Here is a 72,089-nt window from a genome sequence, read left to right on the forward strand (position 1 = left end):
CTTGAATCACTAAATCACAAGTGATAGTATGGGTAGAGAATTTAGGCTCTTGCTTCTTGTACCTAAGGTATAGGGTTTGAGTCTGAGTAACCTTAATCATCAATTATACCTAAATGGGGCATTGTACACACAGACACACACACACACACACACACACACACACACACACACACACACACACACACACACACACACACACACACCACATAATAGCAAACTTAAACTCCAGCGAGAAATGCTGTGTAAAGCACTGGTCCCTTCCAAGAAAGTAAATCAAATCAATCCAGTCCCACACATACTTCAAATCTTTAATGCAGCAAGCCCAGCAATATGCACACACTCTACAAGAACATCCACTTGTCTGTAACACATTCATCCTAAAACTTCAAAAAAAAAAAAAAAAAAAAAAAACGGAAATTCAGAAATTACAGGGCCATTTAGGAATTTCTGACACCACAATATTTTTCCCTCGCAACCAGCATTTACTGAGGAATTTGGTACGGTTAAGAGGTATGCCTCCACCTGTTCCAGGTGTCTCTTCCCATGCCACTCACCATATGTTTAGGGCCATCATGGAGGCACAGGCATGTTCTCATTGATGCTGCAGAGAAATACTTCAGTTTGTAGATGTGACACAGGCTGACATGTGTGACTGCCTCCACAATGTTGATGATTCAATGGATTGTATGAATGACATGTTGGAACAAGGGGTGTCTGTGATGAAACAAGCGATGTCAGTGAGGGAACATCTGCTGGGAGGGGGACTTCATCCTCGTGGGTATAGGTCAGCCACATCATCTGCTGTTATCCAACATGGCCATGCCTGATCACGCTCCCATAGTGGCAGTACTTCCACTGCTCCATCAGTGGGTGAGCTGTCCACACCCAGACATGACAGGCCATGGAGTCATGGTCCTGGGTGCCCTCATGAGGGAAGTTCATCCAACAGACATCAGTCATGTTCAGGTAGCAGCAGTACATCTGGCTGTGGGCATGGATGTGCCAGTGCAACTACTATCAGAGCCAGTTCTCATGGTCGGGGACAGCAACAATAAAATGCCACCTCTACCATGCATAGCTCACACCTGTCTGACATACCAAGATGTAGAGCTACGACAGAGCTTGGCTGTGCTCATGCAGAGCCTCACACCAGTTTCACCTGGAGGACCCCTACAGACACACACCCACATAACAGTTACATGGTTCAGCTGTACATCTTAAAACTCATTTTGTCTTGCTGTCCATCTGTTGCTTTATCCAAATGTCTGCCTGATTTTCTTTCTTACTCACAAACACTTACCAACCTTTTCTGTCAGCCTAGGCTTCCTGCCCCCCCCCCCCCATACAACACCCTGTGCAAGTGATGATAACCATGACATACCCGTTTTGTATTATTTGGATTCAGGGATACATACGCTTTCTGTCTGATGCTCACGTTGCATAGCTGACTTACTGCTTAGTATATCTGATGTTGGGCTGGTAATTGTACCTTTGACTTATAATGGTCTTAAAATGTTAGACAGTTGACAGCATCAACATTTTCCAACTTTATTGTGAATGGTCTTATGAAGGTTGTGAAGCCTGAAACTGAAATGTATATCATTACATTCTAACTTCTCTCTCTAATAATTTTTCATTACAAATGTATGGAGCTAAACTGAGGGCATGCAGTAACCATCACTATTTTGAGACGTTTGACTGTGAATCTTTGATGCCTGAGGCCTACTACTTAATAATGGACACATATAAGTCAAATAAGTCTATGCTGTCACATGTTAAGGTAATTTCTGTACAAATTTCCCACCTTTTACTAGCTTACACCAGCAAGTAATAACATGTAAGGATATGCCAGTCATTCATATTATTACACAATACAATCAAGGTTCAATACTTACCTTGCAAATCCAGAATTTGCAACAGTTTTAGTTCAGTGCTGACTCTATCTGATGCAAGCAGTACACAGGCAATACATGGGGAGGTAAAGGTTGTGAGCCTTGCCTGGCATCAATGTTAGTATATGTATGTGCATAGGAGGAATGCTTTAGGCCCTTAGGTAGTGAGTGAGTGTGCTGTGCTTTTTCTCTTAGCCAATGCAAGGGCATATTGAGCATGCCTATGTCTGCCTATCCCAACTGAAGCTACTGGTTCCCCATCTGACTCTTCATCTGTGTGTGGCTGGGGTGACCTTGGCATTGGTGGTGGGATGTGTGCTTCTTCCCCTTGTTGATCCTGCTGAAGCTGTTTTCTCAGGATGATATTGTATACCATGGCACATACCATGAATATTTCAGTACATGTCCATGGATTGTACTGCACAGCTCCCCCAGATGTATCTAAGCACCAGAGCCACAACTTCAGCAGCCCAAACACATGCTCATTGATATTTCTGGTTTCTGCATGTGCCACATTATAGTATTATTCAGGAGGTCTGTGCATTTCTGATGGGTATCATTAGCCACGGTTCCGGTGCATAATCTCCATCCCCCAGTAAATGATCCTGTGGGATATCCCCACTGGCAAACATCTGATACAGTTGGGAGGTGTGCCAGATATATGAGTCATGGTAACTGCCAGTTTTTTGCCAGCACACATGGTCAAGATGATTCCCTTGGCATTACACACAACTTGGCAGTTAATAGACTGGAAGCCCTTTTTATTTATGTAGAGCCTTCCCTGTTCCCCTGGTTGTGATTTAATTTCTATATGTGGGTGCAATCTATGTCATCCAGTACTTCAGGGTAGTGTGCTACAGGGTAGAGCTCCTACATATTTCTGGCCCTATCCTCAGGAGTACAGGGAAAATGTATGTGGTCACGGGCATGTTGGAGCATAGCATTCACTCGAAGCTCTCCTCAGTATGGAGAACATCGATATCTGTGCAGTGACAGAAACCTGGTTCAAGGCTCCAGAGAGCACCCCAGCACTACCAGGCTATACCTCATATCATGCTTTTTGGCCCCAAAACCCGGACCGAACCACAAAAGAAGGGGGAGTTTCCATATTTATCAAGGATATCCACACCTCCAGGTTAGTGGCATTGCACAAAGTATCGGAGACCATCCATGTGCAACTAACAGTGGGCAAGACTGCTTTTCAGTTTATAGCATCCTACAGACCACCCTCTCAAAGTCAGGAATCCCATTCGGCTTTCCTGAAAACATTGGAGAACATGAAGATCTCTCCGAACACCATTATATTGGGCGACTTCAACTACCCAAACATTGACTGGAAGCACTACTCAAGCCCCAGCACCTTAGCCCAAAGAATCCTGGAAATTATAAACTCAAATGCTATGGAACAACTAGTCACCACTCCCACAAGAGGGGACAACATACTAGACCTGATCATTACCAACATGGGGACTCTATGCTCCACACCAGAAGTATATCCCTCATTGGTAAGATCAGACCATAAATTAATTTCACTGGATGTCCACATCCCGACCCCACCCCAGCCCAGAAAACCACAGTGAAAAACTTCTCAAAGTGAACTTCTCACTTCTCAAAACCGAAGTGGAATCCTTCAAGGCCCCAGGGCCAGTGGAAACTACAGCCCAAACTGCAGAATCCTATATAAATGCATTCTACGGACATCTCCAGGAATGCATGGATCATGCTATCCCAAACAAAACCAAGACCCAATCATCCAAAGGCAGGCATCCAGTCTGGTGGACCCCTGCCATAAATAAACTGTACAACAGAAGGAGGAAGCTACTACATGATAGAGCAAAATCCCTAATAGGGAAGGCATCTCTGATCAGTACTAGCAAAAAATTACGATCCCTCATAAAATCCTCCAAGGCCAGCTTCGGGAGAAAAATTGCACAGGACACCAAAGACAATCATAAGGCTTTTTTCAGTTATGTTAGAAACCTGGGATGCAACTCCCAGACTTGTTCTGAGTTGATTCTAAACGACAAAAAATACACTGAACCCACAGACATCACCAATATCCTGGCAGACAGGTTCAGTGCAAACTTCTCCACCCCTCCACCCCAAAAGAGCAAGTATCTATCCCGGCAGAGGGCTGCATCCCAAACATCTCAGATGCTCAGGTGAAGGCTGCCCTCTCCAAAGCAAAAAACACTGCTTCCATGGGACCAGATGGGGTCCCAGGTTGCGTCCTACATGAACTACAAGAGGAACTAATCCCTCAAATAAAACAGCTATACAATCTCAGCCTCACTACAGGATATGTGCCCACAGAATGGCGTACAGCAACAGTGGTCCCACTCCACAAAGGTGGACCCTCTACGGACCCTGGAAACTATCGCCCCATAAGCCTGACTAGCTTAGTCTGCAAGGCTATGGAGAGGATCATCATGGAGCTCATAAACAAAGACATTGGGGACCTACAGACACTAGATCCTACCCAGTTCGGCTTTGTCAAAGGCAGATCCTGCCTTTTGAACCTGGTTGACTTCTTTGAAACAGTCACCAAAGCCATAGATGAAGGGAAGGTAGTCCACGCAGCCTATCTGGACCTTGCAAAGGCATTTGACACAATACTCCACTTGGGCATCATAGATAAGCTATCCAGCTTAAATATAAACCCCTATGTCACAAGATGGGTCGCAAACTGGCTCAAAGACAGAACCCACAGAGTGAGAGTTGCTGGAGCCACGTCAGACTCGAAACCGGTCACAAGTGGCATCCCACAGGGTTCTGTCCTGGGACCCCTCTTGTTCGGTATATACTTTTCCGAGGTACAGGCAAACGTGGGAGGACTACGGCTCACCAAGTTTGCAGACAACTGCAAACTGGGTGCCATAATCAACTCTCCAGCTGACACAAACATCCTTCAAAAAGGTTTCACAGAGACAGATAACTGGTGCCAGCCCCATGGTTTAAAGCTAAATGCCAAAAAATGTATAGTCATACCCTTTGGCAAAAACAATGTGCCCACAAATTACCACATAGGCGGAAACCCATTAAGTACAGAGAAAGTTGCCAAAGTGGTTAGAAAGACCTTCTACATAGCCCACCTCATCACGAAGGGTTTCACATCTAGATCAAGAGAGGTAATCGTGCCCCTTTATTCATCCCTCATCAGGCTCATCATAGAATACAATACCCCTTTTGGGATGTACCTTACCCGACACCTGCAGCAATTAGAAAGACCCCAAAAGTATCTCACCAAGAGGATCAAGGGTCTCAAACAGATGCCATATGCTGCTCGGTTAAAAATACTCCAGCTCTACCAAGTTGCATACCGCTTACTTTGAGGCAATCTATGCCTGACATACAAAGCTATGTCAAATCTAGAATTAATGGACATGCTCCACCTCAGTAAATCTAAATCCCTTAGAGCCACACGCTCAAGGGACTTGAACCTCAGCACAGAAATAAATAGAACTTGCTGAAGGGACAGGTTCATAGCCCAGAGGCTCCCTTTGCTCTGGAATAGAATTTCAGTTCATTTGAGGCAGAGCACCTCACTGAATCTCTTGAAGAAGAATCTCGATAAGTGGATGGGGGATCATAAGTTTGTCCCAGGGATTACTCCCGTGTCACTATTAGACAGAGGCACAGTAAACTAAACCTTAAAAAGGGCACAGTATACTCAAATCAAGGGGTGGCATAAGCCATACAGAATCGGGCTAGGCTTATAATTGCCCCAGGGCAGATAGCCTAGTATGAACCTATGAACCTAAGAATTGATGAAGAATCCTGGATTCTGATGCCTGTGACAGTCCCAGCATGCCCCCTGTTGGTCTCTAAAGGTACCTGTAGCTAAGATTCTAAGTGATACACATACCTTTGTCTCCACTAGAATGCATTCACTTCAGTTCGCCCTGGATCTGAGTTGAGGACGACAGAGGTTGTAGAGTTCCTGGAGTGTGTCTCTATCCAACCTATAGCACTCTACAATTTCCACATCATGTAGGTTGTGAAAAGTTACCCTGGATCTGAAAACTCTTGTGCTTGACTTTGGTATATTAGCAGCAGCATAGACTAGAGCCTGTTGCACATCACATGAATTAAAGCAACAGCAGCCCCTAATATTGTTTCTATGTAGACTTCTTTCTATGGTTGTATTCCAATAGGTTTTGGAATTCGCAAGGAAAATCAGAACTGAGTTTACATGGTTGCTTTATTGCTTGTTGAATAGCTCCTCCATCTACGATTGGTTGATTAGCATAAAATTCAGCTGCTTATGTTGTAATTTGCATGCCATTGTGTTTACTTTGTTTGTGCGGCGGTGTACACGGCTTACTGAATCCAAAACGGTGCGCTACCATGTGCACGTCGTGCTGTGTACATGGTATAAATGGACAGTGTAGACATTGTTGAATCTGGCTGTATGTTTAATTTGAACAATATTTACATTGTAGATTAGGAAAGCAAGGAAGACTAATGCTAATATCATCCCTTTTTTATTGTTTTTTTGTTTTGTTTTGTTTTTTTAGCAAACGTCTAAGTCAGTTTTATGGACGAAATGCTGACAGTATTTTAGAGTTTGCAGTTCATCCTCAACAGTTACAGTTAACCATCTTTTTTGGTGTTGGTTTACATTTTTCTAATTTTACTCTGCTGTTTTTTATTGTAGTCTTCATCAGTATCCTCTTGTCTGATCCTTTTCCTTCTCTGTCAGCATTGTACCATTCTCTTCAGCTGATGCTTCACACCAGAGTTTCTGCGACTCAGCTGCAGTACATTGTATTTGCCTGTGGTGAATCTTTAATGCTGTCTTTCTGCATTCTAAGTCAGACTCTCCTCACCCAAGACTGGACTAGACAGTCATGAGGAGAAGGTAAACACTTGTACCACACCACACTCATCACATTGTCCCTCACAACCTACACCACCAAAACACACACATAGAAACACAAAGCACACGCCTACATTCATGGAGGCTCTCAATAAAAATCTACCCAACCAACAGGGACCTCCAAAGCAGAAAAGAAAGCAATCTCCACCCCCCCAACACAACCCAAATGACACATAGCACACAAACTCAGTGTGCCACCCAACCACAGTCCATAAGGCATAACAACATACCCAACACTCTAGTCATAGGTGACTCTATAGTCAGGCAAACTGATGTTCCACTCACCAGGCTAAACAAGGAAAAATTTACTGTCAGTTGCCTGTCAGGTGCCACAATCTGCCACATAAGGCATGCACTCAGGTCACTCCACAACAAGTACAAATATGACTCTGTCATTGTCCATGTTGGTGTGAATGACCTGAGACATACCTCCCTGGACTACATGAAAAGAGACATAGAGGAGCTGTCCGATCTTGTAGCCCAGGCAGATATGACCCTAGCCCTGAGTAGCATCCTGCCATCACCAAGATTGATACCACAGTAAAAGGACAAAATTATTGACTTCAACAACTGGCTAAGCTTTTGGTGTCATTTTAAGGGGATCCAGTATCTGCCTGGAATGAGATGATCGACAAACCACGATGCTTTTCCAGAGATGGCCTGCACCTGTCACCTTTGGTATTCTGGATACTGGCTAAGGCTCTTGCCACTCCTATAGTGCCTTTTTTAGGCAAGGTTCAAATGACAAATTCACCACCATAACAGGTACAAGCAAGCAAAATCTGAGGGTAATGCTACTCAATGCTAGAAGTCTAAACCTCAAAATGCATCACTCGAGGCACTCCTTAAAATGGAGAACATCGACATCTGTGCAGTGACAGAGACCTGGTTCAAGGCTCCAGAGAGCACCCCTGCATTACCAGGCTATAATTCATACCACACCTTTAGCCCACCTAACTTGGACCAAAACACTAAAGGTGGAGACGTATCCATATTCATTAAGGATATCCACACCTCCAGACTAGTTGCTCAGCATAATGCATCCGAGATTATCCAAGTGCAACTAACTCTGGGCAAGACTGCAATCCAAATTGTAGCTTGCTACAGATTCCCCACCATGCCATAGGACTCCCACTCCTCATTTCTTGATACACTGGAAAATATTAGGGTACAACCTAACACCCTAATAATGGGCGATTTCAACTACCCCACCATTAACCGGGAAAACTACTCATGTACCAATTCTTGTGCTCAACGTTTTCTGGAATTCATAAATACCAATGCCTTGGATCAACTTATCCACACCCCCAACAGGGGCAGCAATATCCTAGACCTGGTCATTACCAACATGGCAACTGGTGTTCCACACCAGAGGTCAATTCCTCATTAGTCAGATCCGACCACAAGCTAATCACCCTAGACATCCACATCCCACTCCCACCCCCCATTAGGGAAACCCCTGTAAAAAATTTCTCCAAAGTCAACTTCACGCTTCTTAAGATAGAAGTGGCAAACTCCATGACACCCATGCTGATAGACAATAGAAGTATGACTGCTGAATCCTACACAAATGCACTTTATAAGCACTTACACGAGTGCATGGATAATGCAATCCATAACGGAACCAACATGCTATCCTCCAAAAAAAGGAAGCCAATCTGGTGGTCCCCTGCCATAAACAAACTCTACAACAGAAGAAAGAAACTGTTGCAAAAAAGAGTAAAATCCCAAGATTGGAGGAACTCCCTTGTCAGACTGAGTAAGAAGCTGAGATCCTTCATAAAATCCTCCAAAGCTAGTTATGAAAACAAAATTGCCACTGATTCTAAAGACAACCACAAAGCATTCTATAGCTATATCAAGAATCTCAATGGCAACACTCAGATCTGTTCTGAGTTGCAGCACAATGACACTAAATATACAGAACCAACTGATACTGCCAACATCCGGGCAGATAGGTTCAGTGCTAACTTTACCCCCCCTCATCCCCTAAAGGGCCCATATGTATACCGGAAGAATGCAAAGTTGCTGTAATCATGGCTGCACAGGTAAAAAAAAACACTCTCCAAAGCCAGGAACACAGAATCCATGGGACCTGACAACATCCCAGGCTGCATTCTACATGAACTACAGAATGAACTGCCACCCCACCATGCTCAATCATAGCCTCACCTCAGGCTTTGTGCTCACTGAATGGCGCACAGCAATGGTTATCCCACTCCACAAAGGGGGAGCCACCACGGACCCTGGGAACTACCGCCTCACTAGCCTGATGAGCCTGGTCTGCAAGGCTATGGATCGTATTATCATGGAACTTATAAACAATGACACTGATAATCTCCAAACTCTGGACCCTACCCAGTTTGGGTTTGTAAAAGGCAGATCATGTCTCCTAAACCCGATAAGACTTCTTTGAAGCAGTCACCATAGCCATAGATGAGGATAAGGTGGTTCACACAGCCTATCTAGATCTCACCAAGGCTTTTGACACCATCCCCCACTTTGGAATTATGGATAAACTCACTAAACTAGGTATAAATCCCTATGTCATAAGATGGGTTGCCAACTGGTTCACTGATTCTCTTTGAAGGCTTTGGCCGAGACGTCAGAGAGATTTTAATAAAACCTATTGGTGGATACTGTGTTCGTTGTTCTGTGGTTCACTGACAGAACCCACACTGTGAAAGTAGCAGACTCCAAATCCAACTTCAGACCAGTGACAAGTGGACTACCACAGGGTTCAGTCCTGGGTCCTCTTCCTGTTTGGTATCTACTTCTCTGAAGTACAGGTTAACACAGAAGGTCTTTGGTTAACAAAGTTTGCAGATGACTGATGTGAACATCCTACAAAAGGGCCTCACTGAGACAGATGCCTGGTGTCAAAGCCATGGCCTCAAGCTCAATGCCAAAAAGTGCATTGTCATCCCTTTTGGTAAAAACTCTGTACCCATGAACTACCACATAGGCAGTAGTCTACTTAACACTGAAAGTATACTAAGAGACCTTGGGACACAGGTGGACAGTAGTCTCTCCTTTGATAATCACATCGCCACAATAGTCAGGAAATCCTTCTATATGGCACACCTCATCACAAAATGTTTCTCATCCAGGAAAAAAGGAGGTCATTGTTCCCCTCTACTCATCACTCATTAGACCCATTATAGAGTACAATGCCCCTTTTGGTATGTACCTCACAAAACATCTACAACAACTGGAAAGGCTGCAGAAATACCTCACAAAGAGGACTACCGGCCTCAAACAGATGCCCTACGCAGACCGTCTCAAAAAACTCCAGCTTTACTCCATCACATATCGCCTACTCAGAGGCAATCTCTGCTTAATATACAAAGCTATGTCAAACCCAGAGTTGTTGGACATGCTCCACTTAAATAAATCCCAATCCCTCCGAGCTACATGCTCTAGGGACCTAAACCTTGTCATCACAATAAACAGAACATGCTGGAGGGATAGATTCCTGTCCCAGAGACTTCCCATACTCTGGAACAAACTACCTGTCTATATCAAACAAAGCTCCTCATTAGCACTCCAAGAAAAATCTTGATGATTGGATGGGAGATAGGAAATTCACCCTGGGGATCTCTTCTGTGGCAGTGCTCAACAGGGGGACAGGAGAATAATTTTCTTGGGTGGCGAAAGCCAGGGTACCATTTGGCTAGGCTTAAATAGGCCCTAGGGCCAATAGCCTAGTACCTACCTATGAATCTATGAACTTTCAAATCCTTCTTACTTTACCCACATTACACCAGTGCTATACTACTTTTTTGTCAGAATGTAGAGATTATGTTTTCTTTTCTGCTAGATAAGTCAGAAACAAACACACTAAAGAGTTCTGGGCCCAGTCCATACCGAAAAGTTTTCCACTAGTCATTTCTTTATTCTTGATGTAATTCCTCTTACCTCAGTCCTCTCTGTCCTACACTTCAGCTTTGCAACAGTGTATTTCTTAAGTCTTGGTCCTACCATAAATCCCTGCAGATTTTCTAGCACCAAGAGCAACATGACTATGAGAGGCAATATTAGGTTCAAAAGGGCCACATTTACATGTACTTCTCCTGTAACGCCATCATAAGTCTGGATTAGGTGGAAGTACCAACTCCTTCTGACCACAGATCCATGTTGATTGTTTTCCTGGAGATAAAACACCAAAGTCTGTCTTCATCATATTTTCACCACTGTGGTTAGGCTAGCAGGCATGTAATTCTCTGGATATTTCTTGCTTCCACATCCTTTTGTACAAAGGCACCACTCTTGCTGTCTTTAAGATCATAGCTGCTCCTGCAGTGGATGGAAAGCCATTGAAGATGTCCAGCAGGGGATCTGACAGAACACAGGGCAGACTTCCAATGACCACAGGAGACAACTCATTTCATCTGCACTTTATATTCTTTAGAGCAGACATTTCCATCTTCATGTCATTCATATTTATGACTGGCTCTCGTCTCATCTCTCAGCACTTTCCAGACCTTTCTCTCACAGTGGATCACTTTCATCTGGTATGAAAGCCAAGGTGCTACTTCACTGCTTCTGTTGTTTCCCTGAGTTACACTTTCTGCTTCCCATTTTTTGTTTAGCTCACACATCTCTCTCACTCTATTTCCTTTTTTATTCTATATATGCAGAAAACTTTGGCTCATTTTACTGAACTTTTCTGACAACCCCCATTTGAATTATACAGTACCTTTTCTGCCCACACTTCCTTTGTTTCCCTTCTGCTTGCCACCGTGTGCTGTGCCTTGCTCACCATCATTCCTGCCAACTCCTTGTATGCCCTTTTACCATGATACCCAACCTCTTGGCTAGATAACAATGTTGACCTTCTTCTCCTCTTTCCCTTTTTATGCCTTCCTTAAACATGTCTCTAGACCTGCATTTTTAACCCTTTACCTATTTCTGTATCTTGTTCTTAATTTATAGACATATAATTTGTCTTTGAACCTCTTCTCGTCTTATCATTACTGATTTCCATAACAAGTCACGTCATTGTCTTATTTTCCGTTCTTCCTACTGTGAACACCACAATTACAATAATGGTACTGGCTAACAGTGCCTTTACTTGGATGTTGCTAACTCCATCCATCTCAGTAAGGCCAAATTCCACAATTCCGTCATTTTTCTTACAGTTGCACACCAGCTCTCTGAATCCCTTACTGTGCTAGACTTCAGTTAAATCACATTTACAATCGTTCATGGAGCTTGGAATCATCCAGGTTGCTTTGAGAATATTTAGATCTCCCATGAACATAGCCAATGAACTCTTTTTTAACTCCTGTATTCTCACTTCTCTCTTTCCACCTCCACTGAAATGTCGGGGTTGGATCCTGTATCAGTCCATCAGCATCACATTTCTCTAAGTTCATCACTACAGAAGAGACCATCACTTCAAACTCTTCTCACTTCCTTGCCCTGTTTATAGGTGGGAGCTCATCCTCCTTTTTGTGTTGCATTTGATGCATGCATTTATGTCAATTTCTATCCCACCCCTATCTCTAAAGTCTCTGCCATTCCTGATAAGCCTATATCAAGCTACAATTTTCTACCCCTTCTTGTTGATGGCCCATGCATATGTTATGATTGTAATGTTAAATCAGACCCCTTGCATCATTTGCTACATCACCTTCTTCCTATCCAGAATTCACATTAAGACTATACAGTCATGCCCCAAGTTATCTGTCTTTGTTATCCTGATATGTTTTGCATCCATTTTTCCTTCTCTGTACTAACTGATTGATTAACCACTCTATCCTAAGAAGGATGCTCATGAGAGTTTTACAACCAAATTTTGAGCAGTTCTGTCACATGTGAACTAAGATAAAGCATTTTCCTGCAACAGAGATAGGCTTTGTGTCAGGTGTGCACCCATCATCCTGGAAGTTCTAAGCCCTTGTCCCGTATTCTCTGCTGGTACCTGTCATTACCCTCCCTATTCCTCTTCATCCTCACCATGATGACAGACAACACTGGTAACACTTCTGAGGATGCTACCTCTAACTGCACGTGTTTGTCTCTGTCATCTTCCTCCCACTGCTTGTTACTCCTCAGCTGTCTCCTTTGAATGGCCATCGATGGCTTGGATGGCTTAATCAATCACACCATGCTTACCATCTTAACTTAAACTGAGCAGGTGGGTCTTTTTTATGACATTTGTGCACTCACTGGCAGAGGTTTACCTACTGAATTCAACCAATTAAACCATGGTTAATATCCTCCCAAATCCTGGAGTCCCAATTACAATCTGCTACATTTTCATCCTAACTACAACAGCAATATTAAAATTAGGTAAAAAATACTGACATAAAGGCTGGCACCCTTTCGTCAGTTTAACTCCTCCATACAATGGGTCCCAAAGTCAAAGCACTATCATAGATCATTGTGACTGCTCATTTTCCTCACTGCAGTATGCAGAGGCTACTTGTTTTGCTGCTATGGTATTTCCAAACATCAGGAACTGCTTTTTATCAGATCAGTGGCTTTGTTTGCTGGATGGACCAAGCTTCAAAAGTAGGAATGAGTGGCTGATGCTGACTCACTCATCTTGTGGAGATAGAGGTGGACAGACCAGCCACACTTCCAACTCATCAGGCATGCTGGGTACTACAGAATGCGATCAGAAGATGTTTATTGAGGCCTGCTACTTCCTGTAGAGTAGCAGTGTTCTGTAGCCACCAGGTGCCATGGAAATTGGTTAGACTGGAGTAATACAGTGGTTCACACAAAATGTTAGTTAACCTGCTTCCTCAAATCTGACTTCACTTTGGGCTTAAGCACCTGCTCATATCAGGGAACAAATGGGCTGTGGGCCTCTCATGCTGTCCAGAGAATGACTGTGTCTGGATTAAGCCAAATAAGGTAAAGAATAGGCAAATCTGGTGCATACAGCTGAGTTTTCAGCAGATCATGTTGGCAAAAAAAAAATCCAATTTAAGATTTCAAAATGTTTGTTTTTCGCATTTCCAAAACATATCAAGGTACAGTATTACAGCCTTCTAGCTATGTTTGTAATTAACCAGATCATTATTTCTCCTTTCTTTGTTTTTATAGACACAATCCATTCTTTTTGTCATGTTATTGATCTCTTATTAGTGCTTCCTCAGCAGCAGTTTAAAAGGCATGAAGCAATGCAAAGTCCCAACTTATCCAGCTTCATTCTTCCAAAAAAAACTCTACCCTTATTGGGAAGATAGCGAGTCCAAAAATTAAACCTGAATAACCATATTTAAGTTGATCTAAACTCCATTCCTCTTAGGAGTACATTTTACCTCAGAGATCTAGTCTACATTCTGAAATTTTTAAGGAATCACTTCTCACAATGTCAACAAATGGGAAATCAATCTCTCAATCTCTTTAACTCAAAACATTGCAAACATAAACCATGGTAAACAAATAGTAGCAAAATATATACAATTTTTCTTTTTGTTTAGAGTAAACCCACTTTACCCCTAAACCCAGTGTGAGGACAAGACTCCGCACTCTAACCACTATGTTTACTGACTCAGTGACTAAATCAACTCAAACAAGGAAAAAGGTTGAAATGAAATGCAATACTCCCCTTGACCCGCTTTTCTGACTGCAACATAACATCTATCTGAGACCAAACTAGTGCTGACATTCTGTTAACTTGAAACACAGTAACAATGGGGTCTATATTAAAAACACGAATGTTTACTTACCCGAACACCTAAACGCCGACACATATTCAGCAAACCACAAATACACTGAACGCCCTAAACTGCAAAATTCAAAAACTCGAAATGTCATAGTTGTCCCATCCCACCACCCACTACATACTACCTACACAAACTAAATAAACCACATACATACACTAACCAAAACTCTACTTCTAACCCTACACTAAATCTTGCATATACCACCATGTATGCACTTAACTTAACCCGCACCCTAAAACTAAGTCCGTAACTATTGCACACATACCTTATGGAGCTATACCACAGAAGGGCCAACCACGACGATTTGACGTTTTGGATTTCGCGCTTCAGGACAATCAATGTTTTCACGGTTCAATGAAGACGTGTCGACGTTTAGGTATTCGGGTAAGTAAACCTTCATGATTTTAATATAGACCCCAACAATGATCTTCTTGCTACTTGTTACTGTAGCAGGACTTTACAGAGAGTAATTTTTCCCAATATTCACATTTTGTATTTGTTGCAATATACAGAAACGGATCCCTATCAGATGATAGAAACTTCATATGACTGAAACTCATGTGACTGAGACCATAAGACTGAAATTTCAAAACACTGAAAAATCATTTGACTAAAACCCATAATACTGAAATCTTACAATGCCAACTTTCAACATACTGAATTGTAAAGTGGACAATATAAAACCAGAATAGGTAGGGAGCTGTGCCCCCACCCCCCCCAACTATATATACTAACTCCAAGATCGCACTACAGTGGGGAAAAGGGCATAACTTTTCCCCACTGTAGTGCAATCCTGGAGTTAGTATATATAGTTGGACGGGTGTGGGGGCACAGGTCCCCATATTCAGGGGTGTGGGGAGTGTAGCCCCCTACCTATTCTGTTATTATATCGTCCAATTTACAATTCAGTATGTTGAAATTTAGCATTGTACGATTTCAGTATTATGGGTTTCAGTCAAGTGATTTTTCACTATTTGAAATTTCTTAACTTAATTAAAAAACTTAATTAAAAAAATCCCAAGTACTAAAAGTGCATCAAACAAGAACAAAAAATGAGAAGAGAATTTATGCACCACGAAGCTGAAACGCTGTATTGCAATAATCTCCACAAATAACAGCGTGTTAGGCGTATGTATGTATTTCTTGAAACAAATTATAAATTCCAAGATCTTTCAGAAATATAGTGAGACAGCAAGTCATTTTGAAATTTCAGTCTTATGGTCTTAGTCAAATGAAATTTCTATGATCTTACAGGGCTCCATAGAAACATATAAACGGCAGCCATTTCTACTTGGAAACAATCATTCAGTTTTTGTACGGTCATTGTAGTAAGCTAATCTAGCCTTCTTTTCTTCATGTATTACAAAATAATAGTATTTTCCCTAATATTAAATCATGGATGTTCTCTATCATTACATCTGCTAAGTACCCTGCTTGAAAATGCAGTTTTTGATAGTGAGATTTGGGAAAATAAGCCTTGTTTTAGTAAAGTCATATACATGATATCAGAAAATGTAACTTGAAAAGTGCTCCATACAAATTCCAAAGCTTTGGTCACAAATTTAAGTTAAATCCAAAATCAGAAGAGGTTGATACTCCACAACAAACAAAGCAAACCAGATGAATGAAAAGACAAGTCCTTTATTTGAATAAGTAAGCGCTTTCACGTTGCTCAGAACGCTTCATCAGACTTCAACAAACCATAAAAATTTGAATCAACTTATATATAAGTAAAACACCAATGAAAATCACATTAGCAAGTCACATGCAAGTTACAAAAATACATAATTTCCTTTCCATAAAAATTACATAAAATAAAATATATAAATATATGCTAATAAATGAATAGTAGAAGTAAAATGTTAAAACATACTAAAACATATATTAGATAATGAAACATATTACTACTGTTTAATGTTTCAAAGGTTTATCTAATAAAAATGGTCTCAATGAAAATTTATCATTTAGACCATGACCTTTATTCGCAGATAGCTTAATTATCCACTTTGCCTCAGCTTTTTCTGTCTTATTGCCAATATTACTAAGTCTTTCTGTCTCTGTTAACTGTCCTATTACTAAAAATCTAAAGGCATGTGTGGTGTCATTTTGTAGTACATGCTTGGCTAGGGCATTCCCTTCATTCTCTCTATGTATAGCATACAAATGCTCTCGTATCCTTTCTCTTAAAGTTCTATTAGTCTTTCCTATATAGAAACAATAACATTTTATGCAGGATGCTAAATAAATCACATTTCTTGACTTGCAATCAGCGTATTCATTGAACTCATATTTAACACCAGTGTCTGGATGTATAAAAACATTAGATTTCATTATATATATATACACTGGTTGCAAGAGCGACATGCAAATGTACCCTTTCTCTCAGAGGAGATCTTATTTTTAGGCACTCTCTCATAACAAAGCATACGTTTCAAAGATTTAGTATTCTTATAGCTAAAAGATGGTTTCTCACCCACTAAGTCTTTTATACCATCATCTAACTGTAGAATATTCCATTGTCTCTTAATAATGTTGACAATAGAAGTATTATTATTAGTAAAGGGTATCACTAGTCTCCTCTTATCATTATTCCTCACTATAGGTCTCTCATCTATACTGCCTTGTTTTTTAATAAAAGGACGTCCTAGATGTGTACGTTCAAAAGTATCCAACGAACGCATATCTCTATTGCAATAACCTCTATGTCTAAAATCACGTTCTATAGTTTTTAATGCATTAGAAAAAACCAAATCATCACTAGTTATGTTAGAAAAACGTTTCACCTGATTATTTACAATGTTTTTATGTATATGGGGGGGATGCATGCTACTTCTGTGAAGAATAGCATTCTTCCTACATGCCTTCCTAAATACTTCTGTTTCTAGGGTATTGTCTTTTTTGCTCAATGTCACATCTAAAAAATCAATTGTGTTATGTGAATACATTTTAGTCAACCTAAGAAATGTGGTAGTTCCATTAATATATAGAACAAACTCTTTCAGGAGCTCTAATGTGCCTCCCCAAATTAAAAAATGGTCATCCACAAAACGTTTATAATATTTTATAGAAGTGGAGTAAGCCAAATGTTCTAAAACATACGTATTCTCCCAATATGCTAACACAAGGTTAGCATAAGAGTTTGCACAAGATGTGCCCATAGCTACTCCTTTAATTTGAAGGAAGTATTCATTATTAAAGGTAAAAACATTGTGACAAAGAACCATTTCTAACAACATTGTGAGTTTAATAACTTGATTATTGCTAAGTCCTTTATTTAACAAATATAACCTTAAGAAATCTATCCCTACATCATTAGGTATGCAAGTGAAAAGAGAGACAACATCTAGTGTTCAAAAACAAACACCGGCTTGCTGGAATACGGCAATAAAGGTTCCACAGATCCTCTGATGTTCACCACCTGATATTTAATCCACAATACACTGCACACAGGTCTACATATAACGTATTGACATAAAACCAAAAAACAAAAAACAAAAGTTTAGCGCTTTCATCTGCTTATAGCAGACTTCCTCAGAACAACTCTTGTATGCATGTCCTCTGTATTTAAACAGTATTTGGCGCCAAAATCTGTTGTAAAATTTGAAAATTTAAAGGCATATACTTAATTATATTGCACTTCCTCCATACTCAAATTTATGCTTGTACTAGGGAATTAAAACTTATTATATTCTTCTTATGTTAAAAACTTCTATTATATAGAGTTCTTATAAAAAAGCACAAATATATTTATAAAAACTATATAAAATGTATAAAAATTATTTACAAAATATATGTATACTTTATGAAATATCTCTCTACAAATACTTATACAATGTGATAATAAATACTTAATAGTTAAAAAATAAATGAATAAATAATACATCAATAATACTTTGTATACAATGTAAAATCAATACATTACTGTATGCTATATAAATACAATATATACTGATGTACAAAATTATTGTGTATTATAGTTCTTTTCCTTTACATAAAAAGTTGCCTAATGCCTAAATGATAATCTGGCAGAGAACTAGTACCTAAATGATAATATGACAGAAAACTAGTAGAACCTATTTCCTACATGTCTATACATCATGGTCATTCTTCTCATCTTTAGTTTTTATTCTATAATAATGTTCATAAATCCGCTTGTTTAACTTTCTTTCTGTCTTCCCTATGTAGAAGGCTGGGCAGGATTTACACAAAGCTATGTATACTACTTGTTTAGTGTGACAACATCCTCCCTTACTCTTGATCTTGTTAAAGTTGGCATTTTCTAATCTTATATGTGATGTTGTATAAATAAATTGACATTGAGAACAATTCCCACATTTTCTAGTGTGTGTGTCTATATTCCTATTATTTTTTTCTTTTCCACCTGTCTTCTCTAATAGTTTCTTTATGTTGGGGGCTGTCCTATATACTATGTGGGTGTGTTCCCTAACTTTTCTCTAATACCTTCATTCACTGTAATTATGTCCCAACATCTTTCCACAATTTCTTTGATATAATTCACATAAGGTGAATAGGTCAACACACAAACTCTACCTTCCTTGTATACATTATTAACATCCTTTTGAAGTAAAACTTCAGGTCTACCTAATAGTGGGATATATTTTCGATTCCATTCGGAGCAAACATAATTTATAGTGTCTTTCAATATCCCTGTCGGATATCCCCTCTCCTTAAATAATTTATATATAAAATTCATCTCATTTTCCATATCATAGTAAGTTGATGACATTCTTGCTCCCCTTATACACTGTCCTTTTACAATATTTTTAAAAACATATTTTGGGTGATTGCTATTGTAATATATATAGTCGTTGGAAAATGTTGTTTTTCTATACACTCTAGATGCATAACCATCATCCTTCTTATATATATATGTATCAAGGTACGAAATACCATTTTCACTTACACTATGTGTAAACTTCAAAAATTCAGTAGTGGTATTAATGTATTCTACAAATTTTGTTATATCTGCCTTATCACCCTTCCATAATATAAAAATATCATCTAAAAACCTGGCATAAAATATTATATTGTCTTTGTATATACTGTTCATTACATATGCATTCTCCCATTCTAACATTACAAGGTTTGCAAATATGGGTGCACATGATGCACCCATAGCTACTCCCTTTTTCTGTCTGTATATCTCACCTTCATATGAGATATAATTGTGGTCTAAAATCAATGACATCATATCCATAACTGTAACTATTTTGTCCCAAGATAACTCTGAATATGTTCTTAGGCTATTGCAGAAATACTCTAATCCTTCTTCCTTGGGTATACTAGAAAATAGATCGCAGACATCTATCGTCACAAGTAAATATTCTTTATTACATACCTGTGGAGTTAGTTTCCTTAAAAAATCTCAAGAATCTATCATCAAATGTGGTATGTTTTTGTAAATATTTTTAACCCATTTGTCAATAGTATGTCCAATATTGAAGGTCTTAGATTTTGATCCTGATGTGATGGGTCTGAAAGGTGGTTGAGATATAGACTTATGTATCTTAGGAATGCCCACTATGTGGGCCATCATGGGATTATCAATCCGTATGAAATCATATACTTCTTTGGTTATTCTGTTGTCCAATAAGTATTCTTCTATATACAAATCAATACGTTTATATCCTATGTTAACTTGATTCCATGATATAGTTTCATAATTGTCTGATGCATTTAAAATATTAAGTATGGCTGCTTTATATTCATGTTGTGGGTATATGACCACCCCTCCCCCTTTATCTGGTCTCATTATTCTAATCTCAGAGTTCTTCATAAGGATATTCAAACACTCTCTCTCTTTAGTATTTAAATTGTCATCCACTTCTTTACTCTTCTGTAACTTCTTTCTAACCTCTCTATTGAACTTATATATATCATTACATGCCATACTCTCATACTGATTAATGATAGGATTACTTGCAGGAATGTAACAACTTTTTTTCTTTAATATCCCTGCTGCTTCAGGTTTATCTGGTCCACTTTTTTCAAATTGCAAAGCTAAATTTAACTTCCTACAAAATAGCTTGATGTCTTTGATGCTCTCCACTAGTTTGAAGTTAGCATAGGGTATAAATTTCATGCCTTTGGCCAACAAAGTATAAAACTCTTCCTTAACTGAAAAATCTGAATAATTGTATACATTAAAACCTTTAAAAGTGCTCATAATCTGCGTGCTGTGAGATATCTCTATATTATCTGCTTCCTTGTATTTAAAAGATTCCTTACAATCTTCATTCCAGGTTCCATTACATGTAGATACATGTGCTTTTGTGTTATCTCTATCGATTACATCTTGTAGTATGTATTCTGATGGTATTGGGTTTTCCTGTATGTTGGATGGTACCTTCCCCCCTGAAAATTTTCTTTATAATCATCTCTCCCTTCTCTTTCAGTATGTTTCTTATCAATATGTGTGGGCTTCCTATCTGATGGCCAAATGTAAGCTTTATTAGAGGAGATCTTATTTTTAGGCACTCTCTGATAACAAAGCATACGTTTCAAAGATTTAGTATTCTTATAGCTAAAAGATGGTTTCTCACCCACTAAGTCTTTTATACCATCATCTAACTGTAGAATATTCCATTGTCTCTTAATAATGTTGACAATAGAAGTATTATTATTTGTAAAGGGTATCACTAGTCTCCTCTTATCATTATTCCTCACTATAGGTCTCTCATCTATACTGCCTTGTTTTTTAATAAAAGGACGTCCTAGATGTGTACGTTCGAAAGTATCCAACGAACGCATATCTCTATTGCAATAACCTCTATGTCTAAAATCACGTTCTATAGTTTTTAATGCATTAGAAAAAAACAAATCATCACTAGTTATGTTAGAAAAACGTTTCACCTGATTATTTACAATGTTTTTATGTATATGGGGGGGATGCATGCTACTTCTGTGAAGAATAGCATTCTTCCTACATGCCTTCCTAAATACTTCTGTTTCTAGGGTATTGTCTTTTTTGCTCAATGTCACATCTAAAAAATCAATTGTGTTATGTGAATACATTTTAGTCAACCTAAGAAATGTGGTAGTTCCATTAATATATAGAACAAACTCTTTCAGGAGCTCTAATGTGCCTCCCCAAATTAAAAAAAGGTCATCCACAAAACGTTTATAATATTTTATAGAAGTGGAGTAAGCCAAATGTTCTAAAACATACGTATTCTCCCAATATGCTAACACAAGGTTAGCATAAGAGTTTGCACAAGATGTGCCCATAGCTACTCCTTTAATTTGAAGGAAGTATTCATTATTAAAGGTAAAAACATTGTGACAAAGAACCATTTCTAACAACATTGTGAGTTTAATAACTTGATTATTGCTAAGTCCTTTATTTAACAAATATAACCTTAAGAAATCTATCCCTACATCATTAGGTATGCAAGTGAAAAGAGAGACAACATCTAGTGTTACCATATAATCTGTAGTTTCTAAAATATTGTTCTCATTGAAAGGTGCTAGTGTTTCCAAAAACTGTTTCGTATCACGTAATATAGATTTAGTAGATTCCACGACTGGTCTCAAATTTTTTTCTAGAAAAATAGATATTGTCTCAGTTAACCAGCCTCTGCCAGATACTATTGGTCTAAGAGGAGGATTATGTGTAGTCTTATGTACCTTAGGTAAACCTCTAATTACTGGTATCACAGGTTTCTCTATCAAAAAATATTTGTACAGTTCTTCATCAATAATCCCACACATCAACATGTCATATAAATCTGCATGTACTGTTTTTATTAATTTATCTAAATCTGACATGCTCAATCTCTTATAAGTAGTAGTATCTGAAAGCATTTCTAACATAGTATCATGGTAGTAGCCGGTATCTAGAAGCACTGTAGCTCCCCCTTTGTCAGCTTGTCAAATGACTATACTAGTATTGTTCTTTAAATCATGAAGGGCTAACTTCTCTTCCTTGGTAATATTGTAAAAATCAAGTTTTGTATTGTCAGATTCAAAAAACTTCAACAAATCATCACTGCAAGCTCTTTCAAAACTTTCCAATAAAGGATGTATAGCAGGTATATATGTAGAAGGTTTTTTAAAAGACAAAACATCAGCATTAGAAGCATTGTTGCCAAACTGTAAACCAAGTGCAATATTTCTAACAAAACATTTTATGTCAACAATTAAATCACTTACATCAGTCCCCAAAATATTATAAATGTTTTGTGGATGACCTTTTTTTAATTTGGGGAGGCACATTAGAGCTCCTGAAAGAGTTTGTTCTATATATTAATGGAACTACCACATTTCTTAGGTTGACTGAAATGTATTCACATAACACAATTGATTTTTTAGATGTGACATTGAGCAAAAAAGACAATACCCTAGAAACAGAAGTATTTAGGAAGGCATGTAGGAAGAATGCTATTCTTCACAGAAGTAGCATGCATCCCCCCCATATACATAAAAACATTGTAAATAATCAGGTGAAACGTTTTTCTAACATAACTAGTGATGATTTGTTTTTTTCTAATGCATTAAAAACTATAGAATGTGATTTTAGACATAGAGGTTATTGCAATAGAGATATGCGTTCGTTGGATACATTCGAACGTACACATCTAGGACGTCCTTTTATTAAAAAACAAGGCAGTATAGATGAGAGACCTATAGTGAGGAATAATGATAAGAGGAGACTAGTGATACCCTTTACTAATAATAATACTTCTATTGTCAACATTATTAAGAGACATTGGAATATTCTACAGTTAGATGATGGTATAAAAGACTTAGTGGGTGAGAAACCATCTTTTAGCTATAAGAATACTAAATCTTTGAAACGTATGCTTTGTTATGAGAGAGTGCCTAAAAATAAGATCTCCTCTGAGAGAAAGGGTACATTTGCATGTCACTCTTGCAACCAGTGTATATATATATATATATATATATATATAAAATGAAATCTAATGTTTTTATACATCCAGACACTGGTGTTAAATATGAGTTCAATGAATACGCTGATTGCAAGTCAAGAAATGTGATTTATTTAGCATCCTGCATAAAATGTTATTGTTTCTATATAGGAAAGACTAATAGAACTTTAAGAGAAAGGATACGAGAGCATTTGTATGCTATACATAGAGAGAATGAAGGGAATGCCCTAGCCAAGCATGTACTACAAAATGACACCACACATGCCTTTAGATTTTTAGTAATAGGACAGTTAACAGAGACAGAAAGACTTAGTAATATTGGCAATAAGACAGAAAAAGCTGAGGCAAAGTGGATAATTAAGCTATCTGTGAATAAAGGTCATGGTCTAAATGATAAATTTTCATTGAGACCATTTTTATTAGATAAACCTTTGAAACATTAAACAGTAGTAATATGTTTCATTATCTAATATATGTTTTAGTATGTTTTACCATTTTACTTCTACTATTCATTTATTAGCATATATTTATATATTTTATTTTATGTAATTTTTATGGAAAGGAAATGATGTATTTTTGTAACTTGCATGTGACTTGCTAATGTGATTTTCATTGGTGTTTTACTTATATATAAGTTGATTCAAATTTTTATGGTTTGTTGAAGTCTGATGAAGCGTTCTGAGCAACGTGAAAGCGCTTACTTATTCGAATAAAGGACTTGTCTTTTCATTCATCTGGTTTGCTTCGTTTGTTGTGGAGTATCAACCTCTTCTGATTTTGGATTTGTGCTTTTTTTGGGAGGTGATACCTTACCCTGACAGTGTTCTTTTCTTGCTGAACAAATTTAAGTTAACTATAAGGGAAGAATGAATCCCCCTGAATTCTCATGGGTATTTAGGTTTATGCAATGACGTAATGTCCAAAGCATGGTAAAGATGGTCCTGGCTGTAGATACTCTGGGGGACTCCTGTAGGAAATTCAGTTTGCAAGCTTACCACAGAGATTTCTACTTCATTCCATGGTTCAGTTCATTAACAAAATATAACTGCACCATATTTCATTTTCCTGGATGTTTAACCGTATAGTTCACTACATTAATTCCTTCAATCACTTGAAATGCCCTTTGCCTCTTGGCCAAAAATGTATCTACAGTTGACAGCATTAATTCATGCAGGTGATATCCTGTATTAAATTCTGTAATTCAGTTTTTTTGTGTTAATAATTTGCAGCATCTCCTGGTCTTTCTGCACATTTCTTTTCTATTGGCATAGTTTTGGTCAGTTCTGCAACCTGACATAGCATTGTACCACACTTTTAAATGGTGTCTTCTCTTCTTGTAAAGTTTCCTATGCAATGCCTAACAGTCTTCTTGGAAGCCATCCATACAGAGGTTTAGATGAGGTAAATCTAGAAGACGCCTAACCCAGCTCTCCGATTGCAAACAGTAAGTGAAATGATAGCTGGTCACACTCATTACTATCTGTATCAATAGCTTTCTTTAGGAAGGACTTCAGTGTTTTATTGAACCTTTCTATTACACCATCCGTTAGTGGATGTAGACTAATGATGCACTTCCAAGACATAAATGGAATGCTTTGATCTATAAGTAACTTTTTAGAGATACCATCTCTAAAGAAAGTATCTGTTAGGGATACCAACTCTGAGAATAACATTCCTAGTTCTCTGGTAGTAGCATTGAATGTGCTTTGTATAGTGCCGCTACTTTTGTAAATGTTGTACCATAGGTATTATAACTATCATGTACTGACACCTATTGCTAAATTTCAATATCACTCCAATAATGTCCATAACATTATATTTATATGGCACCTCTGTGATGAGCACTGGGATCAATGGATTCTTAAATTTAGGAAGGGGTGCAGCTTCTGGCACGCTAAACAAGAAGGAGGAATTTACTTTGCTTTTCCCAAATAAATCTGGTTAATTTTCATATTTAGCTTTTGTCCATACCCAGATCATCTTCTAACATAAGGTTTTATTAATAAGAGATGCAGGATGCCTTCTCTTTATTTACTCTGTATAAGAGGTCATCTTTTAGTTGAAAGTTGTGTCAGAAGTAATGTAAACATTTTGTTCATAATTTTATCGTATAATGTTGTTATATGCTCTCTTACACTAATATGTCATCCTCCTGTGGTGCCTCTTTAAAGTTTATTTGGCTTAACTGTAAGTTACTTTCTCTTTACTATTTAAGAACATTTCTGCTTTAGGTCACCTTGCCTTGAAGTGGTGGGTTTAGCTCTGTCCCTAGATATACTTGCACTGCAGCTTCCTCTATGTCTTCTCCTGCAAAAGGAATTTTAAAGAAAACTTAACATGCTGTTTCATTACCTTTGGGATTAGTAAAAAACTCTTTTGTGTCATCCCATTTCTTCTTGTTTACTTTACTCTCCATGTGTGAATGGATACCACCTTCGCATGTTCCTTCTTTTTCCTGCATTGCCGCAAAGAGTATCAGAACAAATATATTATCAATATTGCTTTTTTGAGTTACATATACCTGTTACTGAGAGTTGGCTAGTATGTGAAATTTGTACCTGACACCAGCAGAAGTAGAGTCAGAGCTCTGCATATTCCTTTTTAGCTCACTCTCAGTATTCATTTTCTTCTGAAGGTCCTCAGTTAGGTGCCCTAGTTTTATTTTGTCTTAGCCTCTGTACAGATCAATATCTTGTTCTGATTCTCATTTTAAAGTTCTCTATCATATGACCTTCAGTTTCTGTTGAAGTTTTGTATTTGTATACATCTATCGCTGGGTAGTGTTTTTGATGGCAAACAAAATCCTTTTTACTGTCTAAGCATAACCAGATTCTCGCTTCTTGTGAAACTTTAATGCTTCTTCTGGTTTTGATTCTGGATCTTTATGACTGCCACTGCCTTGCTATCTCCATCCCATTCATGCACTAAATCGGTGCATCAAGCTGTTGCTGTACCTTGTCCTGTCGCACTGTGTCTGTGGATTCTCCTCCTCCATTTTCAATAGTGCTTTACAATAGGAAAATGTTCCTCACATTACAACAGAAATGAAGTCAGGAGTTACAGCCACATAATGTAGCAGTTTTTCCTTCAGCTGTTTCAGTTTCTACATACATGACAGATATTCTTTTCTCACTATGAATGCACATTACCTCCATTTTAGCTGTCATTAATCTTACATTTACACTCTAAGGGCTGGCCAAGAAGTATAACCATACATCCAGCATCTAGAAGAGCTAGAAAAACCTTTCTTTCTAAAATACAGCACACTTCCTAACACAGGCTGTAACTCAGTGACTTAATGTTGAATCAGTTATTTGAGCTTTTCTACTTTCCATAAAAACATGTTCATTTAAAGCACATTTCATTTTTCACATTTCCACTACTAGCATTCACGTTTCACTTTCACATTAGTAACATAGAACTTGTTTCATAGAAGATGGCCCATTTCACATAACAGTTTTAAGCTACGAAACCGATAATTGTGTTTTAAATAATGATCAAGACCTTGGGTGAGGGAAGAAATTGCTTCATTGGGGAGATTTAGTGGTATAGAGAGAGAGAAAGGTGTATCCCAGATGACTGGAGAATAAGCATTCTAGTGCCAGTGTAGTAAGGGGACATTCATGCAACTGTGGGTAGTACAGAGGTATCAGACTCCTGTTACACTAAATGAAAATTCTGGAGAGGGTACCTGATAAATGAATACACAGAGAAGTAGAAAGTAAGATTAGCAGTTGAGATTCAGACCAGGATGTAATACAATTCACTCAATGATTGCAGTGAAACAAATAGTGGAGAAGAAGCTAGAAATAAGGAAACAAGCCAACTGAGCATTCTTAGACTTGGGGAAAGCATATAATAAGATCCCAAGAAAACTAATTTCCGCAGTTTGTTATGGTTTGAAGTCCCCAAAAGACTAGCCAAATTAGTGCAGGCTATGTACAAGGACCTATTGACACAAATACAAGCAGGTTTCTGACTGATATTGGGGTTCTAAGTGGGAGTGGGTATGCATCAGCATTCAGCTCCAAGGCCTCTGTTGTTCATACTAATGACGGAGTACGTTAGCAAACTGGTCAAGTGGGTCACATCAACATTGCTTCTGTATGCAGATGGTGTAACATTATAAACAGACTCTGAAGAGGAACTTCAGCAAATGATAGTGGACTGAAATGCAAAACCAAAGGCACATGGGGTGAAAATGAATATAGAGAACACAGTTGTCAGAGCAGCAAATGTGGAAATGAGAAGAAGCTGAACACTGAAATAGAAGAGAAAATAGTGGAACAAGTTAACAGGTGGGTTTGGTGAATGAGAAAAAGGGAAGTATGAATGAGGAGGTCAAAACTAGAATCAGAGGGATTGCAGCCAACTGGTATAGGGTGTCAAAGGTAGTCTGTGATAGAAGAATATCAAAGAAGCTGAAATGTAAGGTATATAAAACAATTGTGGGACCATTATATCACTGGGTACATAAATCTAGGAAGTGAAGCTGGAGCAGCTGAAAAAGCTGAACGTGATGGCATGAAGTACCCAAGATGGGTGGTAGGATGATCACCATGGTACAGATGAAGACATGATGATATTGGAGAAAGAAGCCAAAGTAGATACAGTTGCAAAGAAGGTCAAAGAGAACATATTACAGTAGTTCAGGCAAATGTCCAGGAAAGATGAATCTGAGCTGGTGAAGAATACTTGGGAGAAGCAGGAGGAAGGCAAGAGGAAGTGATGTCATCCAGGAAAGAGATGGACTGATTGTATACCAGAATACCTGTGACAGGGGAAGAAGGAAAGATGGCATTAAATCCAGAGGGGCGGCAGTAGATGAGCAGCACCCTGACCCTATGTACAGCATAGTGAAATAGACCACTAGGCCAAATCAGCTACCATTCATGTAGAAAAATGGGGAAAAAGATGTTTGATGATAATGATGATGATAATTTCAGTTTTAAACATGGTGTCATTAACTAATACGCATTCAGCTAATCTTACTAGCTCACGAAAGTTTTTGAGATCACTTAACAATACACATGTTCTTACATTACTAAGCAAAGCTCTTTTAAACATGTCTACTGTTGCCAGGTTCCAGCCAACACTTTAAAATATGTTTTAAATCATACATCTTTGTTTTCATCAGTTTGCCAGCATTAAAAAGAGTTATAACATTTTATTTCTTGTATTTGCAGAGGGAAACTCAGCCCTATTTCTAAGTTATTTTTCCCCATCTGTCATAACTCATGCAATGAGTTTCCTTCCATATCCAAATCTATATACATTTTCATTGCCACACCTCTCCTCTGGATATCAGAGGTCTTACACAGCTTACTTGGTTCTAGTTATTTGTGGTGACATAATACTCAAACACCACCAGGTAGAATTCAGAGCCATCATCCATATTTTGTTTTCTTGGCAGGCACATTCTCAGTGTTAACATCTAAACTGTCTGCTTCCTGTCAGTCTCTACCTGTAATTCAACAAGTCTTTTAAACAAGTCCTCCATTATTGGGGTCAACAGGAAATACACCAAGAGCGTCATAAGGAGGAATCATTGAAGGCAATCATACCAATCCTCCAGCTGCTTATGAAAACTGGTTGCACAAATATGATTTGCACTTTCCAGTAGAGGAGCTGTGAAGAATGGGAAGTGGAAGCATCACGTGCACAAGATTAATATGAAATATCCTTCCTTGTAATGGTGCCATTGACAGCCATACTTTTCAACTGCCCAGATTTTTGCCTCATATTGTGCTACTCATAAAATGTGTGGTTTTCTGTCAAATTACTGAAGATTGAAGCCTCTAAATAATGACATGCATTTGAGTTTCAGACTTTATATTCTTCAGAAAATGGCATGCTAACAAAAAATCCTGTTATTCCACCAAGTTTATAAGCACAATATTTTTCCAAAGTTTGGGCCCTTGTCCCCCATTTTTTTTAGGCTTTGTCCAGATTTCTTGAAATAAGAGGTTGAGTAGTATGCTGAGAGGCAGTATATAAATATCAAATAGTAAAAGAGTCCACAGTGTGAGTCTAAGTTTGAAGGAGTGCATGCCTGAGAAATTAAAGCCAGACCCCACATATTGCGTGTGTCCAGAGAGTTGTACCTTGAACAAGTTTCTGACTGTATCTGAGATGTCACTGGTTCAGGGGCTTGATCAGGCTTGCCTATTTTCTCTGCTCTCTCACCATCAGGAGATCATTTCCAACTTTTATAAGTGCTGTCACTATGCTTCAGCTGATATCTATAGCTTGACTGATATGTGCGTAACATGTTGTTACACATGTCACTCAGGATATGTATGTAACAGGTCATAAGACATTAAATAGGAATAGAGCAGAGAGCAAGCCGGATTCCCAGTGACTTCAATAAAGGGAAGGTCCAAGGCAAGCCAATACTTCTCCAGAATGTTTGGATCCAAAGAAGGATTCTTGAAAATTGTGGTCACCAGTGCCTCCTTAGGGATAGCTTGGATGTTCCCTCTTCTTGAAGTGGAGTGAACAATACAGAGACTTAAATAGTCAAGGATCATAAGAGGACTTAATCAGTCTCTTGGCCCATGATCCAGATCACAAGAGACTGAACATATTACTGAAAGTATGTTCATGAGACTGATTTACTCAAGATATTTAAACCCAGCCCAACACCAATCCAATTACCCAACCCAGACAACTGTTCATTGCTAGATTCAGAAGAGATAAATATACTGATTGTGTCAGCCTTATCACAAAATAATTAGGTTGTGTACAGTCACAGGCATAAAAATCTCTATTGTGCGGCAGCAGGCTGGGCTGCACAACCTTTCTTCCCATCCACTGATTACGTTTTCTCTTGAATAGGGACAGGGAAGAACTCTGCTTCACATAGATGGCCAGCTGTTTTCATAATGTGGGGATCCTTTAAGACACATATCAGTCTCTCCAGCATGTCTTATTTATGTTGCAGACAAAGTTCGGGTCTTTGGATCTAGTGATCTGGCTGTTTGTTTTGCAGATGTGCAAGAGATCCATTGGAGCTGGATCTGAGGATGCCTTATATGCTAGGCATAGATCACCTCTCTGTAACCAGTAGGAGACTGAGGTCAGAGATAGGGTCTTAAGGCAATATGTGTAGGGCACAGTACTCATACCCTGGATTCTCTGAGGGTACCCTAACTGTTGGAAACTCCAGGCTAGGTACATGCCAAAGGGTGCATTGTACCCAATGATGGGTCTGATAAGAGCTGAGTATAGTGGCACTATAAGTTCTTGGACCTGGATGCCATATCCTTACTTATAAGATGGGCAACATAAAATGATTTTCATATTATCCTGGTTACATGTTGGTCAAAGGCCAGATTACTGTTTACATATGTTCCCAGATTGGGTCAACTCTTATGGGTGATTTATTGATGGACTAATTAGATAGAGTGGATGATTTCCCAATGGGCACTATACTCCATTTCTTCACATTAAGTTTTAATCTTTGCCTTTGGCCCCAGTTATTTGTTTGTGTTAGATGGCCCTCTTGCTGGATGTTGCTTCTGTGGGGGTAATCTATATCTCCCAATCTACAGTCATCTACAAACTTGGTGAGGCAGAGGTCTTTGACATCATTTACTTCTGAGAAGTAGATGCCCAATAGAAGAAGGCCCAACACAGACCTTGGGGTACTCTGCTGGTCACCAGTCTCTTGGTGGAAGTGGGCTCACCAATCCTGACTTCTTAGGTCCTATCTTTGTGCCAGCCAGAAATTCAGTGAGCTATGTAGGGATTTATGTCTAATTCTGAGAGTTGTTAACACTACCTGAGTGGGGTACTGTATTGAACACCTTGTGCAGGTCAAGGTAGGCTGTATGTACTGTTTTCACCTTATGCATTGCCTTAGTGACATACTCGAAGAAGTCAACCAGGTTGAGTAGGCAAGATCTTCCCTAAACAAAGCCAACGTGGGATGAGTCCAGTGTCTGTAGGCTGCCAATCTCCTTGTTGATCATTTCCATGTTAATTCATTCCATGACTTTGCACATCAGACTTGCCAGACTCATGGGTCTGTAGTTCCTGGGGTGGATTGATGGTCCACCCTTATGAGGATGGATACAGAGTTTCTGTAAATAATTCTGCAGAGGTAGCTGTGACCTCAGAGTTTGGAGGTGCTGTGAATTTTGACAACTGTCACTTAATAGGATGCAGTTTGCTTTAGAGTGGTTCTTAATTGTTAAAGGTTTAATTGGGGTTTCCTGCATGATTTTTGTTTTGAGGGAGATACTTGTGTGGTCCAACCTCACCAATGAATATATGACATGGGGTGGGGTGAGTGTTAGGGCCAATATGTTTGATCCTCTGGCTGGAGTGCATACTGTCTGGTCCAGGGTGCTTGTGTTGATAAAGTCCAGGAAATGTTATGCCTATTATTTAGAGGCAGTGTATGTTTCCTAGTCTATTAAGGGACAGTTAAAGTCTCCAATGAACAGGGTATTTGGTTGGATGGTGAGTGCCTATAGTACGTTTAGGTAAGAACTGTGAGCTTCATGGGTCATAGAGGGCAATCTGTAGCTGGTCAGGACATACCTCCCCCTATCACTCAACTGGATTCTTTAAAAAAACTTAAATTCACATTAAAACATCATTTTCTTAATAAATCAATATGCCACTGCTTACAAAACTGTAGACCACCTTAAGCTATGTACCTCACATCAAAATAGTATGTCTCCTATCAATGTCAATAAAATCCTTTCCTGTGAATATGATGCAAATTAAATATTGTATTCATAACCTCATTATCTAACCATAAAATGCACCATAATCTGTGTAAACAAAATATGCTCAACACCAACCCTAAATAACTTATGCAAATATTTGCACACTATATCATTAATCTTTAGAAAATAATCTAGGCCACAAAGCTGTAAAGAAACTTTATTTCTTGATGTATTTGTATTGAAACTTTATATGTTTCTGTATATAATATTGTCTTGTCTACTTTTGAATGTATAGGCTACATTATTAATCCCTGGAAAAATGTATAGGCTACAGAACTGTATATAAAAATAAACAGTGCAATTGAAACTTTAAATGTAGCTGTAATAATTATGTCTTATATACTTTGGATGTGTAATTGGGGCTTTTCTCCCCAGGCCTCCACTGAAAATGGGTTCTGGACCCAGTGGACATTCCCGGTCAACAAATGTCAATAAATAAATAAATAAATATTTAGGATCCTTGTCTATAGATACTTGGACATGGATGAGCTCCTGGGCATCATCCTGTTTAACCAACCTGTAGGTGTATTTGTTGCTAATGTAGATCAAGACACGTCCACCTTTAGCCCGTTTGTGCTGCTGTTGGACTAAATATGTGTGGAAGGCATTTTAGCCTACCATTGCCAAAATACTTTTTGCAGCTATAAACTAAGTCTTGGTTACACAGCACAGATGTCTACAATCTCCAGAGTGAGAAGAGCTTGTAGTGTGTGGAGTTTCTTTTTTAAGCTCTGTGCATTGAGCTGTAACACCTTAAGGTAGTTTTGAGTTTTTCTTGCTATGTTAATATTTTTATTTTGTCATTGCCTAAAAAAAGGCTCTATGGGTGTGAATAACGTTTTAGCCAATATCCGAAAGCCCAGGGGTGGGGGGGACTGGTGGTAGGTGCAGATCATCCTTACAAAGCAACATGGTCTGTTAGCCATGTCTTCCCATGCGACTGGTGGCAGGTGCAGATCATCCTTACAAAGCAACATGGTCTGTTAGTCATGTCTTCCCATGCTGGCAGATATTAGATGCTCCTAGAGTGACACCAGAAAATCAGCCAGCTATTAAAATCGACCATTTTCTGTTCATACTGTGGTATCATCCTTGGTGAAGGGAGAATGCTGCTTAATGCTAGGTACGTACCGGTCTGTGGCACATATTCAGAGAGCGCCATAACGTTTCTTTTCATATAGTCCAGTGAGGTACATCTTAGTCATTTACACCCACATGGACTATGATATAATCATATTAGTACCTGTGGTGCAGTGACCTGAGTGCATGTATGATACTGAGGATCCCAGGTCCAGATAGGCAACTAACCGTTATCTTCCCTTTGTCCAACCTGATGAGAGGAGTAACTGTGTGACATACAACAGAATCCCATATTTCAAGAGAACCAGGTAAAGTGTATGCTTACTTTATGGGTTTGTTCTTAAGGGATAATTTGGTGTAGGCATATGTGTGGAGTTTGGTGCTGTGTGCTTCAGTGGTTTAAGAGGTCTTTGAGATATGGCGAGGTTTATTTTAAGTGCCACAGCTTAAGAAGGCCAGTGTGTGTGTGTGTGTGTGTATAATAAATGGCATGTGCCAAAGATATAGTTTGTCTGTTTTTGACAACCTTGTTTGTAAGCTAAATTTCTGCCTCCAAAGGAGTTATGAATGTACATTTATCCCATACTGTGTTAGTCTCTTTAAGGATTAAACAGTCGTCTGAGTACACGATGCTCATATCTACCAAGCTGGCCACAGTGACACTTTGAAATTGCAAATCCATGTTGTCAAGACCTGTATTTGGGTCAGGCAATTATGGTTTTGGGACTTGATTTTACAAGGTTCACCGGAGTGGCGTCTAGGGTTAAGGCTAGAAGTCAGATACTGCTATGATCTGATATTAGTGCTATTTAATGCACTTACTAGCTGCCCTAAGCTTAGCTCCATGCAAAGCATTTCTATGTTACAGGTTAAAGTTTTAAGTACTAGATTTATAGGTTTGCTACAATACAGGGTACTGCTAACCACCATTGAGCAGTGAAAGGTTCTGAAAAAACAGCCTAATTTATAGCAGACAGAAAAAAGCTGAAAACTAACTCTTGAACCCTCTGACTAATAAACTATTATACTTTGAGCTTCCTATAATGCTTTCCAGCTCAGACAGAGCACGTAAATATCTTCTACCACAAGATGGATGATCCTGGAACTTCTTAATGTAAATGCACAACAAAAGCAGTTTTCAAGTGCATATTAACACCAAACAACTATGTCCCCAATAAATACTCTGGCTGATGAAACAACCTCACCTTACGTCTCCCTGTGTATTTTCCAACTTGGACTGACCAGGCTACTTTACTGATGCTATTAGAATAGCAGTCCCAGTCTTCTTGATGTAAAAACACACTTGATTTGCAAAAAGTGAAAATGTACCAACTAGCTACGACAAGTAATTGTCACTTTAAGCTCCTTTCTGTGTTTCCCAACTCACTAGTCCAGGCTATCTTTCTACTCCCACTAGAACTGCTGTCCCAGTCTTCTTAATGTAAAAATGCATTTTAGTTAGCAAAAAATGGAAGATATCTGAAACAAATCAATCAACTACCTACAACATTTCAATGCTGCAGATATCTCATCTGTGATAAAAATAGATCTTTTTATCAAGATCATATCTGTCAGTAAGCATAATGTTCATCCAGGGCAAGTTTTTCCTCAAGCAGATGTGTCTTAATCCATTTTTACTCTAAAGGTCACCCCTTCCTCTACAATGTTCATAACTGATAGTCAAATTATGGGTCAGACTGAGAAGCAGGCTAGAGTCATACAATCACTTGGGTGAGTAAATCCAGTATTGTGACTTGGTTGTAAGCAATGGTCAGTTTATATAGGTCTTTAGCACTGTATTCTCTTAGATTTGGCAGATTTGGCAGACTGAACCATGAACAGAACAATTTTTACCACTAGAACAGCTGTGTTACAAGTTGTTCGGGATTTCAAGTTCACTCCACTCCACACATCCCCGTAAAAATATATTATGCATGTATGTGTATACATTATATATAAATATATATATATATATATATATATATATATATATATATATATATATATATATATACCCACACACACATAATGCATACATAAACACACCCACATAGTATATACATCAGCATCAACTATATATATATATATATATATATATATATATATATATATTTATATATACAGACTGATCATAGTTCTCAATTATTCCAAATTGTCCGGGACCACATGTTTTTAAGCTTAAAAAAGTATTCCTTCCCAAGTGTCTGACTTGGGTGTTTGCACACCCGACATCTGCAGTAAACAAGCTCTGGTCTGGCTCTGGATGTCTCAGACAATCACAGCATTGCTTTTCTGCACCTGCTTTGCATGTAGCTGCCAGCCAGCGTCATTTCCTGTTGTGCAGACGTGGCTGCAATGGCCCTAGTATGCTTGTAGTGCTCGGTTAGGTCCACTCAATCCACATATCAAGCAGAGTCAGCATACAGATGAAAGGGTTCTGTAATGGTTATTGTTGGAGCTGGAAAATTTGACGTAGGATACCAAGACAGAGAAGAGCAAAATCATTGATCGAGCCAAGGTTCGAGGGAGTGAGAGCAAGAAGTGCAGTGTGCCTAGATTTAGTCATGGCCGTGGACCGGCTTTGGATCTTGAGAGGGCATTAAATTTGGCGGTTTCCAGCAGCTTGGTTGGTGTGAAGTTTTGCAATTGTTCCCAGAAGGTCTGAGCTGAGGTGGTCAGTGAGTGCAATTGAGAATTTTATTTAAACTTTTTATTTTGTGTACAGGTAAGTAAGAGTTGGTAGAATTTTTTTTTTTTGAAGAACATGCGGAAACAGGTTTCACTGCATCTGTAAATTTCTCCATGGTATGAGATGGGAGACTAAAGGGAAGGTTTTTGCTGCCTTAAGGAAACTTTAAAAATAAATACACTGCTTTCCTTAACTTCACATGTAAACATATGAACAAGGAAGAAAAATGTATTTTAGTTAAGACTTTGCTAACCAGGATTATGTAGGTGAGAATATTTTATTTCTGTTACTTTTTGTATGCTTAATATTAAGAATTCTGTATAAAGTCTGACAGTAGCCCTTTCATATTACCTGTTGTTTATATTGAATGAGTGGGTGTGTCCACTGAATGTGTGGATGTGTCCATGTTAATTAGTTGTCCCTGAATGTTCCTGATTTTAAGGCCCTTTGTCCCTGATTCTCCGATCTGGAGGTCGAGAGGTATGAGATAGATATAGATATAAATATATGTATCAGCATCAACCCCTTTCTTCTCTCATTTTAGTACATGCGTTTTCACAGAGTCACATCAACATTGACCAAATCATCTAGAGGCAATGTTCAGACCACCAAGTAGCTAGCCCTGACCTGGACACGGACACACACACACACATATATATATATATATATATATATATATATATATATATATATATATTATACATATATACATACATATCAATATACACAAACACAGCTAGATGGCTCTACTGTAGAAAGTCAATGCACCACAATATTGACTTTCAAAAGAGTGAGAGTTCCATGTCAGCTGCTCAAGTCATCAAGCAGTAAACCCATCAAAACCTCTGGCAGCATGCAACACAGTATTGCTGCTGCATAAAACTATGGTAACACCCATAAGCGTTTTTTGCTGGGCGGGAGGCAATAGTCAAACATTTAAAATTATGAAGATATGTTTTACCAAAAAAGGCAACTCGGATTTGGATAAGGGTGGGACTGTTTGTCCATGTATTTGGAGGTAGGTGTTAGGGTAAGGGATTGGTAAGGGCATAGTGTGTGTGTGTGTATATACAGGTGTTCTCAGGTTAGAGTAAGGCTTAGGAAGGGGCTATATCTAGTGTTTAAAGTGTTTGCACATATTTGTGTGTCTGAGACTTTCTTCTATAGTGGCAGGTTTAAGGAAAGTTTTTTTTTTAACGTAAGGCATAGAGTTTGGGTTAAGGTTGGGGCAGGAGCAGAGTTAGTGTTAGGGTGAGCACTCATTACTTAGGTGGTTTGGGGGAGGCTAAAAAATCCTTTCTTTAACACTATTACTACTCAGACAAGTTAGAGGGTAGTTTTATGGAGGTAAGGATTGCCAAAGGAAATTGTTTTCTTTTTTTAGAATCTTTGGCATATTGGATGTCAAGGATTTTTAGCAATATGCATTTTCAAATTTATTTGTGACAGTATTTTGTCTTCAACATTAAGTAAGCTTGATCATACCTACTATACTCATATGAATTTATATGTTGTATATCTGTATGTATGTATGAACAAATCTACATATCCATCAATATACATAAACATACATACACACACATGCATGCACATAAACAAAAAATGTTCTGTTCTTCTCAAAGTTGAAAAACAAAAGAAAAAAAAAACTGTTAACCACTTCTGTGATCTGGAATTCTGGTATTTTTCAATCCCTGAGATTGTATATTGCTGTGAGACTATGGTGGCCATGTGGAGGCTGCAGGGGGATTAATATTTCTACACTTTGTTTGAGCAGTTCAGTTTTGGATGATTTGCATTTAGAAAGAAAAAGACTTCAAACAAAGTGTATTTCATTAGCATATATGTATACATATGTACACACACAAATATATATATATATATATATATATATATATATATATATATATATATATATATATATATATATGCACATAAATGTATATATATATATATATATATATATATATATATATATATATATATATATATATATAGATACACACACACACACACACACACACACACACACACACACACACACACACACACACACGTATAGCTGTTAAATACTTGATACTGGATGAGTTAAATCACTTTCCGTATTTGGACACAGTGATAAAAAGTATAAATCTTAGTGTTTCAAAAATGAGAGGACTGTAAGTATTTTATGACAGAATGCCTCATTAAAATACATGAACAGAGTATGCTTTGAATGTAGAGCATTATACTTTTTAGAAAATATTGGAATATTCCTAATTTATCATAATCGAATCTGTAGAACTGTGTGTGTACTAAGTTCTGATATCTTCAGCTTTTTGGAACTTCACCTGGACTTGTAAAATGCGGAGCCCGATACTGTTTGTGCAGGAAAAAAAGTGTCAGTGATAAGGATTTCAGACAGCTACATTTTAATGACGCTCACAGTTTATGATATACTAGAGAATAATACAATTTTTACCTGACAGCATGGATATAATGCTACAGATCATTTACAATTGCAGGATGTCTGGGGCTTTGAAAGAGATATTCACAGTTAACACAACAGATTCTTCGGAGCCTTAAAACAACAATGTCCCAGAGCCTGATATTTTTATCTTTGCAGTAAAATTGTTTAATGCAAAGCCTTATCTGGCTTTAAATTGATTCTCTTGGCCATACAAATATTTTTCACTGAATGATTCCCAAGTCTGGAAACTAACCGAGAATATTTTAGTGGGTTTTGACAGCAGGAGAAACCATTTTAATAGTCTGCAATCTGCAGAGTTGGATTATTTGGCATTTTTCATGGCTGACATAGCCTAGTAATACTCTGTTTCTGTGTAATCCCTTGTTCTTCTACTTAGGTGATTGAGAGACATCAGCACTATACTCAGAAACCACTGAAGGGTGATGAGAATCTAAAAAACAGCTAACAGTCTGCACTTGTGAGCTTTTATTCCACACATGTATAATACCATTTGTACTTTCAGTGATGTGAAAAAGAAACATATTGCTTGATTTTAGCAGAGGACCATGCCTGTTGAAACAGCAGCTGTTAATGCTCAACCTGTTGTTTAGAAGAAAGTCTTTCTCACCACTGAAGTAAAATAAAACATGTTTTATAAAATATAAGCAGTCAGTCCCTTACTATGTAATGACATCACAATGTAATTCTGTAAGATATATATTGTAGAGTTTACCATACTTTTAGACATATGGTTATTGCAGTCATATTTTCCAACTCATTACAGCAGTAAGCTGACCAGCAAAAAAGGCTTGACTGAAATTTAGCATGTTGCCATTTTATTACTTTGACATAAATCACCGAGGGAGTTTCTTTATTCTGAAAGCAGCTTTTCTGCAATTCGAATGTTGTACATTTGTGATACTACAATAGATGAATAATTAATTAAAATACTACAGCAGAGTTATCCTTTCTCTGTCTACATAAAATATGAAAACTTAAGTTTGTCTTTATGAGTGAGAAGAGAGTGATGTCTTACTACCAAAGGGTAAATTATTAGATTCTACCTTGTGAAGCAATGAAGAGAATTTTTTCAAATATCCTTTGTCTGATTGAGTCATACAATACATGTATACATACCTAAAAATATTATTAAATTAAATGCAGAATGAAATATGCATATTACATTGCTATAGTCTGGACAATTTTTACTATGTTTCAATAATTTGAAATGCACTTGATTCCAGTTAATCATTGCAGAATGTGTTCATAGGCTCATAGGTTAGTGCTAGGCCTACTGCCCTTATGGGCCATTTTAAGCCTAGCCAATTACCCCATGTCAGAATAAAATCCTGCACCTTGTGTTTCTAAGGTAAGCACCTTAGCCATTACACAAACCTTCCACTTACTTAGAGCATGAGTTAATGCTCTAAGTAATTTCATCTTTAATGCAGTGAGTGAAAACAGTCTCACAGTGTCTGCACCCAATATGTTCATCATTTCTTTAATTTCATTTTGACTGAGCAGAGTTCAACAAGTTACTTATTTAGTCCAATATATAACTTCAGGAAGGGAAGTAAAGGCTTCATGCAGTAAATGAGATAAACATGGGGAAAAGTTGCCACATAGTATCAAGGTAGAAACAACTTAAGATGATGTCCATGGTGTTGTGGTGTTATCTGAAGCATCTACTGCCTGCTACTGAAAAATAAGTATCATTTTTACCTGATATGCACTTCTTGCATTGTATTTTACCCTGTGCTGTTATTTTTGAACTGCATTTTACTGTATTTTTGCTGTTTTCAACACTTTTAGCTGAGCATAGGCTTGGTTCAGATTTGCTGCACCCAGTCTGTTTTTACAGTTTCTGAGCACTAATCCAGCTTTCCTGCACAACCAGGGCCTCCCCCTACACCATTGGTGGTTATAGATGCAAACTCTTAAATAGATAATTTTGCCTTAGTCAACTGATTGTACTCCACCTCCACTGTGCTCCATCAGAGGTTTCTCACTCGTGTGTTCACTGCCCAGTTAGACACTTAGCTGAGCCTCTGAGGTTCCTCCACAAGTCTTTCCCAATAAGCCCCCTCACAGTTTAGAACTTTTTCTTCTCCCTTAGCCATACCTGGTCCTTCCCTTCCCTTCTCTGTTACGGACAGCATTACTTCCCATAGCATCACGAATGGACAATTTCCCACCATTCCTCCATCCAACCTGATTGACATGGGCATCCTGAGGCAATGTAGCAATTGCCTCATGTACACTGACAACCCACTTCTCCTAATTCACACAAATTAAATATGTGACAGATGCATCTAGAATCTAGGCCCTCACTCACAAGTCAGTATATCAGATACTAAGCAGGTTGTCGGGTCACACATCACCTCCTGCACCATCAACATGTACAACACCTAAACCTACATATGCAGAGGTTCTCACTGAAAGTCTACCTAAAGATCAGAGACCTCCCAATCATAAGCACACACTTCACTTAATATATTCCAGCAAATCCCAATACACATACAAATGCATGCACCAGTGTCTCACCAAACAAGTCCCTAAGCCAAAACACAAAATCAAATGTTTTAGTCATAGGTGACTCCATTGTGAGACACACAGATGTCCCACTCACCAGGTTGGATAAGGAAAAGACCATGGTCAGCTGTTTTTCATGTACCAGGATCCACCACATCACACATGCACTCAAGTATCTCAACAACAGGCACTGTTATGACTCTGTCGTAGACCATGTAGGTGTCATAGACTTAAGACATACCTCACTGGACTATATGAAGAGAAACATGACTGAGCTCTCTGATTATGTGTCCCAGATGGGTATGTCCCCAGTCTTAACAAGCATTCTACCTTCACCTAGAATGATGCCTCAATACAGATAAATTGATTGACTTCAACAATTGTTTCTGGTATTATTCTAAGGGGATCCAGTACCTGTCAGCCTGGGATGATGGACCACAATGCTTTGCCAGAGATGGTCTCCACCTGTCACCTCTGGGCTTTTGGCTACTGGCTAAGGCTCGTGCCTCCCCCATAGTGCCTTTTTTAGGCAATATCACAAAAACATTCCCATCATAAAAATATCCGCAAGAAACAACCTTAAGGTTATGCTGATAAACACAGTCTAAATCTGAAACTGCACTCACTGGAAGCACTCCTCACCTTGGAAGATGTGGACATCTGTGCAGTGTCAGAGACCTGGTTCAAGGCTGTGGAGAGCACCCAGGCCATACCAGGATATAATCCCTTCCACACGTTCAAACGACAAAATGAACATGTGAAAACTAAAGGAGGAGGAGTATCAATATTCATCAAAGATAAATACACCCCCAGATTGGTTGCCTCATGTACACTGACAACCCACTTCTCCTAATTCACACAAATTAAATATGTGACAGATGCATCTAGAATCTAGGCCCTCACTCACAAGTCAGTATATCAGATACTAAGCAGATTGTCGGGTCACACATCACCTCCTGCACCATCAACATGTACAACACCTAAACCTACATATGCAGAGGTTCTCACTAAAAGTCTACCTAAAGATCAGAGACCTCCCAATCATAAGCACACACTTCACTTAATATATTCCAGCAAATCCCAATACACATACAAATGCATGCACCAGTGTCTCACCAAACAAGTCCCTAAGCCAAAACACAAAATCAAATGTTTTAGTCATAGGTGACTCCATTGTGAGACACACAGATGTCCCACTCACCAGGTTGGATAAGGAAAAGACCATGGTCAGCTGTTTTTCATGTACCAGGATCCACCACATCACACATGCACTCAAGTATCTCAACAACAGGCACTGTTATGACTCTGTCGTAGACCATGTAGGTGTCATAGACTTAAGACATACCTCACTGGACTATATGAAAAGAAACATGACTGAGCTCTCTGATTATGTGTCCCAGATGGGTATGTCCCCAGTCTTAACAAGCATTCTACCTTCACCTAGAATGATGCCTCAATACAGATAAATTGATTGACTTCAACAATTGTTTCTGGTATTATTCTAAGGGGATCCAGTACCTGTCAGCCTGGGATGATAGACCACAATGCTTTGCCAGAGATGGTCTCCACCTGTCACCTCTGGGCTTTTGGCTACTGGCTAAGGCTCGTGCCTCCCCCATAGTGCCTTTTTTAGGCAATATCACAAAAACATTCCCATCATAAAAATATCCGCAAGAAACAACCTTAAGGTTATGCTGATAAACACAGTCTAAATCTGAAACTGCACTCACTGGAAGCACTCCTCACCTTGGAAGATGTGGACATCTGTGCAGTGTCAGAGACCTGGTTCAAGGCTGTGGAGAGCACCCAGGCCATACCAGGATATAATCCCTTCCACACGTTCAAACGACAAAATGAACATGTGAAAACTAAAGGAGGAGGAGTATCAATATTCATCAAAGATAAATACACCCCCAGATTGGTTAAACAGAATGACTCCCTAGAGTTATTCCATGTGCAAATAACTCTCCAAGTTATCGTCAGCTATAGATCCCCCTCCATGAACCATAACATCTACACTGCCTACTTGGATCTACTTGAGTCACTCATAATACAACCAAACACACTGGTTATGGATGACTTTAACTACCTTTCCATAGACTGGGTAAATTATGTCTACAAACACACTCACCCAAAGGTACTTGGGCTTCATTAACTCAAACACCTTAGAGCAGATAGCTGGCCCCCCACAAGGGGCCCAAACATTCTAGATTTGGTACTCACCAACATGTTAGAATGTTGCATCACCACAAGTGTGCAGCCCTCCCTTGTGAAGTCTGACCATAAATCAGTCTCTTTTGAAGTAACAGTAGCATCAGACCCCCTCCAGTAAAAACTTCTCTAAAGCCAACTATCGCCTCTTATGAGAAGGGCTAATAGCTTCAAAGCTCCTATCACCATTGATGGCAAGGACACCTATACTGGGATATACACCAATGCATTGCATAAACATCTATACAATTGTACTGATTCAGCCATTCCTGATAGGGGCAAAGCAAGATCCTCAAGAAAAAAACAAGCCTGCCTTGTGAACATCCACCATAAACAGGTTACATAATAAGAGGAAGAAATTGCTTTCTAAATGCAAGAAGGAGCAATCTTAGAATTGGAAGCACACCCTTCTCAGCTTGAACAAGCAAACAAGACACATTTTAAAGTCCTCTAAAGCTAACTTTGAATCTAGATTAGCATCTCTAACTAAGGATAACCATAAGGCATTCTTTAGCTACATCCAAAACCTTAAAGGAAAAACCCAGGTTTGCACTGAACTGGTAGTGAATGGTACCACATATACTGAACCAGTGGAAATAGCCAACCTGCTAGCAGACAGGTTCAGTGAAAACTTCTTCCCCTGTCCCCACCACATATACCTCAACACATTCCTACCACCTGTACTCCACCTAGTATATCTAAAGAGCATGTCTTAACCACTCTCTCAAAGGACAAAAATACAGCCTCTATGAGACATGATAACATCTCAGGCTGCATTCTCAATAGTTTAAAACAGGAGTTAGCAACACCATTGGGTACTCTCTTCAACCACAGCCTAAGCACTGTTTTTGTCCCTGCTGAATGGAAAACACCTATCGCCATCCCCTTTCACAAGGGAAGGGTGCATCCATTGACCCTGGAAACTATAGACCACTTAGCATAACCAGCCTTATCTGCAAGGCCATGGAGAGAATCATCATGGACCTTATCAACAAGGATACAGGATACCTTCAAACACTTGACCTGATCCAGTTTGGTTTTGTTAAAGGGAGATCCTGCCTGCTGAACCTGGTGGACTTCTTCGGGATTGTCACCAAAGCCTTGGATGAAGGCAGATCTGTGTATATGGCCTACCCAGACTTGGCCAAAACCTTTGTCACAATCCGCCACTCAGGCATCATTGAAATAACCCAGCTGGAGGTCAACCCATATACTGTCAAGTGGGTTGAAAACTGGCTCACCAACTGAACACATACAGTAAAAAATAGGGGGCTCCACCTCCACCACCAGACCTGTTACCAGTGGTGTTTCATGGGGATCAGTGTTGGGGCCCCTATTGTTTGGAATCTGTTTTTCAGAAGTACAGCCAAAACTACAGGTTTGTGGCTGACAAAGTTTCTGATGACTGCAAACTGGGAGCAGTCATTGAGTCCCCAAATGATGTCAACATTCTACAACAAGGACTTACACAAACCAATGACTGGTGCCAAAGTCATGGTCTTAAACTCAGTGCAAAAAATGCATTATCATGCCCTTTGGCAAACATGATGTCCCTGTGGATTACCATATAATAATAACACCCTATGCTCTAAATCAGTGGTGATAGATTTGGGCACACAGATTGATAGCAACATTACTTGTGATCACCGTGTCTCCATGGTGGTAAGGAAGGCCTTCTACATTGCTCATCTCATAAGCAAGGGCACAGCTTCCAGAACAAAAGGTCATATCCTCCACAAACTCTTCCTTCATCAAGCCAATAATAGAGTATAATGCTCCCTTTGGTATGTACCTAAACAGGCACCTGCAGCAAATGGAGAGACCTGAATGGTTCCTCACAAAGAAAATTCAGGGTGTTCAGCACATGTCTTACACAGACAGACTGAAATCATTGTCACTATACTCTGTATCATATAGACTACTCAGAAGTGACCTGTGCCTTGCATACAGAGCAACCTCTGATCATACCTTAATGGAAAAGTTGCACATTCGTAAGTCGAATGGTACACTATTCACTCACTCTGGGGACATTAACCTAGCATGTGACATCATCAGGACTTGCTGGAAAGACAGCTATGTCTCCCAGAGGTTGCCTATCCTCTGGAATAAACTTCCAATACAGGTTAAACAGAGTCCGTTGTTACCCCTTTTTAAGTGTAACTTGGACAACTGGATGGAAACTGCAAATTCATCTCAGGGATTTAACCTGCATCCCTCTTGGATAGGGGCAGTCAGTGCTGATTTAGATCTGCTTATAGGTTTATAGGTGTGTACTAGGCTAATGGCCCTGGATCCTTTACAAGCCTAACCCATAGGATTACCCTGGCATTGTGCCACCCAACCTTAGTTCCTAGTGCCTCTGTTGAGTACAGCCACTGGAGTGATCCCGAGGGTGAATTTTCTATTTCCCATCCATTCATCAAGATTTCTCTTGAAGAGGACCAGTGAGGTGCTCCGTTTGACATGTATGGGAAGTCTTTTCCATAGCATGGGCAGTCTCTGGGTTATGAAGCTGTCCCTCCATCATGTTCTGTTTATTGTGGTAATGAGGCTGAGGTCTCTGGAGCATGTGGTGTGGAGAGATTTGGATTTCTTTAGATGTAGCATTTCTAAAAGAGCTGGGTCAGATATGGATTTGTAAGTCAAGCAGAGATCCCCTCTAAGCAGGCGACATGAGGCAAAGAATAGTTGGAGTTTTTTGAGTCTGTCCATATAGGACACGTGTTTAAGGCCTAGGATCCTATTTGTGAGGTACTTTTGTGGCCTCTCTAGTTGTTGTAGGTATCTAGTGAGGTACATGCCAAATGGGGCATTATACTCAATGATTGGCCTAATGAGGAAAGAGTAGAGGGAGATGATGACCTCTTTCTTCCTGGATGCAAAACCCTTAGTAATGAGATGTGCCACATAGAAGGACTTTCTGACCACAGTGGCAATGTGGTGGTCAAAAGAGAGGTTGGTGTCAACTTGTGTTCCCAGATCTCCTTCTGTGTTCAGTGGACTACCATTGATGTGGCAATTCCAGGGACCTGGATTTTTCCCAAAGGGGATGACGACACATTTTTTAGCATTGAGCTTAAGGCCATGGTTCTGACACCAGTCATTGGTCTCAGTGAGGCCTTTCTGTAGGATGTCATCATCACTTGGGGAGTTAATAATAGCTCCCAACTTGCAATTGTCTGCAAACTTTGTCAGCCAGAGTTCCTTCATGCTGGCCTGGACTTCAGAGAAGTAGATACCAAACAGGAGAGGACCCAGGACCAAACCCTGTGGGACTCCACTCATGAATGGTAGGCTGTCTGACTTGGAGTCAGCTACTTTCACACTTTGGGTTCTAACTGTGAGCCAGTTTGCAACCCACCCAGTGATATATATAGGTTGATACCTACTTAGTGAGTTTTTCTATGATTCCTGAGTGGGGAATGGTATCAAAAGCCTTGGCCAGATCAAGGTAGGCTATATGAACCACCTTGCCTTCATCCACAGCTCTGGTGACTGACTCAAAGAAGTCAACCAGGTTGAGCAGGCATGATTTACCCTTCACAAAACCAAACTGTGGGGGATCCAGAGTTTGGAGATTCCCTATATCCTTGTTTATTAGGTCCATGATGATGCGTTCCATATCTTTGCATATCAGACACATTAAGCTAATGTGGCAATAGTTCCCAGGGTCTGTAGTCACTCCTCCTTTGTGGAGAGGGATGACTGTAGCAGTACGCCATTCTGTAGATACAAAGCCTGAGGTGAGGCTGTGATTGAACAGGGCACACAGGTGAGGTGCCAGTTCACTCTGTAGTTCATGTAGAACACAGCCAGGGATATTGTCAGGTCCCACAGAAGCTGTATTCTTGGCCTTGGACAATGCTGTTTTAATCTGGGCAGCAGTAATACTGGGTGCCTGGCAATCTACTGGTATTGTGATTGGTCCTTTGGGGGGGTAAAGTTGGCATTGAATCTGTTGGCCAGTATATTGGCAATATCTTTTGGCTAAGTATAGGAGGTAGTATTGTGCAGTAGCTCAGAGCAAATCTGGGTATTGCTGTGGAGATTCTTTACATAAGTATAGAAAGCCTTGTGGTTGTCTTTACTATCTGGTGCAATTCTGTTTTTCATATCTAACTTTAGAGGATTTGATGAGGGATCTCAATTTTTTGTTGAGGCTGATAAGGGAGTTTTTCCAGTCTTGGGACTTCACCTTGTTCCGCACCAGTTTTCTCCTTCTGTTGTAGAGTTTGTTTAAAGCAAGGGACCACCAGATTGGCTTCCTTTTTTTGGAGGAGAGCATCTTGGTTCTATTGGGTATGGAGAGATCCATGCATTTGTGTACATGTTCGTACAGTGCATTGGTGTATGATGCAGTGGTCATGCAACTATTCTCCACTGGCATTGGTGTATGATTCGTCGATCATGCAACTATTCTCCACTGGCATGGGTGCAGTGAAGTTTGCCACCTCTGTTTTTAGGAGCCCAAAGTTAGCTTTGGAGAAGTTTTTTATGGTGGTTACCTTTGCGGGTGGGTGGGAGGGATGTGGATGTCCAAGGTAATTAGTTTGTGGTCAGATATATCCAGGGAGGAGTTGACTATTGGTGTAGAGCAATGGTCACTCATGTTAGTAATGACCAGGTCAAGGATGTTGCTACCTCTAGTGGGGGTAAGAATGAGCTGGTCCAGGGCATTGGAATTAATGAATTCCAGAAAACATTGGGCAAGTGTATTGGTACATGAAACCATATCTCTAGACCCTTAAGGGAACAAGGGTTGAAGTTGGCTAGGCTTATAAGGGCCTTAGGGCTATTAGCCTAGCAACCTCCTATGAACCTATAACAATTTATTAAGGAAATCATTTCTGAAAGAAAGACATAAAAAGTTAAATGCCTACTGTTATGAGCAATAAAAATATAACTATTAACGGCTCCACAAAGTCTGCTCTTCAATTTTTCCCTTGGAGCTAGACAAACCTTCAACTTAAGTACTCAAACCATTCACTTCTCAGCCTGGCACTTCCTCAAAACTCATAGCAATCACTAATAAACCTTAGCACTAGACCCCTCCTATACTGTAGAGAAGGACAAGGCTCTCTATTCGACCTTACCAGCCAATCAGTAAAATAGTTCACTGTACCTATCCAGGCATGTCCAAAGGGCAGTTGCAGGTGTACTCTCCGGTCCAACTGGTGAATCTGGGCATTTTAAGGCAATGTTACAACTGCCTCATGTTCAAAGGCAACCCTCTCCTCCTACCACTAAACACTAATACATGTGAGAGATGCAATTCTACAGCCAAACTGGAGGCTAAGCTCTCTCAACCTAAGAATGGACCAGACAGTCAAGAGGAGAAAGGAGCTACTTGCATCACACCCCGAGTCTCACATAAACCTATGAAACCAGCACTGGCAAAAAAACACACATAAATGCAAGAAAACATACTCAGAGAATCTAAAAAAAATCTGCAAAAGCAACAGAGACCTCCAAGGCAGACACCCAAGCAACCTCCACCCCCCAACACAAACCATGAAACACATACTTCACAAAACCAGTGTGCCATGCAATCACAGCCCTTAAGGCAAAATAACATACCCAACACACTAGTAATAGGTGACTCTATAGTCAGGCACACTGACATCCAACTCTCTAGGGTGAACAAGGAGAAGGTTACTGTTAGCTGCCTGTCGGGTGCCAGGATCTGCCACATAACACAATTACTCAGGTCTCTTCAGAACAAGTACAAATATGACTCGTCATTGTCCATGTTGGTGTGAATGACCTGAGCCATACCTCCCTGATCTACATGAAAAGAGACATGGAAAAGCTCTCTGATCACATAGCCCAGGCCAGTATGACCTTGAGCTTGAGTAGCTTCCTGCCCTCACCAAGAATGATACCACGGTATAAAGAAAAAATTATCAATTTCACCAACTGGCTAAGCTTCTGGTGTCATTCAAAGGGGATCCAGTGTCTGTCAGCCTGGGATGACATGCTCGACAAGCCACACTGCTTCACTAGAGATGGCTTGCACCTGTCACACTTAGGCTTTCGAATACTGGCCAAGGCTCTTGCCACCCCCATAGTGCTTTTTTTTAGGCAAGGCTCAAAAGACAAACCCACCGCAGTAAATAGCACAAGTAACAAAAAACTGAGGGTAATGCTGCTCAATGCCAGAAGTCTAAACCTCAAAATGCACACACTGAAGGCACTCCTCAGTATGGAGAAAATCGATATATGTGCAGTAACAGAAACCTGGTTTAAGGCTCCAGAGAGCACCCCACCACTACCAGGCTACAACTCATACCATACATTTCGGCCACAAAACCCGGACCGAAATGCAAAAGGCAGGGGCGTATCCATATTCATCAAGTATACCCACACCTCCAGGTTAGTGACACAGCATGATGCTTCAGGGATCATCCAAGTGCAACTAACAACAGGCAAAACTGCAATTCAAATTGTAGCTTGCTACAGATCACCCACCATGTCCCCCGGACCCCTATTCTGCATTTCTGGAAACACTGGGAAACATAAAGGTCCTACCAAACACCCTGATATTAGTTGATTTCAATTACCCAAACATTAACTGGGAGAACTACTCAAGTACTAACTCCCTTTCCCAACATTTCTTAGAATTTATAAACTCAAATGCCCTGGATCAACTGGTCAACACCCCCACCAGAGGTGACAACATATTGGACTTGGTCATCACCAACATGGGCGACTGGTGTTCCACACTGGAGGTCAATCCCTTGCTGGTTAGATCTGACCATAAACTAATCACTCTGGATATCCACATTACGCCCCCACCCCCGGTCAAAAAAAAACACAGTGAAAATTTTTTCAAAAGCAAACTTCATATTACTTAAGACCAAGGTGGAAAGTTTCAAAGCCCACATGCTAAAGGATAACGCTGCCTGCAAAATCCTTTACTAATGCACTCTATGGACACCTACAAGAATGCATGGATCATGCTATCCCAAGCAAAACTAAGACTCACTCCTCCAAGAAAAGAACACCAGTATAGTGGACCCCTGCCATAAACAAGCTATACAATAGAAGGAGGAAACTAGTGCAGAAAAGAGTAAAATCCCAAGAAGGAAAGACATCCCTGATCAGTATCAGCAAGAAACTACAACCCCTCATAAAATCATCCAAGGCTAGCTAAAAAAAATTGCCAAGGATGCGAAAGATAAGCATAAGGCATTCTTTAGCTATGTCAAGAATCTAAGTGGCAATTCTCAGATCTGACTGGTTGACTGACTGACTGAGAGACTGAAAATGAAAATATCTCAAGCATAATAACATTAATGGAAACTATTAAAGCCTCAAACTTTGCACATATTAGCATATAAAAGTATTATGGTACTGACACTGAGATAACTACAATAGTGCAAGTCCATGTTTATGCAGGAAGCAAGATCCAGCACATTCCTTTCCCATAGGAGGCTTTACATGCTACATCCCAGACATTGCACAGCATTTTCAAATAAGTGCAATACCTGTTTTAATATAAACCCAAGTATTGCAGTAGTCTTTAAGATTGTGCATGTTTTGGCTTAAAATAATTATGGAATTGGAATGTGAGGATATACAGCCACCCACTATGAGGTGCGAGGAGGCTCTCTCCGTATATTTATTCCAATGTGGGCCTTATTCTGACTAAGGCTTTTGACTTGAACTAAGCATTTCTAGGGCATTTTGCTTATCTGATTTCAGTTTTCGTGTTATAGGACTCAAAACCTGGGATTCACTAAAGGGCTTAGCTGTATGGCTCATGCAAAAAGGCCTTTCTCCAAAGATATGCCAATCTGCAGTTCAGAGACATGTTAGTTGTAATGATGTATGGTTTCATTTTCAGCTAATTTGCATGTCTCTGAATTGCATTTACTATCACAATGTGCTGATAATTACGGATTTGCACAAATGACACACACACACACACACACACACACACAAACCAGTCCTTGTACCTGACCCTAATATGTCTGACCTCCCTTGGTTCCCCCTAACCTGCTAATAGTTGAAGTGATTTTATGGCAAATATCAATTAATCCTTGGTGGTCTAGTGTACCCCCTCACCCTTGATCCATGTATTGTTATTGGTGCGGTTATGACACTGACATTGATGTAATCCCTGGTGGTCTAGTTTATTCTTCCCACCCCCTGATTCCTGTTGGTGCCATCATGACACTTTTGTATATTGTATCCCAGGTGGTCCAATAAATCCCCACCACCACTCAATCCCTACTGTGCTGTTGTTGCCATTACAGCACTTTTGTATATGGTATTCCAGGTGGTCCAATAAATCCCCACCACCGCCCAATCCCAACTGTGCTTTTAGTGCCATTACAGCACTTTTGAATATGACATCTCTGTTGATCTAATGTATCCCTCATCAATACCCCCCCAAAATCCTGCACTGTCGTTTGTCCCATTATAGTAGTTCAGTATATTGTATCCATGGTGACTAGTGCATTTTCTTACTCCTTATCACCATTGTGCTATCAGTGCCATTGTGACACTTGGTTTAGGACTTATTCCCTTGTGTCTAGTGGTTTCCCTCACCTCCTGAACTCTGTTCTGTGTTTGTAACGTGGTTGAAAAACATGATATGGTAGCTATAAAGATCTACATGACCAAGTGATGTCATTAGATGTTTGGCCACTTAGAGAGCGCACATGATTAATTAGCATATACCTCTCCCCTGGAATGCCTCTTTAGCATTCAGCATGCCCACAGGACCAGCCCTATGTGGTGCAGTACATCTTCATGGTGGAGGACTTGCAGCAATGTGTTAGGGCTGTCAAGAAAGGAGATACTGCCAGACCAGCTAGCTGGAATTTTGTAAATAATTATATGTCATTTGTGAATATTAACATGATTTATATAGAAGTGTAACAAAAGGGAGGTACTGCCAACACAGCTGTCTGGAATTTTGTAAATGGTTATGAGTCACTTGTGAATGTCAACATGCTTCATGTAAGATGCTTGTGATACAGATATATTAGAACTGTATGTCATATTGTACAGACGTATGCTGAAGAGATATTTTGTAAAGTACCAAGCAGAAATGTATAAACACTATTGTAACTGTTTAAAAACTGTAACACAAGAAGTTAACTTCAGAAGAATAGTTGATATTGAATTACTTTATGGCTGGGCCATAAAAAGAGATGTTATCTTTCAGTTTCAGTGCAACAGAAGACATAATGTCTAGAACTAGAAGTGTTTTGTATTGTCTTTAAATGTGGATGAATGTAAATTATTTTAAGACTTCCACCATTTGCCAAAAGAGCTGAGGTCTATGTATTTTCACAGGTAGATTCTGAATGCTACCAGCTGCATCAGTGGGGGTTTTCACCTGGGTTAGTGTCAGATGACAAGAAGCAATGTCATTCTACAAGCTATCCCAGATGTAATATATGGGATATTAATTTAAGAACTCTCTGAGAGAGAGAGAGACTGGGCATTTTGTATTTTGTCTTTGACCTGACAAGAATATCCACTCACCACATCTGCCTGCTGGCTCTGTAAGTAAGTTAACTAGGGTACAGTAATTTCTCTTAGATGCAGTCAGGAATATAGTGAAGTATAGCTCAGATTTTTTTTTAGTTACTTGAGACTGTCCTGCAATGTTGTTTTAAATATTTCCTGTGATTTTGAACTCTGATGCAACTGTGATTATTTACTGAGTATTTTCTTGTTCTTTTATTATTTAATATTTAAATATTTTTAAACCTTTCATTGTGGCTGATATTTTTGAGACATATTTATTTGATGCATATAAAAATATGCATTTATTTGGTGACACTGTGTAAGCCACTTCTAATACCCTTGCTCTTGGTCAAACTACCATTTGTATTGATAGTAACATTACACAGTAAGATTGTACAACCTTTGCTAAGGGCATTAAAGTAGCTGATAAGAACATGGTTGGTGGCAGTGATAACCTTATAGTCTGGCCAAAAGGGGGCACAGCTAGTAAACATGTGTCAGCCTTTCCCAGGTGTGTGTCAGTATAAATCAAACCTCAAAGTGTGTGTGTGTCAGCTACTTGGGCAGGGACACGAAGCACTGGTTGGACAGAGAGGGTGCTGGAAGTCTTGGCTTGGACACTTAGCTGGGATCTCAACTCTATGGCTTTATCAGTGGGGAGTCTTACTGGGGATCTGGAGAAATTGGGAGAAACCAGCCACAGACTGACTGTAGTCTTTGTGTGCTTTTAAGGGAAATTGCAGTTACTGTGTGTGTGTGTGTACTTGTCATTATCCCAATGTACGTCCCCCACTTGTGCTAGTGGTGAGGATTCAGGATCCTTGATTACAGGTCCAGTGCTGGGGCATCACAAGGGAAAGTACTAAATCAGAAAAAGGTACAATGACATATACGCAGAGGTGTACACGTCATAGTACCTTAATGAATCTCAGTCAATATTGTACAGTTTACTGTAGTTTATTTACCATGTGTAATAGGCTCTCTGTATGTTTACAACTTTAGCTATCTAATAGAAATAGATAAAGAAATATTGATGCATAGGATATGTTGCTATATAGATAGATACATACATACAAACATATGCAAACAGATAGCTAGTCAGGCAGATTTATAAAGAGACAAGGAGATCTAGTGTATAATAAATGATCTTGTACTACAGGTTTAGGAAATGATTTTAGGATGAGATATTTTACATTTTGCAATGTCCTTTCTTTCCACTGATAGATTACACTGCATATGGTAGCTATTTTGTCTCCCTAGCTTCCTGGTTGCTGTATTCAGTAAATGAAAGGAAAAACTGTTCTACTCTATGCCCTCTTGTTAACTGCTCTGTACTGGCTATAAACTGATTGTTCTGTAATACCTGGTCACTTCAAATCAAAATAAAGTGGAAAAGTACTCTCCAAAAACAAGAATCAATAATACCCTGATACAGTAAAATCCTCCTAGGAGGAGACATTCACTGTAATCCTGGCCCCATCTATCACAATCATTATCAAGACAATTGCCTTCCACACAGTACTTCAAACACACAATGGTCAACCCCCATCCCTGGTAATCTAACGTTTGTGCCATAAATATTAGAAACATAAGAGATGCGCTTACTGAACTACATGCTTGGATTACTCAACACAAGCCTAATATTCTCACTATAACTGAAACTGGTGTTTAAACCCAGCATAAACAACTCTGAAATTACAAACACACGCACCCACCCCACTATAATATAATTTCTAATGGCTGTATAAAGAGGAAAGGTAGTGGTATTGCTTTAATATTTCCCAGCAACTAATGCATTCTCCCTACAATAAACCAATACCAAAAGCTTCTTATTAATTTTCTAAAACTAAACAAATATGTGTTACTGCCATTTGCATCCCCCCTGGCAACAATACACTACATTGGTAGATATCCTACAGTGGATATCCATAGCAATTCCACAAGAAAACATACTATTAGGTGATATCAGTATCAATAGGTTGGACATTGTAACTCACACACATTATAGCAAGATATCAAATTGCTTATTAGACTCCATCTTAACATAAGACCCTGGTAAATTCACCACCACAGGCACAATGTTAGACTCTCAGTGACCATTTCTGAATCTATACTACCAGACATCTCACACATCCATTTAAACAGTATGTTTATAAAAAAAACACAACCTGTCCAAGTTTAACTGAGAATTATTCATTAATACCCTATCATCTATTAACTGGAACATCCTAAAAATCCTCCCCTTAGATGAGGCTGTAAATTAATTCAGTACAACTTTCCTAAATATACCAAATAGCCGAGCACCTCCTAGAGACTAAAATAGAAACTACAAACAAATAATGCAATTCAGATATCCAAAAAGAATAGAATGCTAATACAGGATAGAGAAAAGCATGGACAGAATGGCAAAAATATAAAACAGCACAATATCTGGAAAACTTCACAATGCTCTGCAACCATACTAAAAACAAAATAAATGAAGACACAAAACTATACCATACCAAATTCAGATCAACAGCAAATACAACCCTAAAAAATGCTGGTCAGCCATTAAACAAATTCTACATCCCAGCCAAAAATCCAACCCTATCCTCAGTCCCAATATCTTACCACACAAAACTGTAGCAGCATTCAGTTCTTGTTTCATAGATAGTATAGCATTCCTAATGAAGGATTCACCATCATCTAATCCCAACCCTGCTCAGCAGCCACATATCATCATATCCACTTTCACCTTAAATCTACTCTAAAACAAACTCAAACCATGCTCCACTTCAGCTGATGGCCATCCAAGCGAATATCTTAAAGTAGCAGTCAATCGCATTGCCTATCCTGTCTCAATCCTTATATATGTGTCTATCCAGGAATCCCGCACTCACTCTCTCTGGAAAACATACACATTATCCCTCTGCATAAAGGAAATCCAACAGACATCACTAACTTTACAACTATAGCAATCTTACTCCCCTCACCAAAATACTTGAAAAACATATTCAAAAACAATTGTTAAACTATCTCTTGCAGGAAGAATTCCTATCCCCCCACACAACATGGCTAACATCACTCCCATAGCACTACCACTGCACTTCTAAACTTAATAGATGCAGTCAATAAAGCTAGAGTTAATGGCAAACTAATCTCATCCTTATTTCTAGATGTGTCTAAAGCCTTTGAAACAGTTTGCGACAGCAAACATCTTCTTCAAATGTCCTCACTGGGTCTCAGCCCACCCTTCTGTGGTTCAAAAGCTAGTTGTCCAATAGGTATCATTCAGTAAAATGGCACTCCACCCTCTCTCCATACCTCCCAGTAACCACCAGTGTACCACAAGGTCTTATCCTTAGTCATCTCCTCTTTAACATTCTCACCAACACCTTCCATATATCCACACAACTGGCATCCCAAATACAATACACAGATGACTCACTCATATGTTCATCAGACAACCTAGCATATCTTTAAAAATTTACTCAGGAAGCATTAACAACCACTGAAACATGGCTGTGTAACTCATAACTCATGCTCAACCTAAAAAAATCTACTACTTTTTGTCAAATCCCTCTCAACAATACAACCCTTGAAGCCACTGCTTATAGAAATTATCATGGATGATAGTGGATAATAATTTTAAATTTGACTTCCATACACAAAATTGCATTAAAAATCACAAAAACTAGGGATGATTTATAGAACCAAAAACTTTCTCATCAATGCAACTAAAACCAAACTTGCCACAGTTTACCTCCTCCCCTCACTTCTTTATGGGGCTTCCATTCTTACTAACCTCCAGGCATCACAAAAAATCAAAAACATCACTCAAATGGTCAAGCCAGAGAAAGACACATTTTACTTTAAAATGAAAGAAAAAAAAAGAAAAAAAAAACCACAGTCAGTTAAGATAAGACCTTTTGTCCTTTCTTAAAACGCTAAGGATTTCTTCAGAACTGAAGTCAACAGGAAATTCCCTTCTTAAATAAACTACCATACTTAACCAATACAATGTTTAAAGAGATATGACTCTAGTTTATCTAAAATTCTTTATGCACTATAACTTGTAAGTTAATAATTAAACATTGAACTAATCTTAAACCCCAATAATATGTAATGGTCCATTTCTACTTCTACTAAAATATAGACAAACCAATATTGTAAATAAACATGGTACAATATACTTGTGTTTAATAATTTAAAAAATCCAGTCATGAATAAAAAAAGTAAAATTAGAACTTTGCCATCCTTAATTTTAAATTGGGTTATTAGATGTATGTTTATTTAAGCCTGGGGTGTAGAAGCATCTAAACTGAGTTGCCATAGCAACTCTTTAAACTCGCGTCTGTCCTGTCCTCCCATGCCCCTCCCCTAGGTATAGTAAACTACCTCCAAAATTCCAAATACAAATTTTGCAAAATGATTGCACTCCAATGCATTTAAATCAATAATTATTCAGATTTCCTTTCTAATTTTTATAACAATGTTCATAAATCCTCTTTCTAAAATTTATCACTGCTTTCCCCCATGAAGAAAGGACAAGAGAACCATTTAGCTAAATATTCCAATCTCCTGCTGTTACAATTCCCATTCTGTAAAAGCACAGTTATACCAAGTGTGTTGTCTAATTTTACACTTTCTCCTACCAAAATAAATGAACATTGATAGCATTTCCCACATTTATGGGCACCCATAGTTAAGTCAACATTTTCTAATTATGTCCCTCCTCTAAAAGCTATTGCAAGTTGCTGGATGTTTTGTGTATAAAACTCAATGTCTCACCCACAAACTTACAAATCACATAATCTGCCTTACAAATATTGAAATTAGTTTCAACAATAGCCTTCATTTTATTTGTCCTAACATTATAGTCCATCACTACAGTCTGACCAAAAGTCCTGATGCTATTCAACTCCTGATCATTTTTAGGAGAATGGGCTGCTGGTGTAGCCTTCTCCCAAAAGGGGTTGAATTTGTTCTTTGCTCAGCTATCAGGTCACTAATTTCCATCAGCAGCTTATCAGGGTACCCCTTTCTAAAAACATTAATTCTAGTTTTTTTCTGTATCGAAAACATTGTCACCTGACATCATTCATGTTAACCTAATAAACTAGCCTTTAATTAGCCCCTCTTTTAAAATGAAAATGTGTAAACTCTCATACAGGTTTCCTATCAATCTTAGAAGCAAATCTGTGATCTTTTTTTAACAATCTTAGAGTCCAAAAATTAATCTGTAATAAAATTATATGTAAATTAGAGAAATTTTATAGTTTTCTCTAACTAAATAAAAAATTCATCAAGAACACTCTTGGGCCCATCCCATAAAATAAATATGTTGTCAAGGTACCCAAGATATATCTTACAATGACAGAAATATTTGGAGGGAAAGACAAATTTTCTCTCCCAACTTAACATAACCAAATTGTCAAACATGTATGAACAGGATGCACCCATGGCCTTTCCCTTGACCTGTCTATACAAAGCCCCTTCAAAAAATATGAAGTTATCTATGACATTCCCCAACCATAGCATAAAGAAATTGATTTCAGTGAAGGATAAGTGATCCCAATTTATCAATGCTTTGTGAAATAATGGTTTCCCTTTATCTTGTAAGATACACGTAAAGATATCCACAAAATCAGCAATTAAAAAGGCTGTATCTTTGTGTCAAAAATTGTTTTTTTAACCTACTCAAGAAATCGCATGCATCCCTAAGAATATTGTTTATTTCAGAAAAAATAGATTTACTGCAAGTGGATATGTTTTTGAATATTGGGTGGCAACTATGGGTCTAAAAGGGGGATAACAATAGATTTATATACCAGAATCCTGAAAATGGTAGAAATTACACAATTTGGGTTCTTCAGAAACTCATAAACCTGTGTTGTAACCACTTTTGAATTAAACAATCTTCCAAAACCAAATCCAATTTTTATAAGAGCAATGTTCACTTGATTCCTTGATACTTGCAAATCCGTATTCTCATCTAGCAGTATGTTAAACATTGCACTAGAATAATTAATCCCATAAAAATAACTGTACTGCCCCTCCCATTATCTGGTTTCATAATCCTCAAGGATTTATTATCCATAAGTTTATTTAAAAGGTCCCTTTCTTCCTTAGTCAAATTATTGAGTCCAAAAATAAACGTTTATGTTGAAGTTTGTAAATATCTTTGATACAAGCTTTTTCAAAGGCTTAAATACTGGGAAGTATAACAGGAGTAAAAATACTTTTCTTATTAAAGGCTTGCAATATGTTATTAAGGTTAGTATTGTGGTCTTTAAAGTATACAGCTAAATGTAATCTGGTAAAAAGTTTAAGTTCTAAAATAGAATCTGCCATGTCAAACTGCCTAGTGGGAATAAAGGTGAAACCCTTCTCAAATAGTGGAAAGTATTCCCAAGAAATAGATAGGTGACTGTATTTAAATAGATTAAATCTATAGTTTATTATTACAATACACCCATGTTAGAAAACTAAATCAAGTGAGTCAGTGTTAGCTAGCTGTAATAGATAGTAAATCATCCTTCTGTTTCTTCTCCATCCTCTTCCTGAATTGTCATGAAATCTTCATCATGGCAAACTGCATTTTTCAAGCTGACCATTACTTACCTCCCCTGATTGGATTAGTTGGCTATTCTGTCTGATCTCCATAAGGCAGGAACTCTAAAGGGTCATTAGTGTTCAAATTCCAATAGTTTACTTCAACTTGCAAATCAGTTCCAACCTCATTGGAATGATACTCTAAGGCATCTAAATCATCTCTATTCAAACCAGTGTTCTCATACTTATGTGAAACTCCCCCTTTATTATCTTTATTCATGTCATTTCCAACACTAGGTTTTGGATATGCACTCTTATTCTTGTATTGCTTCCTTTCCTTATCAAGTTATTTTTTGTTTTTCCTGTTAATAACATCACAATGTGTATCAATCCTATTAAGCACGTCATTAGAATTATGCTTGCTCACAGCTATTAATATATCATTCTAGAGTTTATCATTCAAACTGATAGCCTCACTTTGAATGTCAGCAATGTTGTTGCTGTTGTAGTTAATAACAGCTTGCATAAGTTCAAACCAGTGATGGTCAAACATGTCCACTAATTCAGTGTAAAAAAGAAGACTCAAAGTCCATATTGTTATTGAACTTACGTAAACCTTGTGGAAAAACCTTCAATTTTAAACAGTTTTTTCTAGGGTATGAATCACAGAATTGAATGAAGGACAACTAGTACTAATAGAATCAGTATTAACACCTCCAAAATATGAAAAAACAAAATCCTTATTTAATCAGGTAGTAAATCTAGGAAAAGGTTCACAATTTGGTCAGTTAAAGGTACGGTTAATGCCTGATGAAATAAACCCAACTTCCTCCATGTATCATGTATACAGTACATTATGAGATGTATCAGTAGTCTGTTTACACAGTTGCACTCCTCCTTTATTGATACCACTATTCTGGCTGTTGGGATTACAGTCCTGTGTGGAATGAACTGCTCCTAAAATAAACAGGGTTCACTGAAAGATAAATCTGTGCTGTTGTACAAAAATGTGTTGTTGTGTTGTTCTCTTGGTCATTATCACTGCCAGTGAGTTGTGAAGAATAGTTCCTTAAATGTGACTTGATGGATTATTGTCAAAGGACTGTGTAAACTGAGTAAAAATTACATCAAACAAATTAGTTTCATTTTGATTGAGGAAACTATAGTATGGACCCCTGTGGATGCAAAAGATGTGGACTAGATACTGAAAACTCCATAATGAGTAAAACAAATGCAAATAAAACTAAAACCCTCAAAACCAGGCATGCGTGCAGAAGTCCACCAGTAACCAAACCATATACACAAAAAAGACAATGCGGAACAAACCACGTTTTATTTAAAAAAACATAGTCACTTAAGCGCTTTCTCCCTTTTTTTTTGAAAATGCCAAGGACTCCTTCAGAACTGGAGTCAACAGAAATACTCCTCCTTAAATAAAATACCATACTCAACCAACACCATGTTTAAAAAGAGATGACTCTACACAAAGATTTAGACCTGAGTAAGAATTACTTATATGCCTATACCAAACAGACACCAACCTGGTTAATAACAGGAAAAATGATACTCCTCCTTAAGAGTGAACTTGTAAGCCATCCAAAAACTGCAAACTAATAACTTGCTTTCTGATGATGTACAAACTATATATTGAAGCTGATGCAGATAGAGTTCATAGTCATTTAGAAAAAAAACTTAATCATGGCACTAGAACAATAGGATAACAAACTGTATCATGTATTGCTAAATAAAGCCATAAAAGAGAATTTTAAAAAGGGGAAGAATCTAATTATGGCATGGATTGATTACTAGGAAGCATTTGACATCATTCTACATTCATGGATAAAGAAGCATTTACAGATGTATAAGATGCATCCTACATTAATTTATTACATTACAGTGACCATGAAACAATAGCAAACCACCTTGCAGTTAAGCCATGATAAATGGCAAATTGTTAATCTACAGATAAAAATTTAAAGGGCGATTGTTCATCACCACTACTATATTGTCTTGCCCTTAACACATTAAACTGTTCACTTAACATACTAGGTCATGGTTATAATTTGCCTCCCAGAAGGTATCCTTGTTTAAAGACTCCTCATATACTTTTTGTGAATGGCATAAAACTGTATGGTTCATCATATTAGGAGTGGAAAGCTCAAATGCAAGAGGTTAAAACTTTTTCAGATGATGTAAGAATGTCATTTGGTCTTCATAAATGTGCAAAAGCAAAATTTAAAGAAGAGAGTTTCAGTACCAAGACAATATCAATCAGGAACAGGAATGTGATATAAAGGAACTTGAGCAGGAGGGAGTACATAAATATTTTGGAATTGTTGAAGAATTGGCAATAAAGCATGAACAAATGTGAATAAAACTCAGTAAAGAATATTTCAGAAGACTAAAACTAATATTGAAAATAGTCTTAACATCTAGGAAAAAACTCCAAGCTATAAACCAATTTGCTCTTCTTGTTCTAACTTACAGTTTTAGGATTTAAACAGTAAACTCACTAGGCTTGAAAGGCATTGGATCAGTTGGACACAAAAATTAGATTAATGTTTCACATTTATCAGATATATAAAAATCATCGTCTACCCAGATTATATATTCTGACTCAGATGGAGATATTGCCCTCCTAAAATTGATCACGTCTAGATTTGGAATTGTGGAACTGTAGACATATCTGCTGATTTAATCTGTCTTAAACATATAATAGTTTTGAAACATGAAGAAAGGAAGTCTTAGATGACCTCTCTATGCAGATTTGTAGAAGCATTCCAGTGTCAAGTGGAAATTAAACCAAACCAGAAGAAGACAAACATCATTCAGCAACTGAAGGTGCCAAAACAAAAAAAAAGAAGAAGAATAAATGATTAGATGAGAAAGAGAAAAATGTGGAAAAGTTATAAATATAGTGAAAAGTGTAGAGATCTCCTTGAATAACCTCATGCTGATCAGGATTTAACAGAGGAATGGTGAGTTGAAACCAAAAGATGTGGTTAATAATGGCAGCTCAGGACAGAAGACTGTGTGCACATTTGTTTACAAAGTCCACTGACCATATGGGAGAAACAGAAAAATGTAGGTTCTGTAAAAAAAGAATTAGGAACAGTCACATGTCTTCTTATTGGGTCTGATGCATGCATGGCAGAGGACTTATACACTGAAAGGCACAATAATGTGGTAAGACTGCTACATTGGGGATTGTGCAAACACTGCAACATAGAAGTAGTTGTGAAGCACTGGAAACATGAAACACAAAGCATTATAAAGAATGGTGAAGTGCTTGTCACATGGCATCACTCATTAACAACAACTGATGAAATAAATACAAGGAAAACAGACACAGTAGTCCATGAAAAAAAAAGACAAAGGTAGCACTGATCTCTGAAACTGTTATACCTAGTGATTGCGGTGCCTTACTTACTGAGAAAGACACAAAGTCATGAAATACCAAGATTTTCAGGCAGAAATAAGAGCAATGTGGAAGAAAGAGCCCAGACAATTCCTACCATAGTAGGACTAATGGATCTAATAAAAAATCTACAGTCGTTCTTAGATATGCTACCAATGTATGTAACTGCATATGAATTATAGGAGGAGTCAGTTATGGGCACATTGCAGGTCCTGCAAAGAGCACTTTTGGTTAACATCAAAGACTTAAACAATAGTAATTTCATGAACTTTAATTATACCATGACTTAGGAATGGGGTCCATTCCCTTCATGGTACTAGAAACCCAAAAGACACGGACAAGTTAAAATGAGAGATGTTTTCTGTCTGTGGTTCTCTTCTTATTGCAGCTGCTTCCATTTCTGGGATTTCTTACCCTCAGATCTTAATAAAAGAGGGGACATATTTTCATGCTGCACCCTTTTTTAATTAAAACTAATTGTGCAACAGTGAATGACCAATTTTATAACCATGTAGTATATTTTTAAGAATTCAGTGCCACATATTACGATTCCCTGCTTCCAGCTGAGCAAAATATGGGAAGTCTCACACTTTGTATTCAATTGTCTACTAACATTAACAGTGTAATGTCAAGCACCCGACATGCAAAAGATGACTTAATCATTATTGCTTGGGACCAAGGTTATGATCAAACTTGGCATCAGAAGTCAAAAGCTGTAGTGACGTTTGGAGCAGTAAAACATACTGCCACACATGGTAGTTTATATTATGTTTAACACTCTGATTGTCAGTATAATCTCTTAAATTCTATCCTGTCTACAAGCACACTACATGCTGCATCTCTTGCTCTCTCCATTTTTCCTCCATCCATTTGACTGCTTCCCCATCAGTAGTGCTTATTGTTATTTATTATAATACCATGTTTTCAAATACTTCTGATATTATAGTACACTTACATGACTGAAAATATAACCGAATAAATAAATAAATAAAGCACGTTATGCCATAGAAATCTCAGACTTTATTTGGCAAGTAGCCAGTTACAAATACCAGAAGGATAAAAAAGGAATGGGCTACAATTCGTCTACAATCACTTCTGCACTTCAGCTGCTCCAGCATAACAGCTCGGGGTAACATTTGTTCGGTTTCCCTGGCTTGCTACTTTCTAGAATAAGTGCATACATAATCAGAACTGAGTGCATTTTAATTGGCCTGAGATCTGTGCACATTGGACAAAGAGTGAGACAGGCATTTTGTTTCCTGTCATTCATAACATTTTGTCTTAAGTGCAGTGAGCTCAGAATGGAAATTAAACTTATGGAGTGTTTAGGCTTTTGATGTAGGTATGCACGTCCCATTCAGAAAAAAAAAAAAACTTTTCTTTATTGCCATAATTGCACATCTAGTGAGCAACTTGAGTGCATACATTAGGAGAATGCAATGCTGCTATTTATGAGCTTATCTGACAAAGCTAGTCTACTGTGCATTTGGGAAAAGCATGGATATGTAGCGGCTCCACTGTCACTACTTACCTGGTGTTTTTTATTTTAATCGTTTGCTAATGAAAAGATGTTGATGTTGAATGCACTTTGCACATTGAGTTATATAGTTTCGTCATGCAGCAATTCCAAAACAGCTTTGCTGTTTGATTACCTGCAAAGCCAACAGAATACATTTCGGCAAAGCTGTCTTTCGACAGTACCCCATATACCAAACTTGAATTAGTTAGAACAAGACTGAAGATTTGGGTGACAGAAAGGTAAAACTGCAAAGAAAGTGTTATTCTTTCCAACCGGTGCTGTATAAACCACAGTAGGAGACAGCATTGTATGTTAAACTTTTTTAGTATCTGTGGTTTCATAATATTTCCATATTGTTCACTGATAAGAGTGATACAAACTGAAAATATGACACTACTGACTTTAGTATTACCACAGTATTAGTATCTGAGACTATCATTTAGTTTGTTTTATTTGCTTTTGTGAGATGTATTGCTCTTAGTGCTTTTGTGAGATTTATTAGTATCTGAGACTATCGTTTTGTTTGTTTTCCTTGTTTTGTGAGATTTTTCCTATTTGCTTTTGTGAGATTTATTGCCCTTAGTGCAACATTTCTCTCCTCTAAAGGTAAAACAGTGACACCTACACTAACTTTAAATCTGCCCAATTTCATACCTAGTAAACCTGAATGGCTAAAAGATGTTTCATTTAATAATCTAGTCCAAGCTGGTAATATCCATTCTAACCCTGGTCCTACTCCCACTATTGCTAACAACCACCACTTATCATCCTCCTCCTACCACAACTCCCTAAAGATTTTCACAATAAATGCACAAAGTCTTAAAGCAAAGTTCATCAATTTCAAGCTTGTTTAAGCCATAACCAACCTGACATCTTAGCCATCTCTGAAACCTGGCTCAAATCCTCTAGCTCTGACTCTGAGATCCTGCCCACAGGATGTCATAGTCTCAGAAATGACCAAGTGAACAAAAAAAGTGGCAGCTCTGCATTAGTCTACTCTAACCTCCTTACCATAATTCCCCTCCAAATTCCAATTCCTCAATTCCAGAATACTGAACTAACTGCTGGACTACTAAAACTAAATAAACATAAAAATATCTGCATCATTGCCCTATATATCTCACCTGGTAATAATATCTCTACACTCGAAGAAATTCTCCTATGGGCTTCTACTAGAATTAACTACGAAATGTACATCCTAGGAGATGTAAATATTGACTGGAACAAAATCAACTGCCAGTCTTCCTCTGTAACCATTAACTTCTATAACTTCACTCAATTAATCCTCCCCATCACTCAACCAAACAAAACAAATCCACCTGGATCCACCTTAGATTGGATCCTAGTCCCCGATCCTAATAAAATAACCAACTCTGGCACTATTCCTGATACCATTAGCGACCAGCTCCCAGCCTTCATAAATTGCTCAACCAGCTGTTCCCCACACCAGCATCAATATGTTCGCACTCGCAACTTTACTAGCTTCAACCTCACTACTTTCTCAAACATTTTCAAACAAATGAACTGGCAAATTCTAAATACCCTTCCTCTTGACAGTGCTATAGATTACTTTACCTCTGTCTTCCTAGATACCCTAAACTCCCTAGCCCCCCTAAGAAACAAAAGGATAAAAACTAAAACAGTTCTTGGCTATCCAAAGAGACAAAACAGATCATGCACCAAACAGATAAAATATGGAAACTTTACCAAAACAATAAACAGCCCACTACGCTGCTCCAATATAAGCAGCTGTGTAACCCTGCAAAAAGCTAATCACCAAGGACAAAAAGTCCTACTACATCAAACTCCAGTCCAATAACAATAAAACCCCCAAGTTATTCTGGAATTCAATAAATTATCTTCTCAATCCAGGCTCCAAGAATAATCCCTGTCCTGACCCAAGTAAATCTGACCTTGAACTAAGCTCTGAATTTAACTCATTCTTCATAGAAACTATTTCTAACCTCACCAAGATGTAGCCTAACAATAACCCAACTTCTCTTCACTCTCCGCTTCCTAACTCACCTAGTAATCCTCCATCTCTGTTTGAGCTCAAACCTATCTCCACCAACTTTATAAAAAAAAAATTTTGTCCAAACTTAAACCTTGCTCTAATGCTCCTGACAATATCTCCTCCTCCTTTCTAAAATGTGCTGCAGATGGTATTGCACTTCCAATCAGCATCATTATTAACAGATCCATAAAGGAATCATATGTCCCTAAACTCTGGTGCTCAGCCTATATTCTTCCTCTTCATAAAGAAGGCAAAAACACCAGCATCTCAAACTTTCACCCTATTGCTCTGCTCTCACCAATCTCCAAAATCCTAGAAAAATGCATCCACCTCCAACTTATGCCTTTCCTGACCCTAAACAATCTTCTCACTCCCACTCAACATGTCTTCCACCCAGGCCATAGCACTATAACTGCTCTACTCTCTTTCCTTGAAACTGGCAATCAAGCCAGAGATTCAGGACATTTAGCGTCTACTGTTTTACTCGATCAGTCTAAAGCATTCATTACTGTGTCCCACAAACACCTTCTCTGTCATCTCTTTAACCTCCACCTCTCACCCAACACTTTATCCTGGTACTCCTGTTATCTATCAGACAGATCACAGGCAGTCAAATGGAAGAACTCTATCTCTTCTTCCCTACCTACCCCAACTAGTGTACCATAGGCATCTATCCTGGGCCCTATGCTCTTTAACATCTTCATCAATAACTTTCACACTGCTATTCCCGATGCCAAAATCATTCAATATTCAGATGATTCAACCCTAGTCTGCTCTGCCTCAAACCCCTCTGAAATGCTAAAACCCAAATTGCTTTCTCAACAACCCAAAACTAGATGTGCCAAAACCACCTCTCTCGTAATGCAAATAAATCAAAGATTTTACTTTTCCCTTCTACAAAGACCATTTCCTACAACACAAACAACTTCAAAGTCCATAGTTATACCAATTCACCTATAGAAGTGGTTCCTTTCACTAAACTACTTGGCATTACCATTGATGAACACCTCAAATTTGATATCCACATTTAACAAAATATCAAGAAAACCCACCAAAAGCTAGGTATGCTGTACAGGAACAATAGCTTTCTCTCCATCTCTACTAGGCATACTCTGTCCACAACTTATCTTCTTCCTTCCTTATTATATGGAGCCCCTCTCCTAACCAACCTGTCCTCCACTATTATCTCCAAATTAGAAAACTGCTATAAAAAAATCTCTAAATTTTCCACTAATTCCAAAATTATACCCATCATTGCCTTGCCCTACAATCCATGAATTGGCTTGAACTCCCAAACTACCTAGACTACCTCTAACTCACCACTGCCCATAGACTAATATTTCACCTAACAAATTTCCTGCTCTAACTAATCTCCTTCCCCCTTACACACCGAATAGAACTCTAAGATCTGATCATCAGAATCTAATTGTTATCCATAAACCTAAACGTCCTGCTGGCCAACTTCTCCTCTCTTATTCACTAGGCAAAACATGGAATTCCATTCCATCTACTCTATGAACTATACCAAACTTAGAAAACTTTAAAAGCCAGCTTTTCAAACACCTGTCCTCTAAATGAAAACATACCTGCCTTCACACTACCTAATCCATGCAAAGCATTTGCTCACAGTAGGTTCTCTCTCCGGTTCCTAAGCTCTCTATTACTCTCTTAGATACCCTCCTATGGGTCTGTCTAATCTCTCTTAATTTCACAGCCTCTTTATACTTTTTAACTAATTCTTCTTATTTAAGTATATCTACTTCAGTATTTCTTACTCCAATCAATAAAAATTTGGAGATAATTTGCTTACAGGACAGCATATCACATTTAGAGCTGTAAGTCATATAGTAGATACTGTGCTTAATCATTTAAAATTATGTCTTCTGAGATCAAGCAGACCAAACAAAAGTCTTTTCATCCCCGCTAACAGTAGAGAACTAATAAGTATGTGAAGATACAGACAAGGAGGGGGCTATCTATTTGGCAAAGACAAATACTAAAATGACTTTTAACTGGAATTGGACTTACCTCTGAAGCACAAGCAATACAGTTTTATAACCAGACTTTTAATGCTGGCAAACTGTTAACATCACTGATGCATAATATAAAACTGATATTTAAACTACTGATAGAACCTGAGAGAGAAAGAGAGAATAAATTGGCAACATTAGACATTTTATTGCAGTAGGTGGGTTTAAATGAGTACTGCCTAATGTAAGAAAATTGTTTTTTACAAAGTGATCCAAATAAAATTAATAAAATAGTAACCAGAATGTTTACTAATACCACAATGTTTAAAACTAAACTGTCTCCTTCTAAGTCTAAAACTGCAGTAAGAAATGTGCAACCATATGTTAAACAAAAAAGCAGCAGAATTGTTTTCATTTATTTCATGTGTGTTGGAGGAGTCACATTGTTGAGTTCTGTGAAAACTGAACTGCATACTACTAGTAACGTTTTTCTTATGTCATGTGATATGGCTACAAACATTTAGTATTTACATAAATATTAGTATATTTACTATTTTCCTCACTGTAGTGCTAACTTGGAGTTGGTATATTTAATTAGCAAGGGATGGGGGTGCAGGTGCAAAAAGTTAAAAAAAATGTTTTTATTTTTTTTATTTACATTTCAAAGTTTCAAAATTTTGATCCAATGATCTCGACCATAAGAAATTTGAAGTTTTGAAACTTCAAAATTTAGAAATAGACCACCCTAACATACATGCACAAAGTCGAATATTTTGGGGAAAGCTGTTATATCCTGTGGATGTCACCCTTGATTTCACTCCAGATGTAATATTAGGAAATGGCTTTTCCAATTTTAAAACATTATGGCAAATGTGCATGTAAGAAGTCATAGAGCAGGCAGCTTATGGACTATATATACATATATATATATATATATATATATATATATATATATATATAAGTGTAATGTGAGCAATTGGATGAGGAACAGGAAATGTATCCCTGGTTTGGCACCTTTGGCTGACAGCCTGCAAATGTTTCATCTCCCAGGCCCCTGTTTACACTTACAATGGGTGCCAGAACTTGTCAGAGATTTGGGATGCATAGCTAGACTTACAAAGGCCCTGGTGTTCATTAGCGTGGTTCAGAACTATGAACCTACAAGCCTAACAATTTCTTTGGAAGGAGATTGCTTGGGAGGAAGAAAAGAGTGCACTAGAGAAAAGGGCCTGCAGGCAGCTCTAAGAGTAAATTATACAAGTGGATAAAAGTAGTGGTCCCATCAACAAGTTTCTAAGTGATGATAAGAGAACCACCCAGTGAAAGGCCAGCCATCAGCCACTGAGAATAGGGTCAGGGATAAAAACTGAATTTTAAAATGTTACCACTGCGGTCTCTGTCTTTTTGGGCTTGCTTTGCCCTTAAGATCTTGTCTGAAGAAAAGGAGAGCTTGGAGTAGATAGTCACCTATGCAGAAGCAGAAGAAGAAGAGAAACCACATAGAAGCATAACCGGTATTAAGAGGCCATGAGATATGAAGAGGACAAAGTATGGTGGTTGAAGATGATAAAAGAGATGCTCACTGGGTTAAGTAACAGCAACCAAAGGTAATGGGTCTGGGGTGACAGAATATTGAAAGGACACTTGAATGTATAAGCGTGTACATGCCTATAAACAAGCAAGCAAATTTATATAAATGTAAAATTTTGTTTTGTTTTATATCTTTGTTGTAGTTGGACATATGTATATATTAGATCTGAAATAGTTTTTATGTTGCTGTATGTGAAGCTGGTGTACAAATGTTAGAACCAGTTGTGCCCTATAATGCTATGTAGTGCTGTTATTATAAGACGAGTTATTATTAATAAAGAGTAAAAGGAAAACTAGGAATAGTTTGATGCAGTTCTGAGGAGAAAAAGGGGATATGTCATTTTGCTTGATGGAGGGAGGGGTGAAGTTTAGAATAGATAATAGAAAATCTCATTCAGTCAGAGGCACTAATCCCTTTCAGGCTTCAAAAATCCTACTATCTGCCACTGTCTTAAAAAACAATTTAGCATAAAAAATATCAAAAACAGAAATACTAAAAAAAAAACAGATACAGATCTTCAGTTCAAATATATGCATAAAATTAATATTAAAAAAGAAATAGAACAAAATCAGGATTGTGACACAAAATTAAACACAATTTAAAGTATTAAATGCAATAAAAATACAGATATATGTATATTACCTAATCAGGAATGGTAAAATATATCCAATAAAAGCAAAATGGTATCCTTAAGAATTGTTAGATTATGAATTCCACAAACAGAAAATGAAGCACTGCAGAGAGGGAGAAGTAAGAAGCAAAAACAGTTACCATAACAGCAGAAAGCAATCACTCTAAGCTAGGAGACAAACTACACATGGGCATACAATACAATACAAAGAATATGCAAGCATTGCTTGACCTAAGAGATAAATATGAAGATACAGTATACAAATAAAGCATTGCACAAGTACAAAACAACATTAAAAATAAAACACATACAAAATAATACAGAACATAAATAAACAAAGGTAACATGGATACTATCAGCTAAACTAACATAATAGAAACAGTGGGGTGGGGAGACCATTACTGCTCACCTGTTTTTTTTAAGTTCTTGTGAGATGTCTCCAAAATGATAACCCATGTGAATATTTTTAGGGTGCAAGAAACAACAAGCTGAATCAACTTAAAATGATGGAAGGGGACCATTACAGCTTGCACATATGTGCCTCTCAGTTATTGCATTTGCCAACAAAATAAATATTTTTTAGGCTGTGTTACCTGCCAATAAGTATACAAGTTAATGAAGTCCTGTTCTACTGATATGTTAGTTTCCTATTCTGGACTGGACAATCTGCTAGGACTCAGATGGCATACTGCGTAGTTTTAGCAGGCTGTCTTTTAAACTGGATAATGTAATAGCAAACAAAAGTTTGAGAGAAGAGTGCCTTAAATGACTATCCTGAGAATTTCTGACCAGCAGTTAAAAAGTTATAACCCTGCACAGCTATACATTGGTTAAAATGGGCAGATGAACTATTTTGCAATAAAATACATTACAAAACATATAATTACTATACCTAAACTTCTAATGTAAAATTCAAATTTCAAAAAATATAAATGCCCATTGTATAATGCATTAAGTCACTTGGGGTTGTGATTGGTACAGATATTAATTCACACCCAGGGACTGTTAGATACTTGCCCTTTGGACATCTGACAAAACCCATGGTGAGTGGTAATATCTATCTAATGTACACACTTTTATGTCTTACTGCACACTTAATGTCATCAGCAAATATTATCAAAACTGTTATATAGTGATCCCACAATACTTGTAAGGACAATAAAGGAAGTGGGCAATCTTTTCACCTGCCAAAATGCAACGTTTAGTTGACTTAAAAAGTAAGGTAGATAGATATCTGGATTTTATAATTATATTCATCGACCTGGTCTAAAAGCAATGATGTAAATGAGTGTTGCACATTGATTTTTTTTCAACATCATTGCAATAACGAAATCATTTGCTCCCATCACTCATGGGGTTTGACTGAACTGCAATCAGTAATGAAAGAGGATTGCAGATACATATGAACAGTGCCTTCATAAGCTATAAATTTGATAACATTAACCAAAGTCTATGTGTACAGAAATATATTGGAAAAAACAATACTCATATTAATTAAAGACGTATGCAATTAGGTTGTGGTGAATGATATTTGAAAATGCTCTCAATCAATATTAAACACACATCAGGAAATATTAATGCCCAGCTATTTTGCCTAGCTTACTCTTTCATGCCATTCCTTTCAGAATTAGATGTATTTATATACTAGTGCAATAGCTCTTCTTGTATAAATAATCAATAATGAGGGTGAACTATCATTATCTTTATGATAAAGCAGACGCATATCACATATTTTCTTTATATGAGAAAGATGTTAAATACAAGGATAGAGTTATCTTTCATTTCAGACAATGTAATTAAAGCATTATTCTATGTCATAACCTGAACAATTAAACAAAACATTTTAGCTTATAACTGAGCAAAGGGAT

This window comes from Protopterus annectens, chromosome 9.part0 (assembly GCF_019279795.1).
Source record: "Protopterus annectens isolate FY-2018-M chromosome 9.part0, PAN1.0, whole genome shotgun sequence".
Taxonomy (NCBI): Eukaryota; Metazoa; Chordata; order Ceratodontiformes; family Protopteridae; genus Protopterus; species Protopterus annectens.